At 44.9% G+C, this 72,089-nt stretch overlaps 1 long non-coding RNA gene across 1 annotated transcript in view; it reads left to right on the top strand.

The window, feature by feature from the left end:
* The window catches only part of LOC138752260 (uncharacterized), a 5,500-nt gene extending 4,140 nt beyond the window's left edge, over positions 1-1,360 (top strand). The window contains exon 3 of the long non-coding RNA XR_011350456.1: positions 1-1,360. This exon is cut by the window's left edge and continues 112 nt beyond it. This is a non-coding gene — a long non-coding RNA (uncharacterized lncRNA).
* Positions 1,361-72,089: the final 70,729 nt, after the last annotated feature.

Genomic DNA, 72,089 nt, shown 5'->3' with positions numbered 1-72,089 from the left:
CAGTGGGGTTGGTTTTACTGTACCCAGCCTCGTCCCACTCCTCGGACAAGTATCGGGCAAGTAAAATCCTGCGGCCGCGAGGTCTGTACCCAAGATGGCAGTGCCTACGTCATGAGAGATTGTAGTCTCCAGGGGAGCAGCAGGATGGCGCAGGGCACCAGAATTGGGGAGAACGCCCGCCGTTGAGAAGGAGAAGCAGAGAAGGCGGCCCTGCAGGATAGTCCCTGTGGCAGCAGACCAGCGAGGGGCTCAGCAGCTGCAGGACCCTCACTGGCTGTGGATAGTTGGCGATTTGCAGTTGAAGGACTCACACGGGTTGCAGCCTTCTGGGGACTGGCCCAGGGGGAACCAGGTTATCGGAGACAGGATGGCTTGGTAGTTAGCATAACATCTTTACAGCTCCAGCGATCGGGACCAGGGTTCGAATCCTGTAAGGTTGTCTGTAAGGAGTTGGTATGGTCTCCCTATATCAGCATGGATTTTCCCCGTGGGTTCCTGTTTCTTCCCACCATTCAAAACGTACCAGGGGTGTAGGTTAATTGAATGTAAATTGGGCAGCACGGATTCGTGGACAAAAATGGCCTTGCTGTATATCTAAATTTATAAAATTTATAAATATTAAATACTTCAAGTAATCCCTTGCTAACCACAGAGCACCTATAGCATAAAATGTAATATATGAGTGGGGGGAAAGGTTGAGAACCATTGCTTTAAGGTGATAGGAGAGAGATTCAAGAGGCCTCTGAAGGTAGGCTGTGACTCAAACAAGTTGCAGAAGATGTTGTAGAAGTGGTTAAGATCTCAGAGTTCAAAAGACAGGAATTTGAGACGGGCGGGTTTAGAAGGATATTGTCCAAATGCAGGTAAATAGGACTTGCCCAGGATACCAGTTTGGTTGGCATGGATGAGATGGGCCAAAGGGCCTGTTCTGTGCTGTATGACTCCACGACAAGGATCGTGCCCTGGATGCAGTGTGCAAAGACTTACAGAACCCTTTTAAGAAGATGTCTCTTTTCAGCAAACCTGGATCGAGATATAGAATATGGAGATGAAGTTGGCCAAGTGATGGATAACAGAGACTGGAGGAAGATGAATGGGATTATTCCCCAGGAGTGGCTGTAAGGGGGGATTACTCTCTTTTTACTGCATGTTAACGGTTTAGGCTTGAGGGTGCAAGCTGCAATTTATAAACCTACAGATGACAATGAGCTCGGCATTACTTGAGTCGCAAAGAAAGCCGTAAACTGCAACAGGACATAATCAGGATGCGAGACAATGTAATGACAAAAGGAGAAAAAGCAGAGAGCATTCCATTGTATATTGTTGATGATTCAGCAAGAATAAAGCTGGTTGTGACTGATGTGGGGAGGGGAGTTTAAAGGAAGCATGAGGGGGAATTTCTTCATTCAGAAGGTGGTGGGAGTGTGGAGTAAGCTTCCAGTCGAAGTGATAGATGTGGGTTCAATTTTAATATTTAATGAAAAATTGGATAGGTATATGAATGAGTGAGGTGTGGAGGGTTATGGAGCAGGTGTGGGTCAATGGCACCAGGTGGGAGAAGGTGTTCAGCATGTTTCTGTGCTGTAATTGTTATATGGTTATATGTTATATCGTGAAGAACAACAATTCCATATTTGGCAAAGACAGTAAAATTCTATTAACCATTGGGTAAGAGACAAGACTCAGTATAACAAATCTTAAGAAACATCCTACAAAATGTGTACTTACATGGAAAAATCTGTTCAAATGTTCTGTAAAGGTGGAAATTTATCTGTTTAGAGGCAATATGTCTGGAAGTGATACAGGAACATCAGAGCTAGAACCACCAGGCTGAGGAATAGGTTCTTCAGACAGACAATGAGAACGCTGAACAACCAAAGGAACTGTTTACACTAACCATCCGAGACTTTCATATTCTTGAAACAATGTTTATTTATTTATTTGTATTGATTAAATATTTGTCCTGCATACGTATTGTTTGTCTGTTCGTGTGTTATGTCTGGTTGTATGTCTGTTTATTTTTGCACCAAGGACCAGAGAATGCTTTTTCATCAGGTGGTACTTATACAATCAGATGACAATAACCGTGACATGAAATTATGCAACCTGTGTACTACACAACAGACTCCCTTGTAGTGAGATTAGCTGCAGGCAGCAGTGACTCTTGCTGTAACGGCATTCACATGGTTTGCAAAGCAACAATAAAACACTTGGTAGCTGTAATTGTGTTTGTTGGCCAAGTATTTGTAGGTCCATTTTAACAGATGGGCAGACACAGGACTGGTGAAGATTAACACAAAGGAATGAGAGATAATAGGAATGTGATTTTTTTTTAATATTTTATTTAAATTTTCCAAGACTCATATAGAACATTATTCCATACATAATATAAATAGTATTATAAAATTACAGCATCTCATATGATTGTCCAAATCTCACACATCCCCCCCCCCTCCCAAGCTGCTAACATAAAAAAAAACAATTGTCCAAAAAAAGACGGGGTGTTTGAGCTGCTTTCATTAATTAGTCCATATCTTGATCTTTAGGAATTCCTCACTATTAACCTAACTATAATTATTTAAACATTTTTGGGGAAGTTAATTATATCCTTAAGCCAGTATGATTCAAATAAAGTTGCCATATTTTAAACCAATACGTCATATTTCTGTCTGAGATTATAAGTTCTCTTTTCCTGGGGGTGGAGGGAGGGGGCACAGCTTTACATTTCCATATACCAGCGAGTAATAAGTTTGGGGGAGTTGGACTTCCATGTAACAGTGGTACATCTCCTGGCTACTGAACTAGATTGGATATTTGGATCGTTTTGTGCCAATAACATTAAGATTGTTCAATAAATACAGTTCTGGTTCCAATGGAAAATCCACTTCTATAATTTTGTCAAATTTTCTGCCACATCATTCCAAAAGAATCCAGGGTGAATGGATAAATGTTCCAACCTCTATACCATGCCTCAAACACGAGTCCGGAATTCCAGATTTTAAACTGTGTAATTTTTGCAGTGTAAGGTATAAATTGATGCATAAAATTGTCTTGTATCACTCCATATCTGACATTGATAAATGATGTCATATTATCAGACCACAATTTTGAACAATATTGTTCTTGAATCCTTTTCCCCAAGTCCATCTTTCCCTCGATTTGGATTGGAATGTGATTGGTGGGAAGACTGAGGGAGGTGACCCAGAGTAAAGGATGTCATTCTGGAAGGGGCACAGAGGCAGAGGGATCTGCCAGTATGAATAGCTGGTCAGTGAGTGGAGATGGTATTGCAGATGATGAACAGGCTCAAAGTCTATTCCTACTGCTTTTATCTTGTCTTCTTATGGCCTTATCATCATAAATACGAAATAAGGCATGAGAATTACATTAAGTAACTTACATCCTGTTTCATCTCAGTGGTTTTATTAGAAGTAGCAATGTGTAAAACCTTCTCAAGTGCAACTGTCAAAGTAAGTCTTCCCTGCTGAGCTTTATCCCTTAAAACTGATGTCTTTTTAATCCTTCTAAACATGGAAAATGATTGCACTGCTTCTCTTGGGCAGCAGCTCAACAAAAAGTCTTTCAAGGGTTATAACATGGAGAGGTTTTCTTTCCTTCATTATTCAGTAAGCACCTTCCAAAGCCGTTTTGTCTCTGGTATGTCCAGGGTATTAGGAGAATTGAGATGACGCAGCTACACTGGAGCTGATTGTAAAGTGATCGTCGTAACAAACTCAAGTTTGAAGGATCAATGAAGATCTGACACTCCATTAGGCCAGTCGATGATGAGCTCTGCACAATGACAGTATAGAGCCAGCTCTTCATTACTGTCTACCTAATCGCTGATGTGGTGGTATCAGAGACATGGTTTGTCATCAACCTGCTCTTGTCTCCTTCAGATCCTCTCTCTCCCGAAATCACCAGGGGTCTTTCTGTTAGTCCATTCTCTCAAGTTGAGGTGAAATAATGAGAGGCATCCTGGCTGGAGGCTACACCCCATGCATCACCACTGATTGATGTCGTATGGTTAATTGTGAGAGGGACCTGGTGTAAAGTGGTTCCCAACCTTGAGAAGGGTAGCAACAGAATTCGATTCAGAGGGGCAGCAGATTTCCCAAGCTTGGAAAAGGAGGTACAAAAATGCAAATCTGCTGAAGTTCTTACTGGCCTCAGCAGGTCAGTAGGAGAATATTACCCTCTTCAAAATCCACCAAGCGCATGTGGCTTCAATATAGAGGGATTTTCTTCTCTTTGTTTGAAATCCAAAAGGAATTTCTGCCCCCCAGGTACAATAATGCCCCTGATATCAGGAATTCAATCAACCAACAGCCTCAATCAAATGGCAAAAAAAGGTAAAAAAACCCAGAAGTTTAAAATTGGTGCACCTCGCCAAGAGTTCGCCAATCATGCAACACGCAATCTCAAGCAACCGGAAAATTCACTTATCCGGCATCTACCAGTCCCCACAGGTGCCAGACACCAGTGGTTTTATTGCATCCCCCACAATGCCAACTAAGCATGTGGGGATCCTTTAACAAGGAGTGTTACAGAGGAAAGTTAACCCTGATTGGCATGAGGCAGTTTGTGGGAAGGGGAGAGACACAGAGACAGAGATTTAGAGACTAAACTCGAGGTGAGAGGATCTGGCATTTCAAGGCATGATTACCACTATAAACCAATCAAAATCAGGTTGCATAACAGCAGATTGAAATTGCTAGAAAGCAAATTGGCTTCATCAGGATTCCTAGTCCATCCAAAGGCTTCGATTGTAATCAGTGTGGAATCTCATAAACAGAGAGACATTCACATTGAAAATAAGTCGGCAGGCAGACCTCACTCAGCTCAAAATATAACAAAGTCCCTCACTAGTAAATAACTCCTCTCAAGGCTTGTTTGGACCTTTCTGTGGAACTCAGGTCCCTTTAATTGGACAAACTTGGAAAGTTTGAGCTTCAGAGAAATCTTGGTGACAAAATGCCAATGCTGTTATTTCCTGGCTGCCAATCTTGGGAATAAGCAAAAGGACAGAGGCAGAATGCAAGCTGTTCTAACGTTATAAAGATGTTTATTTCCCAAGTGAAGCTTGTACTGGATCAGACTGGACTAGGCAAAGGAGAGGAGGAAGTCAATCGGTCCACTTCTGGTATTTAGTATAATGTCTCACAGTGAAATGGTCAGATTTTGCTTTGGATTTTCGGAACAATTGCATGATAAGGATTTATCTATTTATGCTCTGAGAATGTGCAGTGGATCAACTGTTCCTCCATTGCCAGCTGTGTCCTATCTGTGGCGCTCTGAGATAGTAGAGATGAGCATGAGGGGCTGCAGGGCCCTAAAGCAGTGGTTCTCAACCATTTCCTTTCCACTCACATACCACTTTAAGTATTCCCTATGCCATCGGTGATTAGTAAGGGATTGCTTAAGGTGGTTCGTGGGTGGAAAGAAAAAGTTTGAAAAATCACTGTTTTAATCGTCCTTAATTGACGTTATGTGCACGGTTTCAGAACTCCAAAGGAATTGGGCCAATTACCATTTTTCTCAAGCAAAATATTTCAATAACAATTAGTGATTCTCAACCTTCCCTTTCCTTTCAGGTCCATGGAGCACATTTACATAAATATAAGTTAGAATAGAAGCTAAACTCATTAAAATATTACGACATAGACAGTAAATGTCCACAGTACACTATCCACATCTGTTCTGGGAGTTCAGGAGTCTGATGGCTTGGGGGGAAACTGTTGCCCAATCTGGATGTAGGGCGCAAGTGCTGCCGTACCTCCTAGCAGATGGCAGAAGGGTAAGTGTTACATTCTAAATGTAGGATTACGTGACAATAATAGAACCTTTACATTTTGAATATATTAGCTGGACAATAATAGGAACCTTGAGTCCAGTGAACTGTGTCAAGAGAATGATGTGTTGATGGGATTAGATACAAAAAAGCTTAAACCTGTAGAGGACAAACACCATAGAATAATACAGCACAGAAACCGCCCTTCAGCCCTTCCAGTCTGTGCCAAACTACTTAGTCCCACTGGCCACATAGCCCTCCATACCCCTTCTGCCTGTTTCCCTGTCCAGATTCTCTTTAAAAATCAAAACTGAGCCCAACATTCACTACTTCAGCTGGACCATATAATCTGCAGGTTCTAGCGACGGTCCCGACAGACTGGAAGGCAGCAAGTGTAATACCACTATTCAAGAAAGAACAAAGAGAGAAAGCAGGGAATTGCAGAGCAATTGGCCTGACATCAGTTGCTATAATCCATCATTAGACACATGGTAACATGGCTCTTCAAAAACAAGAACATGATTAGAGTCAACATGGTTCCATGAAAGACAAATCGTATTTGACAAGAGTTTTTTGAGGATGTAACTGGCAGGGTATATAAATGAGAATCAGTGGGTTTAAGATACAACTGTGCTGCAGTTAATTAATTGGTTGGTTCAAATTCAGATTACCGTACTATTGCACAAGTCAAACCTTGTTTTAGATGCAGGAAATAATGGCTGGCATTTTATTATATTCAGAAATGAATTATTTGCCTGAAACGATTTGCAGCTCTTATCAGTTCCGAAGACTCAATCAAAGGCTTAACCCAAGGATTTGGCCATTAACTGCTGGCTGCTTTACCATTGTTAGTTACTGCTGCACTAATCCATGTCCTCCTGTGACAATCCAGGGATTTGGGCTCATCTGAGAAATGGGAAACCTCTCACCTGGCCACCAAGCTGCATCCAGTTGATGGACAGCAGGAGGCAGACATTGATTGGCTGCTCAGGCTTTTAATAGCACAGGATGTCATTGGTGCTGAGGGCTCCTTGAAATGAGTAGCAAAAGTGGGGGTGGGTCCAAATGCTCAAAATGGTTGCCCGGGGAGAGGGGGAATGGTGGGGGGGGTACTCTGTTTATATTAGGCCAAAGTAGATCTTTGTTTGAAGGACTCATCCCATTTGGAGCTTTGAACACAAATTCCTAGGCTGATATTCTTCACCCACCACTGGATCTTTGTTGCAATAGGGCCTCATATGCTCTGTCAGGTGAAACTAAAACTCCCATGGCATTATTTTCATGAGGAATGAGACAGCTATTGCCATTATTGATGCCAAAATGTATCCCCAAGGAGCTATTTATCTGGTCCTCTGTCTCTGTACACATTGGTTATGTCTGCCTGACATTGCAGCAGTTATTATACGTCAAAAGGTCTTTGGAGGCTCATTCATTGAGGATAGTTACGACAGAGATTGGTTTTCAGATATTAGGGGAACCAGGAGATATGGGATTGGTGTAGGAGAGTGGTACTGGGGTAGAAAATGAGGCGTGATCTGCCCGTTCTCCCCCTATCACTTCTCAGTTTCTTCCTCTTTTACTCTCCCACCAGTACAGTGATAGCTTGTACTCCTCCCCACCATCCCACCCCCAACCCCCCCCCAACCCCACCCCCCCCCACCATCAACCCAACCCCCAGATTTTTATTAGGAAGTCCGTCTAATTTTTGACACTGCCAAAGAAGGGTCAGGCCCGAAATGTCGTCTGCCTTTTCCTTTCCAGGGATGCTGTGTGACCCGCTGAGTTTCTCCAGCATTTTATGTGCTGCACTAGACCCCAACACCTTAGATTTCCTTGTTTACAGCCATAAACTTATTGAATGTTGGACAGCAAATGAAAAGAGCAAATTCAGCCCTGAACATAGAGATAGTATAGAACAGCACAGAAACAGGCCCTTCAGCCAATGCCTATAAAAGAGACATCGGTTATGAATTTTTACTTTTTCTATATACAGGACACCTGCTGTAGTGATACAACCACCAGACTGTCGGTAACTGCTTGCGCCTGCCTGCATTCCTACCTGCCTATTGCAGGGGGCAACCCACTGTACCTGCAGGGAGGTAACCTTGGAAACTGGCTCCACCTACCCCCTGCCAATCACCGGCCCCACATAAAGGCTCATGCCGGCTCTGGTGTAGGTAGTAGAGCACATGGAGCCAGAAGGGATACTGAACCTTGTGTGCAGGTTTTAAGCTGCAGTACAGCCTTCGTATTTTGAGTTTGTTGACTTGTACTGCAGCGCACCACGCCTGCTGAGTTTCTCCAGCATTGTGTGTTTTACTTCAACCACGGTGTCTGCAGATTTTTGTGTTTTACTTCGGTGCCCAACCAGATGTTCAAATTAAGCTAAATTCTGCTGCTTGCACACGATGCATATTCCTCCATTCCTTGCATGTTCATGTGTCTAACTAGAATCCTCTTAAATGTTACTATTATATCTTCTTCCACCACTACTCCTGCAAGCCCATTCCATCCACCCACCTTTCTCTGTGTAAAGCATTTTCTCCACACATCTCCTTATATTAATTATCTATCTTTTATATTTTTTAATCTCTTGCCATACTAGCATAATTCAGGGCATATTAATTTTGATTTTTAATTGTTTTCATTTAGACATTGTGGTGCATTGCAGAGCGAACAAAACAAGCACTACAGAAGCTGTACTATAAGCTTTAAGTAGCTTAAAACTTGCACACCACTTTCTGTATCCTTTCTGGCTCCATGTACTCTGCTCCTGCCTAGAGGACTGGCAGGAGGCTTTATACAGTGCCAATGAATGGCAGGGAGTAGGTGGAGCCAGTCTCCCCAGGTTACCTCCCTGCAGGTACAGTGGGTTGCCCCGTGCAGTAGGCAGTGCAGGAGTGCAGACAGGCGCAGGCAGTCGCAGACAGTCCAGCGGTTGTATCACCACAGACATGCAGCACAGTAAGGGGCCTTCCCAGCCCACGAGCCCGTGCCACCCAAATGCCCCAATTAACCTACCCATTAACCTGATACATTTTGCAGGGTGGGAGGAAACTGGAACACCCAGAGGAAACTTACGCAGACATGGGGGAAGATAGCAGCAGATAGCAGATAGCAGCAGATTCGCACTCCAGTCGCTGGGCGCTGTAATGGCATTGCGCTAACCGCTGTGTAGACTGTGCCACTGTCTTTTTTTAACAACAAGTATTCGTTTTGCTGCCACAAGTAAGAATTTCAGAATTTTCTAAGTTTATGGGGTCCTTTTATTAACTATTTTCATAATTTATAAGGTCACTTGGATCTTGCTTTGTGAGTTTGTGGTTCCTTTTAAGGTAGTGAAATTATATGTACTTACCAGATAACTTCAGAAGGGAAGGGGGTAGAATTTGTAGAGTAGAATAATAGTTACTTTGTTTTGCCACTATTTTTAAAATGTTATTTAATTGTTTGCATCATTACAGGGAAAAAAAAATGAATAAAACATTAATCAAATATCTTTATTTAAAATTTTATGACATGAATAAAATAAAAATTACATTTAAAGAAATAATAAAAAATAAGATAATAAAAATTAGAATACTACATCATTAAACTACACAAATTAACCCCCCCAATAATTATAACACATTAATCATCTAATTTAAAATTAGTCCAACCCTCCCCCCCCAAAATAAAGAGTGAAGAATGTTGTAAATAAAATAGAAAAAAATCCCACTTACAAAAAAAGGATAAAACTTAACAACAACAAAAAATTACTAACAACAAAAATAATATCAATACTAAAATAATACCCTTAAACATATATTTAAATCAAACATAATACATATATTTAACAAATGAAATCCACTTTAAAACTAAGTTCAAATATTAAAATCATATATCAACCACATATCTGTTATACAAAAAATCATAATTAATAATACATAAATACAGAATTTCCATTAATACCAAGTTTCCTTTATAATTCATCGAGAGAACAAAAACATCCCTTAGAAAAACAATCAGATAAACGTTTTATTCCCTTCCCCTCCCCTTATATAAAAAAAAGAAAAAAAAAGAAAAAAAAGTTCAAACTCTTATAAAATTCTCCATATTCTTCATTTATAACATCTTCAAAATTCTCTATCGAAATTAACTTATTTTTATTAAACTCTTCTCCCTCAATGTATTTCTACTTGATTTTCTTCTTTTTCTTCTTATCTCCTTTCCCCTCATCTTCCTCTTCATCTAATTCAACATCCTCAATTTTTGACTTATTATCTTCTGTGACATCACCCTCTTAAAAAAGAGAGAAAAAAGAGAAAAAAAAACCCCAAAAAAAGAGAAAAAAAAACCTCCTAATTCCCTCTCAATTACAATCAGAAAACAAAAAGAGTTTAAAAAAAATATTTATTTTAAAACAAATAATTTAAAAAATCCTTCACTTCTTAACCCAAAAATTAAAAAGAAAAAAAAACAGGTCGGAGGTCACAACTACCTCCTCCTGTTTAAACCGCCCAAAGCAGTAACTCCCCCAAAATATTGGGTGTGAGATAACTCACAGGTAGCTGATGACTTCTGGAAACTAGTGCCCACCCAGTTCCCTCTCCCAACTCCCATTTCATTAAACTATCATCATTATTTAAACTATTTAAACTCTTCTCAAAAAAAAAGATAAAGATTTATTTTTTTAAATCAACGTTACCACTTTGGTCACCATTGCTTCCATTTCTTTTAAAAATCTGGATCCCACCTTACATCTCTACTCTCTTTGGAGACCTTAAAGGACTACATCGTTCCTGAAACTGCATGATTGGTAGAGACTGAGCAAAGTCCATAACCTCTTTAGGATTGTCAAAGAACTTTGGCTGATTTCCATCCTGAAAAATCTTCAGTACCGCAGAATACCTGAATGTTCCCTTATGTCTTTTTTTCCACAACCGTTCTTTCACAGAATTAAATTTGCGTCGTTGAAACATAATTTCTTGACTCAAATCTTGATAGAAGAAAACAGGATTATTCTGAACCATCAAAGGAGATCTATTTTGCTGGGCATTTCTAATAGCCGTACGTAAAATTGTCTCTCTGTCACAATAGTTTAAACAACGGATCAGAACAGGTCTTGGATTCGGTCCTGAAAAAGATTTTCTTCTTAAAACTCTATGAGCACGTTCCAGTATTAAACCTTCAGGGAATTTATCCTGTCCTAACACTCGTGGAATCCATTCAGTAAAAAATTTTCTTGGATCTGGTCCTTCTATGCCTTCTGGCAAACCAACAATTTTCACGTTGTTCCGTCTAGATTGATTCTCCAAATAATCAACCTTTTTTGCTAAATTTTTATTTTGGATCTGCAATGTTTCAATTATTCTATTTTCATCTTGCAGTTGATCCTGTGCATCAACTAAACCTTGATCACACATTTCAAATCTTTCAATGGTTTCAAGCTTAAAAGCTCCATTAATGACTTCCGCCATCGCATTAATTGGTTTAAAGCGGAGTTTCAATGCCGAATTCTGTACGTCTTCTTCTGGATCCATTCTACGCTGAGTCCTGGCTTCTTGTAAACAAGTAGGCTCAGACAATTTTGGAAAATGTAGTTTTTTAACAGTCTGTTGATGTTTTCTTTCACTTTTTTTTGCATATAAACCATTAGGCACTAATCCAGCACCTCTTATTATTTATAAACTTTTAAAAGAACTTTAACGGGCACTTAAAGACAAAACAATAAATCAGAGTCAGGAGAGGACTGGAAGGCACGTCTGTTCCCTATGCCATCTTGCCACGCCCCCCCACATTAATCAAATATCAATCCAAAAATATACTTTTATATTTTTTGCCCCATCCCCACCACAAAAAAAAGAAACAAATACCTAGCATTTAATATAAAATAATATTAGCATATACAATTGTTATTAAAAATTACTAATTAAGAGGAGTGGATAAGATAGAAGAGGTGGATGGAAAATTATGCATAGATGGTTTCCAAATACTATCAAAATTTTCAATTCAATTCCTTAAACTATACATAATTTTTCCCAAAGGTATAAAATTTTGCATCTCATTATACCCTCTACTTAATAACACTTCTCTATCATCTTTCCATGTTATCTCTAAACATTTCTTTGCATTTGCTATTGCAAGAGTTTAAAAATTTTCATGGTATTTGTTCAATTTCAATTTCAAATCCTTTTCATAAATATCTTCAAGTAAAAATATTCTTGGATCCTTTGGAATTTTTATCTTCATAATTTGCCCTAATAATAAACTCAGTTCATTCCAAACCCTTTCCACTTTTTCACAAGACCACACTGAATGCAAAAAAAGTCCCTATTTCTTTTGCACATCCATCGGAAACACTTATTGGAATAATTAGGATTAAGTCCATTTAATTTATGTAGAGTATATATAATTGATGAAGAAAATTATATTGAACATTTACTGTATTCATTACACTTTCATAACATAATTTTGACCAAATCTCCTCCTGTATTTGTATATTTAAATCTTTCTCCTATTTGATTTTTGATTTATATAAATATTTTTTCTTTACAGTCTCTTGTAATTTTATATATATATTAGTAATAAATTTCTTAACAACAAATGCATCTGTTATTATATCTTCAAATTGACTTTGTTTAGGGAGTCGCAAATCTGCTCCCTGTCTCTTTTTCAAATACATCTTTAATTGATAATATGCAAAAATTGTATTATTATGTATATTGTTTTTATCTTTTAATTGATCAAAAGTAAAGAAAAAAGATCCTAAGAAACAATCTTTTATTCTCTGTCTACCTTTACTGAACCAATTATCAAATAATTCTATTGAAAGTAAAAGGAAAAAATTGATTTTGTTCTAACAACATTTTTGGTAATTGATCATTTTTAATTCCTCTCTCAATATGAATTCTATTCCATAAGTTTAAAATATCTTTTAACACAAAAAAATCTTTAGTTCCTTTAAACAACTCACTATTCCATTTATACAAAATTAACTCCAGAATAGTTTCACCCATTTTATTCATTTCTATTTGAATGCAAGCTGGTTTTTCATCCCATTGATAACAGGAGGACAAAAACCTCGATTGAGCTGCTTTGAAATAATTCTTAAAATTTGGTAGGCTTTGTCCACCCTGATCAAATTTCCACATTAATTTTTCTAAACCAATTCTTGACATCTTACCTTTCCAAAGAAATTCATGTATTATTTTATTCAAATTTTGAAAGAAAAATTCTGGTACTCGAATGGGCAATGATTGAAACAAATATTGTATTCTTGGAAAAATGGTCATTTTAATACAATTCACTCATCGTATTAACATTATTAGTAAATCTTTCCATCTTTTCAAATCCTCTTCCAATTTTTTAAAATGGCAAATAATTTAGTTTAAATAAATTACTTATATTTCTACAAATTTTAATTCCTAATATTTAATTGCTTCATTTTGCCAAAATAGGAAGATTCCTGAGGTAGCGGTAGCATTAGATGCAGAGAAAGCATTTGGTCAATTGGAATGGGATTTTTTATTTGAGACACTTAATGCTTTTAGGATTCCAAATACTTAAACTAGATAAAGGCATTGTATGATCAACCAAAAGCAAAAGTGATTACAAATAAAGAAATTTCACAACCCTTTTTGCTTGAAAGGTTGTCCATTATCACCCTTTTAGTTCCCATTAGCGATTGAACTATTAGCAGAAGTAATTAGAACTTATAATGAAATTAAGGGATTTGAAGTAGGTAATAAAGAGCATAAATTAGTTTATTTCCTGATGATATTATAGTATATTTAATGAGACCAGAAATATATTTAAATAAGTTGAATGAGAGATTAAAAGAGTATGAAACATAGAAACAGTATCAAGTTATAAGTGAATGTTGATAAAAGTAAAGTAATGCCTATGGTGGATATGGACGACTCTCAATGTAAAAGATTGACAACATTGAAATGTTTTACCACTTTTCTTTCTGTTTGACTGCTATATTATTGAATTTGTATATCATAGTTTTATTTTTCTTATACAAGTCTTTTTTCAGTATATTCCTTTTTATATATTACTTTTGATTAATGTCTTTACTTGTGTGCCATTGTTGTAAAATCCAATAAAAATATTGAAATAGAAAGAATTTTGGAGCAGACATACATTGTACTCATGTAAATGACAATAAAATCATTATCTTTGAACTTGGTACACATAAAAATATTCAATTCATTTCCTTTTGTCCGAAGAACTTCATTGGCACAAAACTGGTTTCGACCCAACTAAATGGAGGATGACCTTTTAGGCATATCTCAATTTCTCTAAAAATAAATTGTTACTTATTTTGAGAGCCATTGGTTCTCCTCTCTCTCTGAGACCAAACAAGGTTCCTGCAAAGATCTTGACAACAAATGCACCAAACAAAAGTTGGACTTGCTGTTCAGAAAGCTGTTTTAATTTTGCACAGTATCAATTTCTTTCATTGTCTACCACGTTTGGGCTTGGTTACCACTGCATACAGGATCAATAAAGCATTGGCACAATACACAATTCAGCGTGCACATAGCTTTTCCAGATGGAATGACTCTCCAGAACCAGCAGGGATGTGTGTTGTGGATTGGACTTTCATCTTCAGCTTATGCACTCTCTTAGATGACTTGTTTTGACCTGTGGGTTCTGAAGTGGCTGATTAGGTGAAGGTTGGAAATGGCCTCTTGGGTGATAGGTCGGGAAGCCAGTTTATGAGAGGTTCCCTCCTTCCATTATACTGGTTATACTGGTCCTCAATTTGATCCCAATACACAGTCTCAAAGTTCCCAACACCATCCCGAATGCTCCTTCTCCACTGTGTATGGTCATGGGCCAAGATTCCAGGAGTCATCGTATCAGGAAGCACCGACCAGGTCTTGAACACACCTGATATTTCGTCTGGGCACTCTCCTACCAGGTGGCATTGACATCGACATCTCCGGTTTCCATTAAGCTCTTCCCTTGCCTCTCTCTCTATTTTTAAAATTTAGACATTCAGCAACAGTAACAATCCATTTCAGCCCACGAGTCCATGCCGCCAAATTTACACCCAATTAATCTACACCCCCCCCCCTCACCCGTACATTTCGAACGTTGGGAGGAAACCAGAGCCCCCAGGGAAAACCCACGCAGACACGGAGAGAATGTGAACTCCTTACAGACAGCGTGGGATTCGAACCCAAGCCCCATTTGCTGGCGCTATAAAGGCGCTGCGCTAACCTCTAAGCCAACCATGCCACCTTCTCTCTTTCTCTCTCTTTCCCTATCCTCTGTCTCCTTTCTTCCAGCTCCCTATCCCCTTCAGAGAGTCATCCCCTTCCCCAGCTTTTTTCTTCCTGCCCTCACACCCATATCTGTGCTCCTACCCCTGGCCCTTCCTCAACCCTTTTATTCAAGGCTCCTGCCTGCTCTTTTTGCTCAAAGCCCTTGACAAAGGTCTCGGGCCCAAAACGTTGGTTATATACCTTAATCTTTGCCACATAAAGAACACTGTGTGACCTGTTGAGAATCTCAGTACTTTCATTTATTAAACTGCAATCACAGTGTCCGCAAACTTTCTTGTTCAACTCCTTTCAGCCAACGTGGCCCATAGCAACTAAGAGCCCTCTGGGCTGGTTCCATTTGCCAGCATTTGTTCCACAAGGGCCTTATGTCCAAAACCTTTTGGTACCTGCTTTGATAAGGTCCTTAGCGGTCACTTAACTCGTGACCTATCATAGAAGCTCAACATTGTCAGGAAGCCACAACAGCAACTGGACTTCCTGAGAAGGAGGAAACGGGCAAGGCTATTGACCACCAAGATGTCAACCTTCTACTGGAGCTCTGTTGAGAGCGTCCTGGCCAGCTGTACCACAGTGTGCTACGTCACTGCAGAGAAATGGATTGGAGGTCAATCCACAGGACCATAAGAGTGTAAGAGAATCACATGTTGATTCTTTTCTTCGATGGTCTAACTTTAATATCAACATGCGGATTAATATCTGTATTATTTTGTTAACATTGATATTTTACTTTTTAATTATTCTTTGTTTTGACAGATCCTGTATTGAGAGATCCAGGGTTCAGGATTCTCAAAGAATTTAATATAAAAAAGATTTTTACACAGTAAAACTTATTGGTGGTAGGTATGACTTCAATCCACTAAATAAACACATCTACGATTGCCAAACAACATTTGTAGCAATGTACACGTGGTAACTCAATAAAGTTGAAACCCTGAACAAGGTCCATTTGGGGGGGGGGTTTGCCCAGAGACGGTGGCTGAGTTCCGGGGACGGTGGGCTCCCCGGGGGATCACCTGTGCAGTTGATGATGAAAATTGTGTTTTAATTTGGTGTGAAATGCTCTTTCATAGAGAGGGGGCCGTGATCACTGCTTCTTGTGGTTTTTTGCCACGTATTAATGGTGCTTTTTAGTTGTAGTTCTATGTGTGCTTTGTGCCCCATAATCTTGTGGTTTTGAATAAAGTTTGTATGTTAGAGAACAAGAGGGAACGTTTCCCCAGTGACACATCACTCTCCTGGCATGCTCTGGCTCTCCTTTTGGCGGCCTGATGGAATTTTGGTCTGGAAAAGACCATTAACCATTCCCTTCCCTGCCAAGGTGGGTACAAGTATGTACGTAATCGATTGACAGTGGTAGGAATTGGATGGAATGTAAACCTGACTGGCAGGTGTTCCCCACACGGACGGACACAGGGTGCAACCCATTGTTGGTGCTCCCCGTCACAGGTGTCTCTCTAAAAAGTACGCACTGCTTTCACATCTGGCACACCCGTCTTGCTGGAGGGCCAGAGGAGAGCTTGTGAATCTCCCACAGGGACTGTAAGGTTAAGGTGGAACACTGCTTTCCTTGCTGTGCAGTTTGTTACACACTGATACAGGATCTGGTGAGGGCAGCCAGGCCAGGTATGGGGATATGTTTCCTCCATTGTATATAATTATGGTTGACTACTGTATATGTGGAGCTGGCCCGCCCACTGACGACTCATATCTTATGACTCCTCCCCCGTGGTTCTGGGCCATAAAGGTCGAGCCACCTCTCCCTTCCCACCGTTCCTAGACCTGGATCCAGGCCAGCAAGGTTCTTCTGTACATTAAAGCCTATCGTTCCCTCTGCCTGGTCTTTGTGGTAACTGGTAGTGCATTACAATTTAATGTACAGAAATTATCTCTCTGGTAATGGAGAAGCTGCTGCTCCCCTATTGGTTAGAAGTGGACCTCCAATCTCCAGGAAAGTCTGAACAGTATGAGCAGTGGATCAGCTGCTTCAGCAACTCCCTCGAGGCTGCTGAACTGGTCAACTCGGATGAAAAGGAGCTCAAAGTTCTGCAGAGTCGGCCAGAGAGCTTTCCAAACCATCAGGAACAGCGCGACTTACGCAGAGGCGATGGTTGAGCTTCGGGCCCTCTACAAGCCAACGGTCAATGATGTGTATTTGCGTTACCTCCTGTGTCCCAAAAACAACAACCTGGTGAGTCAGCTGAAGAGTTAATTTGTGCCCTGGTTATGCTGGGGAGAGACTGTAGGGGTAGTTCCACGGCTCCTGTACCAATGGCCCAGTGTGTCGAAGACCTGGTCCTGGATGCCTGTGTGTTGGGGTTGAGGTCTGACTACATAAGACAGCGCCTGCTCGAGGAAGAACAGTTGCCATTGAAGCGAGCCATACTGCTGGTAAGGACTCTAGACTCGGCCCAGCACCATGCGGAATCGATCGCGGGCAAAAGCGGGCCCTCTGTGTATGCGCCAAAAATGCCACCATTTTGGGAGATGGCCTCGAGAACAGCCGACCCGACCACAGCAGCAATGGTGATCGAGCATCAGAAGTGTTACTTCTGTGGACAGACAAAACACCCGTGCCAACTCTGCCCCGCGAGGGGTGTTAGCTGCTCCGGCTGCAGAAAGGGAGGACAATATCTGCAGGTATGTGAGGCTAGAACTTCCCCACGAAGCAGCGTGACATGTACAACCGACGAGCGAGCCCTGCCTACACTTCCGGTGCCGATTGCGTGCGTGGTGAGAGGAGCGCCATCTTACCTGCTGCCGCCCTTGTCCTCTGCATGGACTGCGCAGTCACAGCCCACTTCGCTGATGTCACTTCCACCTTCATCCTCGACCTCAGCAGCCATGACCGCATGGTCCCTGGAGAACCCAGGTCATGGTGGTCAGGGGTGGAGCAAGCCCCGGATGGTAATCGACTATAGTCAGTCAATTAACCGCTTCATCTAGCTGGATGCATACCCCCTTCCCCAGATAGCTGACATGGTCAATAGGGTCGCTCAATATCAGGTATTCTCGACTATTGACCTCAAGTCAGCCTATCACCAGCTTCCCCTCCACCCGAGTGACCGTATCTACACAGGCTTCGAGGCAGATGGTAAACTTTTTCATTTCCTTCAGGCCCCCCTTGGCGTCACCAACGGTGTCTCTGCATTCCAGAGGGTGTTGGACCAGATGGTGGAGGAGCATAGCCTGGCAGCGACGTTTCCCTATTTAGATAATGTTACCATCTGCTGCCATGATCAGCTGGACCACAACGCTAACCTTGCTAAATTTATGCGGACTGCAAAGTCCCATAATCTCACATACAATAAAGACAAGTGTGTCTTTAATACCATTCGCCTGGCACTCCTGGAATGTGTCGTGGCACATGTTGTCATTTCCCCAGACCCCGACTGCATGAGGCCCCTTATAGAGCTCCCAGTCCCGAACACCTTGAAAGCACTGAAGAAGTGCCTGGCGCTGTTCTCCTACTATGCACAAGGTTCCCATTATCGGCGGAAGCCCAGGCTGCATTCCATCTCATCCGAGGAGAAATCGCGAAGGCCACGATTCATGCCGTGGGCGAATCCATCCCCTTCCAGGTGGAGAGCGATACCTCTGACTTCGTGCTGGCCACCACACTCAACCAGGTAGGCAGGCCTGTAGCAGTTTTTCATGTACCCTTCACGGTCCTGAGACACGGCACTCCTCGGTTGAGAAGGATGCGCAGGTGATTGTTGAAGCCATTTGCACTACTACCTGGCCAGGAAAAGATTTAACCTGCTGACAGACCAGCATGCTGTCGCCTTTGTGTTCAATAAGAAACAGCGGGGTAAAATTAAAAATTACAAGATCCTGAGGTGGAGAATCGAGCTCTCCACCTACAAATATGATATCTTGTACCGGCCAGGTAAACTCAATAATCTGCCTGATTCTCCATCCTGGAGAACGTGCACCAGCATGTACCTCAACCATCTCCAAGCCCTACGCAATGCCCTTTGCCATCCCAGAGTTATGACACTGTTCCACTTCCAGATCTCAGCATTCTATGCCAGTGGTTAAGTCATTCAGGGCAGGGATGTGCAGTTCCAGGAGTGTCGCTCGCAGGCTAGGGGTTGCAGGGATTCTCGGCAACAAAGTGAAGGGAGGAAAATTTAGGGGGGATGTCAGGGTGTACTTTTTTTTAACACAGAGAGTTTTGGGTGCCTGGAGTGCTTTGCCAGTGGTGGTGTTGGAGACTGAAACAATAGGGGGAATTTAAGAGATTCTTAGATTCAGATTCACTTTCAGGTTTATTGTCGGAGTACATACATGACATCACATACAACCCTGTGATTCTTTTTATTGCAGGTGAGGCAGAATTGCCACTAATTGGGAGTCCAAAAAAACTGTATACATTGTATACATGTCGACAAATAAAGAACTGTAAACAGATAACAGAAGTAAACAAACTGACTGTGCAATACATAGAGAATTTTTTTTTAATCGAAGTGCGCAAGTAAGAGTCCTTAAATGAGTCCCTGATTGAGTTTGTCATTGAGGAGTCTGATGGTGGAGGGGTAGCAGTTCTTCCTGAACCTGGTGGTGCGAGTCTTGTGGCACCGATACCTCTTTCCTGATGGTGGCAGCGAGAACAGAGCGTGTACTGGGCGCTGTGGATCCTTGATGATAGGTGCTGCTCTCCGACGGCAGCATTCCTGTAGATGTTCTTGATGGTGGGGAGGGTTTTGCCTATGATGTCCTGGGCTGTGTCCACTACCTTTCAGAGGCCTTTCGCTCAGGGGTATTGATGATTCCGTACCAGACCGTGATGCAGCCAGTCAGCACACCTTCCACCACACCTCTGTAGAAAATTACCAAGTTCTCTGATGTCATACCAAACCTCCACAAACTCCTGAGGAAGTAAAGGCACTGACCTGCTTTCTTCATGATGCCATTGGTGTGTTGGGTCCAGGAAAGATCATCTGAGATGGTGACTCCCAAAAACTTAAATTTGCTCACCCTCTCCTCTTCTGATCCCCCAATGATCACTGGATTGTACACCTCTGGCTTTTCTTTCCTGAAGTCAACTATCAGCTCCTTAGTTTTGGTGACATTGACTACAAGGTTGGTTAGTGGTGCACCATTTGGCCAAATTTTCAATCTCCATCCTGTACGGTGACTTGTCATCTTAGGCACTTGGAGAAAGTAAAATAGAGGTTATAAGGTATGGAGGGTTTCGGTTTTTTTTTGGTAGATATATATGGGTTGGCACAACATCATGGTCAAAGGTCCTGGACCATGCTGCAATGTTCTAAGTAACTATGGAGGGGCCTGGATGAATGGTGGGAAGATTGAAGCTCCACCATCATGGGTGACAGGTAAATGAGACTCTGGGTTTGGGATGACCTGGCCTGCCAGCTACATTCCACTGCCAATTGACTGATCATACCTCCCGCATTCACCCCAAAGTTGCTCGTGTTATCACAAAGTGCGAGAGGTTCCAGCATCAATCCCTGTGGTACTCCACCGGTCCCAGAGAAACCATCACACTCTGTCGCCTCTCGTCAAGACAATTTTGGATCTGACTTGCTTTTTATTCCTGGATCTCTTGGACCAAAGGGTCTGTTCAGTGCTGTATGACACTGTGACTCAGTCTGTCCTGACCTGCTCCTGTGCCTCAGTCCTGGAGTACAAGCTTAGGACCCTGAATTTACAGGAACATGAGCTGGCATAGTTCATACCTGGACTTGGATCTCCCCACATCTCTGCACACCTTCTCCTCCAAGGAGACCACCCTTCCAGGCTGCTTCAAGGAAAGCAATTGGCAGTGACAAGAGAAGAAAAGAACATAATGGTTTAGTTTCAAGAAAAGATGCTGACATAAAGGCTTCATTCATCCCTCAGTCCATACGCCTACAGTGCAACTGATTGATAGTGTTTTATTTTGTATCTCATTGCATGAAATTAGTTTAAAGAATTAATTCATCTTGATAATGTCATGTGTACGAAGTGAAACACGAAAGTCTGCAGACTTTTCTAGCTCTCAACCCTCCCTCTGGTTTCCCCAGTCCCCCACTTTCTCCCCTCCCACACTGTCCCCCCAACACCCTCCCTCATGCCCACCCTCCCATTACCACTTCTGATCTGTGTAAGTTCAGAAAAGTTCTTTGGTTCACAGTCCAATCTCTCTTCTCATTCCTCCAAGTTCACTGTTTGCAGGCAATTTTTATACTGTGCACAGAATTTAACATTTTTAGAGTTCACCAGGCTTTGGTGCTTGAAAAGTAAATGGTTACCACTCAGGAAGGTTCTTGTCAGTTTTCAGAGAGAGATTTGTTGTTCCAGGACCTCCACAACTGATGTACTTCCATCAGCCACTTTAGAGTCTTTCTGATGAAACTTGCCCCCTTCAGGGTTCTCCAGTTGATAACCTCTTTCTTTCAGGTCACCACAGAGTTCCTTTTTGTTTCTATTATTCCAAGTGAAACATTAGATAGTCAGTCCTATCCTCTTGCATGAACCACAAGGGGTTTGAACAGACCATCTTCAAAATGGGACTTTCCACAATCTTGCCAGCTTGTCCTGTTCCAGTCCCAGCTGGTTCTGCTGCCTGTAACACTGTAGAAGAAGTCTCTCACTCTTAGAGAGAAAGCCTGTTTGACTCGCTCTGCTGGCAAAACCACATGACCCTCTTACACACATTACATACACAAGCGCTTAGAATTAGAAGGGGGTTATGTTAGGTTACTTAAGTCAATAGTGATAAGTTAAAGTGTGATTCTATTTTCATGTTTAAAGATAAATAAAAGCAATTTTGGTTTAAGTAACCATTTGTCTTGGTGAATGTATATTGCTGCTGGGTTTTGGGGTCCTCTGGGCTCGTAATATTTCTCACTGCTAACTTTGGGCAGAAGGTACAGAAGCCTAAACACCAGCACCTCTAAGTTCAAGAACAGTTTCATTGCGACAAGATTAGATTTCAGATTTATTGTCAGAGTACATACAGTACATGGCATCACATACAAACTGAGGTTCTTCTTCCTGCAGGTGAGGCAGAATTAACACTTATTGGTAATGCAAAAATAACTACACGGCATTCACACATAAGCAAATAAAGAACTGTAAACAGATAATGAAATGTAAATAAACTGACTGTGAAATAAAGAGAGAATTTTTTAAAATCAATAAAATGCAAAGGTTAGAGTCCTTAAATGAGTCCCTGATTGAGTTGGTCATTGAGGAGTCTGATGGGGGTAGTCTGAACCTGCTGGTGGGAGTCTTGAGGCACCGATACCTCTTTCGAGAACAGAGCGTGTGCTGGACGCGGTGGATCCTTGATGATCACTGCTGCCCTCCGACGGCAGCATTCCCCGTAGAGGGTCTCGATGGTGGGGAAGGTTTTGCCTGTGATGTCCCAGGCTGATGACAACAGCTAACAGAATCCTGAACCTCCCCTTATTCACTAATCAGGATACTCATCATTAATCAAGTCATGTTGGCACCAGGATCGCTGTGAATATTTACAGTATATCTAGCATGTGTTTATTGTCTCTTTTAATTTAATTCTTTATAGGTGCCTGTTCTGCTGGCTACAATTAATAATTTGGCTGCAAATGTATGATAATAGACATTATCATTATCCCCCTGTTGGATCGTTCTGAGCAAGTTCTATATGGGTCACCCTATCAAAGACCCCCAACCCTGTCTAGGCTCAATTACTTTCAGGGAGAATGGTTTCCAAAAGGATGTGCACATCTCCCACAGTTCTTTTCAAATAAAGACCATAAGATATCGGAGCAGAAGGAGGCCATTTGGCCCATCAAGTCTGCTCTACCATTCCATCGTGAGCTGATCCATTCTCCCACCCAGCCCCACTTCCCTGCCTTCTCCCCAGAGCTTTTGATACCAATCTCTGCCTTAAGTACTACTCAACAACTTGGCCTCTGCAGCCACCCGCAGTAGCAAAATCCAGAGAGGTTCACCACTCTCCGGCGAAGGAAATTCCAACGCATCTCGACGAAATGGGCACTCTTCATTCCTGAAGCTGTGACCCTTCGTCTTAGACTCCCGGACCATGCGAAAATAACTTTGCCACATCTACTCTGTCCGGGCCTTGCAATATTCGAGATGCTTTTATGAGGTCCCCCCTCATTCTTCTGAAGTCCAAGAACCGTCAAATGTTCCTCATGTGCTAATCCTGTAATTCCAGGAATCATTTCATTACTGTGAATCTTCTCTGAATTCGCTCCAACGACAGCACATCCTTTCCCAAATACGGAGCCCAAAACCTCACCCCGTACTCCAAGTGAGATCTCGCCAGCACGAATGGAGGACAGAATTAAAAGCAAAATACTGCAGGTGCTAAAAATAGAACATCGAACAACACAGGAACAGGGATTATGATTCACAATCCCTGCACCGAAAATAATGCTTTGTCTTTTCTGCCAATACATACTCCAGATCCCTGCATTTCCCGCATTATCTAAATTCTTTTTACATGCTCCTATCACGTCTGGTTCTCTTGTTATCCTTGGCAACCCTTTTCCAAGCACTTACCACACTCATTTTTTTTTTAAATGACCCAACACATCTCCTTTAAACTTTCCCCCTCCCACCTTAAACACATTCCCTCCAGTATTTGAGGTTTTTATCCGGGGGGAGGGGTAAAGGTTTTGATGGTCTGCCCTATGCCTCTCATAGTTTTACAAACCTCTACCATCTCTCCCCTAAGCCTTCAGAGAAAACAATCCAAACTTGTCCACCCTCACACAGAAAGTGGTGGGAGTGTGGAACGAGCTACCAGTGGAACTGGTGATTTTTAAATGTTTATGAAAAATTTGGACAAGTACATGCATTGGAGCAGTACAGAGGGGGAATGTACTGGATGGGATAAGGCAGAAAGATAGTTCGGCACAGACTAGAAAGCCCGAAGGGTCTGCTTTCTGTGCTGAAATGATCTGCTGTTTTATGGTTCTCTCCTTGAAGCTCATACCCCTGGTGAATCTCTTCTGCACCCTTTCCAAATTTGACATCAAGGCAGAAAATGCAGGAAGAGATCAGCAGATCCGGGAACATCTGTGGAGGGGGAGGTCAACAGGTATTGCTTCACGGTCTGGCCTGCTGACCATCTCGAGCATTCAGTCTCACTGGGCTGCTGGCCTGGAAGAGATTACGGAGAAGGAGAGCTCCAAAGAATGGGAACATGAAAATCAGGACACTGGTGTCCTGGTGAGCCATAATGAGCAGAGAGAAATGCTGGTTCCCACGTTAGCCTCATCAGTCACCTCAGAGCCCACGTAGAATAGAATTAAGTCATCCTCACTCCCCAGGGACTGCCAAAGAGGAATTATTCTCTGTGTCTACATTGACAACACATTTTGTATCTGTCAGTAATGCAACACAAATCAATGCTTTGCAGTTCAATTTCACACTGCCAAATGTCTTCTAAGCACATTTTAAACGGACAAATTAACTAATAAAAATACATAAATCATTAAAATTAACAGGATGTGCCATTGCCTGCTGCAGTCGCAGAGGGCCTGCTGAGAGGTTGAAGATTACTAGAGCAGTCCCAATTCAGTGCAGCAGATGCAAGGTTTATCTTTCCACTTCTTCCTTCCTTGCCATCCAGGGGCCCAAATGGTCCACATAACATCAGAGCAGAAATAGGCCATTCAGCCCATTGAGCCTGCCCCGCAATTTAATCATGAGCTGATCCATTTTCCCACTCAGCCCCATTGCCCCAGCCTTCACTCCCTGACCTTAGTGATGTCCTGGCGGATCAAGAATCTGAAGCAACGACTTCCTCCCAGTGCAGTGAAAGGCATGCAGCACTCACTCGTGCAGTCTCCTCGTCACTGGGGGAGCCGGGCGCTGGTTGGGGGGGGGGGCCAGCTTCACACCCAGTGCCCCTGCATTCAGTCCGTGGCACCTGCCACTTTAATTCTCCGCCCCACTCCGCCCCCCCCCCCCAACCTCCTCCACACCTCGGACACATCAGTCTGTGTATCCCGTACTGTCGCAACAAGGACCCGGTGCAAATTCAAGGAATTGGAATGGTGTAAGAGTCCAAAGACAGTAAGTCGGAGAAATAAACTGAGGATCAGCCTTGCGTCTTTTGTAAATTGGGCACCTGATCTGCAAGATTATATTTTTTGCTCCTTTAAAGTTCAATGCGAAATATTTCAGGCAGCCTCAAACCACATCCAAATGGCTTGTACTTAGATTCAAATTGGCACTAAGCTGTGTGTCTCATATCGAGGGGGTCATGAGTCTCAGAGAATGCAGTTAACATTATTGGATGAAACTAGCCTTGTGCCAGTAGACATTGGCAGGGAAGAGCTTACTTGTGCAAAACGATTAACATAATTAAGCTTTGATCACAGGGGCAATTAGCAAAGCTCTGAGCAGTGACTTGAGCAGAATCGGTTTCCCCTGCATTTGGAGATGGGCAGCAAGATGTTGGAGATCTAAGTGTGACAGAAGGTTAATCTTGGTAAGGCGGCGATCCGAGACCAAACATCGTGAAGAAGAGCACCTCCATGCCTCTCCTTCCTCAGGAGTTTGTGGAGTTCGGTATGACATTCGAAACCTTGGCAGTGGATAGTGTGCAGGCCGGCTGCATCACGGCCAAGTACGGAGGCACCAGTACCACTGAGTTGAAAGCCCTGCAAAAGGGTTGCGGGCACAGCCCAGTATATCACAGCAGGCAAAAGTCTCCCCTCCATCAAGAAAATCAGCATGGAATGCTGACGTCAGAGAGCAGCAGCAGTCATCAAAGATCCACACCATCCAGGACACGCTCTGTTCTCGCTGCTGCCATCAGGAAAGAAGTGTAAGTACCACAAGACTCACACCACCAGGTTTAGGAACAGTTGCTCCCCCTCCACCATCAGACACCTCATCAAGCACCTCAATCAGAGACTCATTTAAGGACTCTTACTTTGCACTTTATTAATTATTGAATGTTGATTTTCACTTTTGCACAGTCAGTTTGTTTACATTTCTTTCTTTGTTTACATTTCTCTCTTTCGTATTCATGTCTTTTCTTGAGAGCAGTTTTTTTTTGCACCATCGATAATTGGAACTTCTACCTGGCCCACAGGAAAAAGAATCTCAGGGTTGTATGTGATGTCATGTATTTACCCTGGCAATGAATCTGAACTTTGATGACATGCACAGAGATCACCAAGTTGCATTGGAAGGTGGGGAGAGTTGAGGAGTCGGACACCACAGAAGCAGGCGGGGAGAGTCATGGAGTCATATGCACCACAGAAACATGCCTTTTAGCCCATCATGTCCACGCTGGAAACCATGCACCCAATGTTGCCCTTAGCCTACCCTGCCTTGGTAATTCAAATACTTGTCTAGACAGGCCTTTTAATGCCACTACTCTACATTGACTAGTACATTGGTGCTGCTTATGCATCCATGATGAGCTCATTGACTTTATCCACTTTGCTGCAAACTTCCGCCTCAAATTCACTTGGTCCATCTCCAGCAACACTCTCCCCTTTCTCATTCTCCTTAACTCCATCTTGGGAGACAAACCCCTTTCAGACATCTTCTACAAACCCACCAACTTCCACGGCTACCTCAAATACACCCTGTTTCCTGTAGGAATTCCATTTCTCTCTCTCAGTACCTCCGTCTCCATCGCATATGTTCCCAGGTCGAGTGGGAAGGGAAGGTTGAGAACCACCGCTCTGGACCCAATTGTTTCTGAAATATTTTGCTTGAGAAAAATTGTCTTTGGCCCATTTCCTTTGGAGTTCTGAAACCGTACACATAACGAGTCAATGAGGTACGATTAAAACAGTTGTTTTCAAACTTTTTCTTCCCACCCACTTACTACCTTAAGCAATCCTTTACTAATCACAGAGTGCCTATGGCATAGGGATTACTTAAGGTGGAATGTGAGATTAGGGGGACAGTTTGAAAACCACTGGTTTAAAGTAAAAACACACAAAGCTGGAGAAACTCAGCAGGTCAAACAGTGTCCTTTATGTAGCAAAGGTAAAGATACTTAACCAAAGCGTCAAGCTTGAGCCCTTCATCAACATACCTTGATGCAGGGCTCAAACCCAGAACATGGGTTCTGTATCCTTATCCTTGCTACATAAAGGACACTGTTTGACCTGCTGAGTTTCTCCAGCCTTGTGTGTTTTTACTTCAATCACCGTGTCTGCAGACCTTCACTTCTCTCTTTATCCCTGTCACCTTTCCTCCAGCTCTTCCTCTCTCTCTCTCTCCCTCTCTCTTTCTCTCTCTCACTCACACTCTCTCTCTCCCTTTCACTCTGATTCTTTTCCTCCAGCTCTTCATTGACAGAGCGCCACCCCTTCCCCTGATCAATTCTCACCTTTCTAGTCAAATCAAGTCACCTTTATCTATCGCTCATACCACGCTCGCTCGGTAAAGACAAGATAGTGTTTCTCCAGAACTATGGAGCATATTTACATAAATATAAGTTAGAATAGAATTTAAACATTAAAATATTAAGATGTATACAGTAAAGGTCCACGGTATGCTATCCATATGTGTTCTGGGAGTTCAGGAGTCTGACAGCTTGGGGAGGAAAAACTGTTGCCTAATCTGGACATAGGGTCCCGAGTGCTACAGTACCTCCTACCAGATGGCAGAAGGGAGAACAGTTTACATGAGGGGTGTGTGGAGTCCTTCACAATGTTTATTGCCATTGTTGAGTGTTGTAGATGCCCTTCACAGTAGGAAGAGAGCCCCAATGATCTTTTCCACTGACTTCACTATCCTCTTCAGGGTAGTGAAGACCGAGGTGGTGCAGCATCCAAACCAGGTGGTGATGCAGTTGCACAGTTTGCTCTCAATTCTGTAGAATGCAGTGAGGGTAGAGGGAGGGAGATGGACTTTCCTCAGCCTTCGCAGGAAGTAAAGGTGCTGCTAGGCTTTCTTGGTCAGGGGGTTGATGTTTTGGGACCAGGTGAGATTCTTCACCAAGTGCACACCAAGTGAACTTGAACCTCTTGATGACATCAATGGTGGAGCTGGCCAGCAGAGCGTGGTCCCCCCGGCCCCTCCTAAAGTTGACAACCATCTCTTTTGTTTTATTAACGATCAGATACAGATGGTTGTCTCTGCACCAGTGCGTTAGCAACTGCACTTCCGCTGACTCCTCATTCTGACTAACAAGCCCCACCACGGTAATGTCATCCTTGAACTTGATGCTGTGCTTCAAGCTGCGTTTAGCTGCACAGTCGTAGTCAGCAGAGTGACTAAGCACGCAGCCCTGGGGCCCCCTGTGCTCAGTGTGGGTCTTGGAAGTGCTGTTACCGATCCGGACTGCTTGAGGTCTCCCCGCCAGGAAGTAAAGAATCCATTTGCAGAGGGAGGTGTTTAGACCCAACAGGTCCAACTTCCTTATCTGGTACTGAGGTATGACTGTATTGAACACCGAACTGAAGTTGATAAGCAGCATTCAAACATGCGAGTCCTTATTTTCCAGGTGGATGAGGACTAGATGGGAGGCAACGGCGATGACATCATCCATAGAGCAGTTGGGTCTGCCTGCGAACAGCAGGACGTCCAGAGATGGGAGCAGCAGGAGCTTCATGATACCCAATGCGAACCTCTCAAAGCATTTCATGATGATGGACATGAGTGCGACAGGGCAGTAGTCACTGAGGAAGCCACACAGACGACTTCTTCGGCACAGGGACAATGGTGGTGGCTTTGAAGCACGTTTGGATCAGGGAGATGTTAAAGATGTCAGCCAGCTGAGCCGCACATCCCCTGAGCACTCTGCCGGGGATGTTATCCGGTCCAGCAGCTCTCCGTGGGTTGACCTTGCCTATCCCCTCCTCTCCTGTCCTCCTATCCATGTCCAATTAGCACCTTTTGCCCTGTTGGTCTGTACTCCTCCCCCTGCCCTTTCTTTCCTTCTCACCCAGCCTTTTTATCCAGGTGCCTGTTTGAAAGTCATGCAGGCTCATACCTTGAAGAAAGGCTCAGGTCTGGAACATTGGAAATATATCTTTATCTCCTCTGGACACTGCGTGACCTACTGTGCTCCTTTTACTACAATCACAGACTTCCACGTTTCATGAACGACTGCCAATACATTTCCAAGTGGTGCACCATTTAGAGAAGAACCAACTGGCGGTGCCTTGGCTCCTTTGTGCCTGCTGCCCTTGACGTAGAGGCTGAAGGTTGGAGAGACTAGAGGGGGGAACAGCAGTGCCTATGGCCATCATGGTGCCCCAGTGGAGGCCCATCTGCTGGGGACCAGCGATTCAAGTGGCCAATCAAGGTGTGCTGCAATGCTACTCATCTCCCTGAGGGGTTATTGGAAGCTGAGCTCATTCAGGCAAATGGAGAGTATCCCATTGTGCTTCTGGCTTTGTGGAGCAACAAAGTAAACAAAACTGTGTAAAAATCCGAGCATTACAACACGCAATGGAGAAGGGGTCCATTGGTTCTTCACATCTCAACTCAAGTCAATAAACATGAGCTCAAGGCAGTTCTTCTGAACAGAGGTTTTTAAATTGAGATCTACAGCATGGTAACAGGCCCTTCTGTCCCACAGGCCCATGCCCCACCTTTGCGTTGGGAAGAGTATCAGGTTGGTGGATTCACAGACAGACGAGTCTGGACACTAGTGTTACAATCACAGGACACTTTAATGAACACACAGGAGACAAACAGGGGAGAACGTCAAACAATGCTCAATTATTATACAGGTAGTTCCCGACTTGAGTTCTATGTGACTTACGACCGTCTTATATAAAATATGTATAATTTACACGGTTTATGTTGTATTTGACAAACTATAACAGGGATTCATGCGCGAGAGTTAAGGATGCGCTTTCAATATTGTCGTGGCGCTTAACTCTCGCGCATGCACCAACTGAACTCCAATACGCGAACCCACCAAAGGCCCGTGCATACACCAACTGAAGACTCACACATGTGCACAGGAATCAAGATGACCACACCCAGCCTCGGGACCCTGGAACACTGACTAACAAGGAAAGCATGGACCAGAATGTGGAAAGATTCAACAAATTCAGGAAGCTTTAAGTTGTTAACATCAAATGTACGAAGAAAAGATTTGATTAAAAAATTTGGTTTAAGACTTCAGTACAATTCCGACTTTCATCCATTCCGAGATAAGGCTGATTCTTCAGTCCCCATTATGGTCGTAATGAGGACTACCTGTATTACTAAGTCGCCTCTCAGTAATGGAATACACTATTGTTTTCAATGCATCAATTCTGCAGTATAGACATTCACATCAGATCTAGGTTGGACTCTGATACCAGTGGCTACCTGTACTCTACACACTCACACACATGTGCAACAGGGACTTTCACACACACTCCCAGTTCCATGTACCAACAGGGGTGCGGATCTCTGAAAGCACTGATCTGTCGCAGTAATACGGCTCATCTTAAGTGTAGTGCACAGCCAGCGATGTCCACAGCAATGTAGGGCAATGTCTGGGGCTTGGACCATGAGGCAGAGAGAAAGAAATGTGTGATGCCTCAATATTTTGTGCAGTTCTGATCTGGGTGCCTGGCCAATAGTGACCCAAGGTAATTTAAACGAGCCAACGGCAAGGTGTGCACTAATGGGTGGCTGGACTTCAACCTTGATTGGCAGGTGGCGTGACTTCCGAATAGGTTTCAGAAAGGCAGGACACGTGACCACCCCCAAGCCACAATATTCCAGACAGGCCCAGGGGCCACGTGTTTCTCCACAATCCACATATAACACCCCCAAATGCTCCAATTAACCTACAAGCCTTTTTGAAGGGTGGGAGAGCTGCTCATACAAACTCACCATGGCTTTACTATTTATTTAACAAACAATAGTTATTTATTTTAGTATTTGTATATACATACTTTGCACATCTATTCTTTGTCTAGATATGTGTTTGCTGTGTTTTGCACTGAGGACCGGAGAATGCTGTTTCATCATTTGGATGATAATTAAATTTGAGCTTGAACTTGAAACCTGAGCACCTGGAGAAAACCCACGCAGGTCACAGGGAGAACATCCAAACCCATTGCAGACAGCTCCAGGTTCAAACCCAGATTGTTAGCGCTGAAAAATCATTGCAGTAACCGCTACACTAGCCGTGCTGCTCTTAAACTCCAAATATGAAGAGAAGAACTATAGAGATAGGCTTTCTTGGTTCATGAGAACAACCCACGAAATGAAAGTGTTAGTAAATGAATAGCATTTGGTTACTCTGGGTCTGAATTTACTGGAGTTTCGAAGAATGGGGGAGGGTGATCTCATTAGCCCCTTTTGTCACTGCCAACCCTCCTGGGGAACGATAAGATTTGCAAGGTGTCCTGACCCCGGGAGCATTTCACACAGCACCATTATTTGCAGGTAATTCTGGGAACATCGCGCGTGATACAGTACGTACTCACCAGAAGGCACACAGACGTCTAATTGCACAGTTAGCAATGGAGAACAGATTTGATTTTGAATGCTGGGCCTGCAAAACTGTGGTTGTATTATAAACCAGACAAGTCTCGTCAGCAAAGTTATCAATCCTGTGTTAGAAACACTGGCTGAAGAAGCCCACTGTTTCACAGAGCACATGAAGTGAATGAGGGAGGAGGAGGAGACAGATAGGCAGGCTGAGTTGTGTAGTCAGAGACGTGAACGGAGGCTTATTCTGACATTTTTTGAGTGCACACATTGGCTAATTTCCCACCACTGAGACACACCACGCAGGCACTGGCATCACCCGGTTGGACTGGTTGTCGAAGTGCCAAGCTCGAACCACTTCCAAGGAGTAGGAGCACAGAAGGGCTGGAGGAACTCACCTGGTCTCAGGAGCTCGTACCTTGAGGAAGGCCTCAGGCCCGAAACATCGGTTATATCTCTCTAGTCCCTGGGGACACCGCGAGACCGACTGAGTTCCTCCAGCATTTCTGTGCCTCTACTGCGACCACAGTGCCTGCAGACCTTTGCGCTTCGCCCCACTTCTGAGGAGCGAGCCACGAACACGTCAGGTAGATCCACCAGTAGACGGCCTGGTGGAGAGGTAGAAGCGGCTCGACACTTGAGCCATCTGGCCTGCCCTGATGGGGGTAGCATCAATGAGCAGAGGCAGAGGGTCCTGCCTTCCTACAGAGGCTGAGGGATCAATCAAATGACCGGTGGAGAAGAGGTGGACTTTTTAATTTATTGTCCCTTCCTGATACCATTAAGTTTCTCTTTTGGATGAGGACCAGGCTTCTTATGTTTAATGAACACTGATCCAAGGCTTTCCAGTTGTCTTTAGTTAAGTACAAGGGGTTTTACTAGAAGGTGAATTTCTTCTTTGTTTTTTTTCTCTTTGGGGAGATGAAGATACTATTAACATGTCCTGATTGTTGAATATTGTAATCTTTTTAATTATGTATCCTTATTCTCTCAGCCCTTTAAAAGAATAGACATGAAGCAAAACAGGACTTTGAAGGCTTCCTAAATTCACGGAGTAATATATTGGCCCCAGAGGGAGCTCTGTGATAACAAAGTTGGCACCAGAACCCTAATGGATTTCAGAAACTGTGAAATGTGAAGGGTGAATGCAACGCAGAAATGGAATGCTTAACCATATGTTTTGTGACTTTTTAGACTAATTAACCATACAATAACAAGATAAGAATTGTGATTACCCAAGCCAATATTTGCAGGGTACATTTGTCCTCCCTCACTTCTTCATTTGCAGCCGCATTTTTGCTGCTAATGTACAAACACTCCTCCCGAAATAAACGTCCCCAGGGGAATGAAATGTCGGACTCGGGTCCAGATTGATTAATGGCTGCTCACTCAGAGACTCAGTGAGAAGGAACGTGTGGTTTTAAGAGCTCAAGTAGCGCAGGGAAAGGATTCATTACCAGCCCAGCCCCCGTCATCAGATCAATTAGATAAATAGGAAATTGCGTGGAAAGCAGAATTTCTAAAAGGGTTCAGTTCACGAGTCCTGAAAAATGGATTGCAAGAAAAATTGGCTTTTTTTTTTAAAACCTACCGTATTGGCAGCCTGCACAAGCACCTGGTACTGATTTCGAATGCATTTTCGTTTAATTCTGAGTCACAGCGAAGTTTGGCTCTGAGAACGGAGTTGCCTTTCCCTGTGCTCTGGCCGCCTCCTCTGCAGGGCGGGACTCAGGAGAGGAGATGCCAGGAGGCGATTTCAGGTTCTGCTCATCTCCTCCCAACCCACAACTCCTTGCAGACAGAAAAAGAAACTCTGGGGGTTGTGGTGCCTGTTAGGCAGAATCAGACACACACAAGGTAAAGACTGAACAACAGGCTTTAATCCACAAAAACCTCCACAGAGCCAGGATGGCTGTGGCTGGAGCAACTCAGTGCAAGGCCTCGGGAGGCCGGCGCAGGCTCATATCCCGGAGGGTGATTGACACCCGACCGGATGGGGCTTAATCCATTCAGGCCGACTGATTGGAAACCGGCCAGGTGTCCTGTCCCATTACACTCCTGCAGGTACAGAGGTTGCCCCCTGCAGGACATTCACCCCCTTCTTTAAAATTGTCCCGGGGGGGACGGCAGTAACAAGGAATCACACCCACTATGTACATATGATATTTACAGGTTGAGACGATTCGGCAGCCGTTGGGGTCTCTTTGACCGTCATAGGACTGGCTCCTGGTCACTGATCAGAGTGGAAGTGGGGGGGCTGGCGGCAGGGGTGTGTGTGGCTGGTGTGGTGTCACACGGAGGGGTGGCCGGGATCAACGTATGCGGGTGGTATTGGATGGATGGGGCGTGGGTTCATCTCCTAAGGCTGAAGTGGTCCCCTGGTGGTCAAGGAGGCCCTGCCTGCCCCCTAGCTGCCTGGGGACAGGGATGTATGCCCAGTCAGCGTCATCTTGGGTTGGAGGGTGGCGTGGTGTGGTGGGTGCTCCTGCTAGTGCCAGGTCCCTGGTTGAGACAGTGTCCTCCCTGCCACGGCCGACCCTAATGTAAGCGTAGTTATGGTTTGCATGAAGGAGGAAAATCTCCTCCATCAGGCCTTCGGCCTTGTGTGTCCGTACATGCTTACGCAGAAGCACCGGTCCCGGGGACGTGAACCATGCTGGGAGTGACATTCCAGTTGACAATCTCCTGGGGAATCAGAACAGATGTTCGTGAGGGGTCTCATTGATAGCAGTGACCAAATGGCATGGAGCACCTCGGGCAGGGCGTCCTGCCAGAATTCAACAGCCCACCCTTTTGACTTGAGAGCCAGGAGGACTGCCTTCCAGACTACCCCATTCTTGCATTCCACTTGCCTGTTGCCTCTCAAGTTATAGCTTGTCGTGCGACTGATTGTGATACCCCTCGCCATCAGGTACTGGCGCAGCTCGTCGCTCATGAAACTAGACCCCCGGTCGCTGTGGATGAAGGCGGGGTAGCAAAACATGGAGAAGATCTGCCCCAGGGCCCTGATGACGGTGGCAATGGAGATGTCCGGACAAGGGCTGGTGAAAGGGAAGCGTGAGTACTCGTCCACTACCGTGAGGAAGTAGACGTTTCAGTTCATGGAAGGCAGGTGCCCTTTGAAGTCTATGCCGAGATGCTCGAAAGGCTGAGTAGCCTTTACAATGTGGGCCTGGTTGGGGGGGGGGTGTGAAGAAGCGGGGTTTACACTCCGCACAGACCCGACAGGCCTCTGCCATGTCCCTGACATCCCTGATGGTGTACGGCAGATTTCGAGACTTAACGGAATGGTACAAACGGGTGTCGCCCGGATGGCTGATGGACTCATGCAATGCCTGCAACCTGTTGTCATGCATAGATACGCAGGTGCGAGAGAGGGCATCGGGGGAGTCATTAAACCACGGGGCGGTACTGGATGTCATAGCTGTAGGTTGCTACTCTCCTACTCTGAAGGAGCTTGACTCTCCAGCGCAGAATCTTGTCATTCTTTATCTTGCTCTTGTGGGAAGAGTTAAACATGAACGCCACAGTCCGCTGGTCTGTGAGGAGCATGAATCTCCTGCATCCTTTCCAGATCTGGGCTGACGACTCCATGGGCTACGATGTACCCCAGGATGGTGAGGAGGGTGGTGCTGAACACACACTTCTCCTTGTCGTAAGTGAGGTTCAGCTCCGCGGCCGTCTGGAGGAATTTTTACAGGTTAGCATCATGGTCCTGCTGGTCACGGCCACAGATAGTGACATTATCCAGATATGGGATCATCGCCTTCAGCTTATGCCGGTCTACCATGCGATCCATCTCCCGCTGGAAGACCCTGTTCGTGACCCCAAAAGGAACCTGGCGAAACTGGTACAGGCGCCCATCTGCCTCAAAGGCTGTGTGGGGCTTATCCTTCGGGTGGATAGGGATTTGGTGATACGATGACTTCAGGTCAATCGTGGAGAAAACCCAGTAGCGGGCTATCTCATTGACCATGTCGGAGATCCCCAGCAGGGGGTAGGCATACAGCTGGGTGTACTGATTAATGGTCTGGCTGTAATCCACGACCATCCTTGGCTTACGTCCCCCTTTGACCACCAGACTTGGGATCTCCAAGGGATGTTACTGGGCTCTATAACACCTTCCGCCAGGAGTCGCCGCAGCTCCACCTTGATGAAGTCCCTGTCTGCAGTGCAATAGCACCTACATCTGGTGGCAATCGGCTTGCAGCCTAGCGCAAGATGTGGGAAGAGTGCCGGTGGGGTGATGCGCAGTGTGGAGAGGCCGCAGGTTGGCCGGAGCTGGTAGGTTGGCATGCTGTGCAATGTGAGTGGAGGTTGGTGCCCCCCGAAGGCAAGGGTGACACTCTGCAGGTGGCACTGGAAATCCAGGCCCAGGAGGAGTGATGCGCAGAGTTTGGGCATGACCAGGATCCTGAATCCTGTGTAAGTCTCCCCTCCCACTGTTATATCAACTGAGCAGTGCTCAAAGGTACCAACAGTCTTGTCCTTGGTGGCGAGAGCGATCGAGCAGGTGGGGGGGTGCACCTTTAACCTTAGGGAGTGGGCCACTCTTGGGTGAACGAAGCTCTCGGTGCTGCCACTGTCCAACAGGCACTTTGTTACCTGTCCGTTGACTCACACGTCAATCATCGAGCGCCCGAGATCTTGAGGAATGTTCCTGGTCAGTGTGGTGGCAGCCAGGACCATCTTGGAGTCAGAGTTTTCGCTCTCCGGTGGGATGGGGAGCATTGATAGGGTGGCCTGGTCATTGCCTGTGTTGACCACGTCAACATCGGTCATGAGGTGCAGCATGCGGTAGCCGATGGCCTCCGGAGGTGTGGGGAGCGTCGGTATGGAGGCCTAATCATCATCCATGTTGACCACGTCATTCTCAACATCGTTGAGGGCCCTCCGTGTCGGGCGCTGCCTGGCCCAAGATGACGGCGGAACATGGGGAGCCACTGCATGGCTGGCCTTCTTCCCCAGCCATGTCCGCTGCGCCGGGGGAAGCGATGTCATCATGGCCGGTGGCAGTGACGTCATTACGTCAGCCAGAAGTGACGTCCCGCCGTGAGCCGGAAGTGATGTCGCTGTAGTTCTCAGCAAGTGGTGAGGGCGAGGGCTGGTGCAGATGCTCGTGGCACATGCTGCGACGGTTGCTGGTGGGGCTGGATGTTATGCGGTCGAAGTCAGGGAAGACGGAAGTCATCGCGGGGACAATGGCACCGTCTGGCCCGCGCACATGGGGATGTCCATGGGGGAGGTAGGGAGGTCATAGAGAGCCGCTGAGCTGCCAACAGGTTTAGAGAGGCACACTTTTGCAAAGTGGCCTTTCTTGCCGCATCGGGAACAATAGAGGTTCCTAGCTGGGCAGTTTTTGCATGATCGTCGATTTGTCCTGCACCAGGACCCACAGTCCTTACAGGGGCACCGGGTGCCTGCCACAGCCATGATCTCCTCCCCAGCTCAGCCTGCGGCTGCAGCTGCAATGTGAGAGGGCCATGAGGGAGCCTGGGGAATACCAGAATTGAAGGCTTCAACATGTGGGGCTGGTGCTTCCAGGGTTTGGACCACTTCCACAGTCCTGGTTAGGGCATAGATGTTGTCCTCCAGCAGCTTCTGCCAGATGGCCCTCGAGCATAGCCCTCGGACGAAGGCATCCCGGATCAGCCTCTCTACCTCCTCTATACCTACCCTGGGTTCAGGCAGACACGGTCGGGCCAACTCTTGCAAGTGTCCCAGGTAAGACTCAGCTGACTCCTTGGGTTGCTGGGCTCAGATGTTGAGGAGGTACCTTGCACAGACCACATTCATGAGGGCTTGTACAAGTTCTCAAGAGTTTCCATTGTGGTCTGGTACGTGGTGGAGCCTTTAGTTACCTGGAAGGCTCGGGGACCCAGCTTTGACAGGAGTAGGACCAACCTCTTCCGATCGGAGTCCAGGATGTCGCCCTCGTGTGCCTCAATGATTGCCTCGACTGCGTGCTGCCAGATCTCGAAGCATGTCTGGACTTCCAGGTGGTGTGGGTCGACCTCGAGGTTCCCTGCGCACAGGAGTTTTTCCATGGCAATTACAATTACTAAGAAATTTTGTGGATTAAATTGTGGTGCGCTGTCAGACAGAATCAGACACACACAAGGAAAAGACTGAACAGCAGACTTTAATCCACAAAAACCTCCACAGAGCCAGGCTGGCTGTGGCTGGAGCAACTCAGTGTGAGGCCTCGGGAGGCCGGCACAGGCTTATATCCCGGAGGGTGATTGACACCCTACCGGGTGGGGCTTGATCCATTCAGGCTGACTGACTGGCAGCCGGCCAGGTGTTGTCCTTTCCCCTTACACTCCTGCAGGTACAGAGGTTGTCCCCTGCAGTAGGATGGTGCTGTACCACCACAGGGGGAAAGCGAGTTCTGAACTAATTGCAAGAAGTGGGAATAAATCTTAAGCTGTGAACAAACTAGCTTGCGCCCACGAAGCAAACAGTTCCTTTAGGAGTGTCCAGGTCAGTGTGTAAACCTTCTATGTTCCAGCCTGTGACCATTCTCTCTGATAAATCCTGAAGAGAGGTGGAACCCAATCTCCATTTACAGTATAATCGTGACTGAATATTCAGGGAAGGTTAAAACTCACTGGCATATTATTTTTAGAGAATGGTTAGAAACACAAAAAAACTAAGAGCAGGAGAAGGCTATTCAGCTCTTCGAGCGTACACCATCACCATTCAATATGGTCATGGCTGATCATACCAGTACTCTACTCCGGCTTTCTCTCCATACCTTTGGATCCCTTGAGCCATGATGGCTACCTCCAACTCCCTCTGGAATATACATATTGGTCAGGCTTCAACTACTTTCTGCGGCAGGGACTTCCATGGGTTCACAGCTCTCTGAATGAAATGGTTTCTCCTCATCTCTGTCCTAAATGGCCTCCTCTTTCACTTTCAAGGGAATTTTCTTCCTGCATCTAATCTGTCTGGAACTACAAAGCGAGGGTGAGCATCTTGATGGCTGAGATGCTTCATTAACCGATGAGCTGAACACCTTCTAAGCCCACTTTAAGAAGAACCAAGCAGTGCCTTCTGGAATCCCTGAAAAAGCTGAGGACCTAGTGATATCAGAACATCATTCAAGGGGGTGAACCCTTGCAAGGTGTAAGGCCCCGACATAAGCAGAATACCTGGCAGGGTACTAAAAATCTGCGCCAACCAACTAGCTGGAGTGTTCACAGACATTTTCAACCTCAGAGGTTCCCACCTGCTTCAAAAGGGCATCAATCATTTCGGTACCCAAGAAGAGTAGTGTGACCTGCCTCAATGACTACCACCCAGTATCACTAACTTCTACTGTGATGAAATGCTTTGAGAGGCTGGTCATGGCCAGGATTAACACATACGTAAGTAAAAATCTGGACCCACAGCAATTTGCCTTCATCACAATCTCTCCACAGCAGATACAATATCGTCGGCTCTCCACTCAGCTCTGGATCACCTCGAAAACAGCAATCCATACATACGACTGTTCTTTACCGACTGCAGCTCGGCCTTCAATACCATTATTCCCTCAGTGCTGGTCAAGAAGCTACAAACTCTAGGCCTTTGAACCCCACTCTGCAACTGGATCCTTGACTTTCTCATCAGAAGACCACAGTCAGTATGAATTGAAAACAACATCTCCTCCTCATTGATCATCAACACAGGCGCACCCTAAGGATGTGTGCTTACCCCACTGCTCTACTCATTAAACACCCATGACTGTGTGGCCAGGCACAATTCAAATGCTATCTACAAGTTGGCCGATGACACCACATTTGTTGGCAGAATCACAAACGGCAATGAGGAAGCTTACCGGAGGGAGATAAATCAGCTCGTTGAATGGTGTAACAACAGCCCTGCGCTCAGCATCAGCAAAACCAAGGGGATGATTGTGGACTTCAAGAGGAGGTCAGGGGAACATGACCCAGGATCAGTAGTGGAGAGGGTCAAGAACTTCAAATTCCTGAGTGTCAATATCTCCGAGGATCTGTCCTGGAGCCTCCACGTGGATGCAATCACAAAGAAGGCCCGCCAGTGGCTATACTTTGTGAGGTGTCTGAGGAGATCATTATGTCACCACAACCACTACAGGTGCACCATGGAGAGCGTTCTGGCTGGTTGCATCACTGCCTGGTATGGAGACACCAACTCTTACAACAAGAATTAACTCCAGAGGGTTGTTAACTCGGCTTATGACATCACAGGCACCAGACTTCACTCCATCGAGGACATCTACATGCGGTGTCTCAAAAAAGCAGCCTCTATCCTCAAAGACCCCCACCACCCAAGCCATGCCCTCTTCACTCTGCTAGCATCGGGGAAAAGGTACAGGAGCCTAAAGACGAGCACTCAATAGACAATAGACAATAGGAGCTGGAGTAGGCCATTTGGCCTGTCGGGCCAGCACCGCCATTTTAGATCATGGCTGATCATTACCATCAGTACCCCTTTCCAGCCTTATCCCCATAACCCTTAACTCCGTTACCCACAAGAGTCTTATCTAACTCTCTTTTGAACATAGTCAGCGAATCTGCCTCTACCACCCTCTGTGGCAGAGCATTCCACAGATTCACACTTCTCTGGTAAAAAAATGCTTTCTCATCTCCGTCCTAAAGGGCCTACCGTGTATTCTTAAACTATGCCCTCTAGTCCTCGTCTCCCCCATCATTGGGAACAAGTAATCAGACTTCACCTTGTCTATCCCCCTGATGATTTTGTATACCTCAATCATGTCCCCCCTCATCCTTCTAAACTCCAATGGATACAAGTCCAGTTTTTCTAACCTTTCAGCATATGTCAACCCCGCCATCCCTGGAACTAACCTTGTAAATCTGCGCTGCACACCCTCTATAGCTAGTATGTCCTTCCTCAAGTTTGGAGACCAGAACTGGACGCAATACTCCAGGTGGGGTCTCACCAAGGCCCTGTATAACTGCAGAAGGGCGTCTCTGTTCCTATACTCCAATCCCCTCTTTATGAAAGCCAACATTCCATTTGCCTTCTTCACAGCTTTCTGAACCTGCTTTCTGAACAAGTACACCCAGATCCATTTGCACTTCCCCACTCCCTAGCTTGTCTCCATTTAAATAATACTCAGCTCTCCTATTACTTCCCCCAAAATGAATAACCTCACATTTGTTCACATTGAAATTCATCTTCCATTTAGCCGCCCACTCCTCCAGCCTGTCCAAGTCCCTCTGCATTTTCCTTACATCCTCCTCACACCCCACACCGCCACCCAGTTTAGTGTCATCTGCAAATTTGCTCATGTTATTTATAATCCCCTCATCCAAATCATTAACATAAATTACAAACAACTGAGGACCCAACACCGATTCCTGAGGCACTCCACTCGTCACATCCTGCCATTTTAAAAAAGACCCATTTACTCCAACCCTTTGTTTCCTATCTCTTAACCAATTTCCTATCCATGTCAGCACCTTACCTCCAATACCATGCTCCCTGATCTTGCCCACTAGACTCCCGTGCGGTACCTTATCAAAGGCCTTCTGGAAGTCCAAATACACCACATCCACAGGCTCTCCCAAGTCCACCCTCTTTGTCACATCCTCAAAAAATTCCAGAAGGTTAGTCAAGCATGACTTACCCTTAAGGAATCCATGCTGACTAGCCCTTATACTATTATTACTGACTAAGTGTTCTGCTATTTCTCCTTTTATGATGGACTCCAATATCTTCCCCACCACTGATGTCAGGCTAACCGGTCTATAATTTCCCGTTTTCTCCCTCCCTCCTTTCTTAAAAAGTGGCACCACATCAGCCACTCTCCAATCCTCAGGGACCTCCCCGGAATCTATGGAACTTTGTAAAATGTCGACCAGTGCTCCACAATTTCCATAGCCACCTCTTTAAGCACCACAGCCCATCAGGCCCTGGGGATTTATCAGCCCTCAGTCCCAACAATTTACTCATAACCTCCTGCTTCTGGATCCGGATATCCATTAGATCCCCTACCTCCCCAGTAAAGTTCCCCAAGTCTCTTGGTACCGCATGACCACTACCCACTAACTGACTATAACCTATATCCTCCTTGGTGAAAACAGTTGCAAAGTATTTGTTAAATTCCTCTGCCATTTCCTTGTTTCCGTTAATAATTTCACCCTTGCCCATTTTCAAAGGGCCAATTTTAGACCGAACCAATTTCTTCCTCTTCACATACTTAAAAAAGCTTTTGCTATCCTCCGCAATATTATCTGCTAATTTCCTCTCGTACTTCATTTTCCCGTCTCTTATGACTTTCTTAGTTACCCTCTGATGTTCTTTGAAGGTTTCCCAATCCTCTAATTTCCCACTCCGCTTTGCTATCTTATAATTACTCCCTTTGGACTTGATAATGCACTTGATTTCCTTAGTTAGCCAGGGCTGCCATTTGCTTCTCCTAGAGCCTTTCCTCCACTTTGGAATAAATTTGTCCTGAATCCTGTGAAAAATGTCCATAAAAACCTGCCATTTTTCCCCAGTTGTCCTCCCAGCTCGTGTATCTTCCCATTTTATTTTGGATAGCTCCTCCCTCATAGCTGCAAAATTCCCTTTATTTAACTGAAGTACAGATGCTTCCGACTTCCTTTCCATTTCCCTTTCTAATTGCAGCTTAAAAGTAACCATACCATGGTCACTATTCCCTAATTGCTCCCCTACATCAAGGTCACATATTAAGTCTGCGTCGCTGCACAGCACCCAGTCCAGAATCAACTTCCCCCTGGTAGGTTCCTCCACTAGCTGTTCCAAGAAAGTATCTCGTAGACATTCTATAAACTCGCTCTCTTGTGTTCCTGCCCCCGTCTGATTATCCCAGTCCACCTTCATGTTGAAGTCCCCCATAACTACCGTATTGGTACCACTTTGACATGCCACTCTTAATTCCTGATTTATACTACTACCGATATCTGAGCTACTTTTCGGAGGCCTGTAAATGACCCTCATTATATTCCTCTTGCCCTTGCAATTTCTTAATTCAATCCAAACAGACTCTACCTCATCTGTTTCAATGTCCTTCCTTTCAAACGCCTGAATCTCATTTCTTACCAACAGAGCTACCCCACCTCCTCTTCTTAACTTTCTGTCCTTTCTAAAGGACGTGTACCCTGGAACATTTATTTCCCAATCCTGCCCTTCCCGCAGCCATGTCTCCGTTATTCCGACAATGTCATAACCTCCCATTGCCATTTGCGCCTCAAGCTCATCCATTTTATTCCTTACACTCCTTGCATTCATACACAATACCTTGATTCCATACCTCCTTTCTCCCTCCACCTTGGTTCTTGGTGCATTCGTTCTTATTCTCCTATCACTTTTAGCTCCCTTATTCCTTATTGTTTCACCGTCTATCGGAACCACCCCTATATTCTCTCTCCTATCTACTTCCCTATCAGTCCTGTTCCCTTCCCCCTGCCAAATTAGTTTAAATCAGCTCCAACAGCTTTATTAAACCTAACTGCCAGTATATTGGCCCCCTTCGCATTCAGGTGTAAACCATCCCTCCTGTATAGGTCCCGTCTTCCCCAGAAGAGATCCCAATGGTCAATGAACCTGAATCCCTGCACTCTGCACCATTCCCTCAGCCACACGTTTAACCTCTTGATTTTATTATTCTTGCCCCCACTCTCGCACAGTACAGGAAGCAGCCCCGAGATTACAATCCTGGAGGTCCTGCTTCTCAACCTCCTTCCGAGCTCACGGTAGTCTCTCTTCAGGATCTCCTCCTTCAATCTATCTACGTCATTTGTGCCCACGTGTATCAGGACCTCTGGCCAGTCTCCTTCCCCCCCCAGATACTCTGAACCCTATCCGAGACATCACGTACCCTGGCTCCTGGGAGGCAACACGCAAAGGAACAAGGACAGCTTCTTCCCTTTGTCTCAATGCAATCCCCTCTCGTTCTTCACAGTTTTGTTGGGTATAACCCTGGTCTATCCATTCTTCCTTTATATGTCAGTCCAGCAATCCCAGGAGTTAGTCTGGTGAAGCTTTGCTACACCCCTCCAATATGTTTGTTAATACCTTTGTGGCAGATTTCTGCCTTTCATTTCAGCAGGGGTTATTATGTTTTGAAATTCATGGCAGGGAATGGTCTGCATCTTAATAGGGAGAGCAGCAGACCCAGATTCTTCCAGGGTTGTCATGTAGAAAGTTATCTGGACTGCTTATTAGTGGTTACAAGACTAAATGTGAATGAACTCAAAGCACAGAAATGCTGGAGGAACTCGACGGGTCTTGCAGGGTCCGTAGGAGGTCAAGATATATTACAGTTACACATTCCTTTATCTGGACATCTAAAATCCAAAAAGCTTCAAAATCCGGCAAGTGGTCGGAGGAGATGACCAGCGGTTAGGGCAAATGGCCAGCAGTTGGGGGAGAAGACCGGCGGTTGGGGGAGGCAGCTGGGCGACCAAAGGACCGGCAGTTGGGGGTGGCGGTCAGGGGAGGCAATCAGGGGAGGCGGCCAGGGGACCGGTGGTCGGGGGAGGTGGCCGGGGGAGGTGGTCGAGCGGCCAGGGACAGCGGTCAGGGGAGGTATCCGGGTGGCCCTGGGACCGGCGGTCAGGGGAGGTGTCCGGGCGGCTGAGGGACCGGTGGTCAGGGGGGATGGCCAGGCAACTGGAAGAGGGTGAGGGTGGATACGGCAGCACAATTCGGGTGGTCTTTCCGAAATCCGGAAAAATCCGAAATTCAGAACACACTGTCCCCCAAGGTTTCCGGATGAAGAATCATGTACCTGTACTGATGTTTCAGGGCTGAGGCCTTCCTGAAGGGCTGAGGGAAAAGAGTCAAGGGTTTGAATTAAAGGCTGGGGAAAGAAATGGAGGGAGGAGTACAGACCAACAGACAAAAGGTGATGGTTGGATCTGATAGGAGTGAAGGTGAGAACTGATTTTAGCTCTCTGAAAGAAGACAGCAGGAAAAGGGACGAGAGAGGGAGAGACAGAGCTAGAAGGAAGTAGACCGGGAGAACAAAGTGGGGAAGGGATGCTTTCTAAAGATTCAATGCTAATACCATCTGGTTGGAAGGTTCCCAAATGGAAGATGAGTTGTTCTTCCTCCAATTTTCCCCGTTGACTCCGTCTGCCATTGACAGACATGTCAGCAAGGGAATGGGGCAGGGAATTGAAATGGGTTGCCACTGGGAGATCCCCGCTATTATGATGGGCAGAGCCGAGGAAGCAATGTCAGCGAGACTGGTTGGCAGACTTTCGTGTTTCACTACACATGAATGTATGAGCACATGATCAGGAGTCCTTTGAGTGGCAGACCACAGTGGATTCCACTGCTATCTCAGCTCAGTATTGCTTCTTACCCCTTGGTAAACCTGCCCCCTGTGTAGTCAAATGCATCTGCTATCTCCTCTCCTTTCAAAATATGCTGCTCTGGTTGTTAGATGAAGGAGATGCTCTTGGAATTAGATATTCAAATGTTAACTAGCAGTTGAATAGCAGAGAAGTTGCAAAACTGAGGCTTAAGGCAGCCTCATCCATATCAGGGCATCTATAAAAAAGTCCAAAGTCCTTGACTTATTTCAGTAACAATCCAGGCATCTGCTGAGAAACTGGAGCGAGTGCAAGAGATTGGTTCCTTGAGGTGGTTCTTCTAATCACCGCTGCACTTAAATCAAGTCAACAGTGATTGGGTAATGCAGTCAGACATTAGCCGGGGAGATAGGAAGGCAAATAAAATGCAGAAGTGGGAGAAAATGCATCAGGAATAAATGCACAGATTACATCACATAATAGGAGCCATTTCCAGAAAATGAGAGTCATTTCACTTTGGCTAATTTTGCAGAGATTCATCAAGCTGCAGGCTTTCCCCAAAGTAAAATCAGCGGGAAGGGTCATCTGAAAAAATGTCAAACTATCACCTCTCCAATCCTCTCCCTGCTCCTTTTACACAAACATAAGGGCACAAATGCTGAGGCATTAATGTCACAGGCAGCTTATTTCCATTCCCTTTTGATTTGCACTCATTCATTCAGTGCAACGTGCATTACAAGAGCCCTGGATAAATTGACTGACAGCATTGTCAGGCAGCAACATGCAGCCGGCAAATCCATCAAACTCCCAACGAATCAAAGTTCACCCTGCGTCATCACTTGTGATTAAAGTTGTCTTCAGAGGTGGTGATAATTGCCAGCCCCAGGGGAATGAGATGATGTTTCTGGTACAGAAGGGGAGCACAACGTTCGACTCATGAGTGGGCAGAGTGCATTTGACGACTGGCGCTCGCAAACCCATCTCCTAACAATCAGAATATTGTCAGCCTGGTTCTCAGGCAGGGAGAAAAAAGATTAAAGTTCATTAAATGCAGGCATTTGGTACCTGAAATTTAGTTCAGTCGGGATGGTTGCCCATCGATCCAGGGACCAGGGTTCAATCCAGAGAACAAGTTGAGGCTCCTCCATCTTAGATATACAGCAGTTGATGAAATCTAAGGCCTGTGAGTCTTTCTATTCACCTCTTCAAGTTCAATTTGCAACAGCTCTTTGACTAATCAGAAAGACTATGTTCTACGCGTGATGAAAAGTCACTGGGCAGAGGGTGGCCAAACTCCTTCTGCAGGGAGCTAAAAATCAAAGAAATACACCATGCAATGTGCTGGGGGAATCATTTGCTCTTAACCTTATCCATCAATCTGTTTTCCTGGAGGGTGCTGGAAGAATAAAGCTGGCTACGGAGGGCAGTGTTGGTTCACACCTTGGTGTTCTTGAAGGTCTCCCTATCTTTCCATGTGGAGTGACTTTGGCCAGGATCCAACTCAACAAAAATCGGGAAACGAATCTGTGGTGATATGTTTTCTCCATTGAATATAGTTATTGTTGATGACTGTATATATGGAGCTGGTCCGCCCACTGATGATTCCTACCCTATGACCCCTCCCCCGTGGTCCTGGCCCATAAAGATTGAGCCACCTCTCCCTTCATTCCAAGACCTGGATCTGGGCCAGCAAGTTTCTTCTGTATATTAAAGCTTATTGATCCCTCAGCCTGGTCTCTGTGGTTACTGGTCGTGCCCTATCGGTTATGGCTGATAACAATCTACTGGAGGATCTCAGCAGGTCAAACAGCATCAGTGGGAGAACAAGAATATTTTTTAACCAAAAATACTTTATTCACGATAAATTATGTACAAAAAGGAAAACCATTGTTCCCACTCTTAGTTTCTGTAACTGAACGATGTTGCATTCTTTGTCACCATTGTGACATCTTGTCCTTACTCCCCTCTCCGTTCTTTGAGAGCTTCTCCTTGGTCTCTGCCCCTCGCTGCCTGTTAATGGGAGGATTCTAGACCGTGGTCCTTCCCCCACGGTGCCCTCGTGTGGGCTGTGCTGAGCCTCAGTACATCCCTCAGCACGTACTATTGCAGCCTGGAACGTGCCAGACGGCAGCAGTCCCGCACCGACATCTCCGTGTGCTGAAAGAGCAACAGGTTTCGGGCAGAGCAAAGAACCCGTCGTCAAGGGAGGGGAGGATGAAGGAGAGAGGGAAGGGAGGGGGGAAAAGGGGAAAAAATGACACTGTGTATATTCAAGAGGGAAATGTTTGTGTGTATTTTGGTTAGTATGGTTCATAGTGTTTTTTATATCGGAGTGGCCTTCTCCTATGCAGGTTTCTTACCCGGGTTGGAGGAGCCTGCCTCCCCTCCTAGGTCGGACCATACCTGTGGACATGGCCTAGGTAATTTTAATTGGGTTCTCTAACTACCTCTGAGGTAGGTCAGAGACCTGGTTGGATTCTGACGGGATTGACCGAGTCACACCCTTTCTTACTGCTGTGTAAGTGGGGTGTAAAATGTAAAAAGCGAGGGGGAGGCGGCACCCCGGCCTCGGTATTACCAACAAGGTCGGGTCAGATACAGCAATGAGCTCTCTGAACCCTTCTCCATTGACGACGGCGTGAAGCAAGGCTGCGTTCTCGCACCAACCCTCTTTTCAATCTTCTTCAGCATGATGCTGAAACAAGCCATGAAAGACCTCAACAACGAAAACGCTGTTAACATCCGGTACCGCACGGATGGTAGTCTCTTCAATCTGAGGCGCCTGCAAGCTCACACCAAGACACAAGAGAAACTTGTCCATGAACTACTCTTTGCAGACGATGCCGCTTTAGTTGCCCATTCAGAGCCAGATCTTCAGCGCTTGACGTCCTGTTTTGTGGAAACTGCCAAAATGTTTGGCCTGGAAGTCAGCCTGAAGAAAACTGAGGTCCTCCATCAGCCAGCTCCCCACCATGACTATCAGCCCCCCCACATCTCCATCAGGCACACAAAACTCAAAACGGTCAACCAGTTTACCTATCTCGGCTGCACCATTTCATCGGATGCAAGGATCGACAATGAGGTAGGCAACAGACTCGCCAAGGCAAATAGCGCCTTTGGAAGACTACATAAAAGAGTCTGGAAAAACAACCAACTGAAAAACCTCACAAAGATTAGCATATACAGAGCCGTTGTCATACCCACACTCCTGTTCGGCTCTAAATCATGCGTCCTTTACTGGCATCACCTACGGCTCCTAGAACACTTCCACCAGCGTTGACTCCGCTCCATCCTCAACATTCATTCAAGCGACTTCATCTCCCACATCGAAGTACTCGAGATGGCAGAGGCCGACAGCATTGAATCCATGCTGCTGAAGATCCAACTGCGCTGGGTAGGTCACGTCTCCAGAATGGAGGACCATCGCCTTCCCAAGATCGTGTTATATGGCGAGCTCTCCATTGGCCACCGAGACAATACAGAGGTGCATCAAAAAAGAGGTACAAGGACTGCCTAAAGAAAGCTCTTGGTGCCTGCCACATTGACCATCGCCAGTGGGCTGATATCGCCTCAAACCGTGCATCTTGGCACCTCACAGTTCGGCGGGCAGCAACCTCCTTTGAAGAAGACCGCAGAGCCCACCGCACTGTCAAAAGACAAAGGAAGAAAAACCCAACACCCAACCCCAACCAACCAATTTTCCCTTGCAACCGCTGCAACCGTGTCTGCCTGTCAAGCATCGGACTTGTCAGCCACAAACGAGCCTGCAGCTGACGTGGATATTACCCCTCCATAAATCTTCGTCCGCGAAGCCAAGCCAAAGAGAAGAAGAGAAAGAAAGAGGTTCATAGTGTGAAAAATTTTTAAAAATTTTTTTAAAAGACTGAACTTGCTGAGGCGGATAGCCAGTCCAATGGGGACAGGGTGCGAACGGTTGAACCAGGGACAGCAAGGGTTGGGTGAAGGAGGTCGGACAGATGGGGAGGTGGAGGCAGTTGATTGGCAGGTGCCAAACAAAGGGGGGAGGGGGCAAGACGAGTGAAAGAAAGGCGGTCACTTGGAGGAAAATGAATCATATAGGAAATAGTTGGGGATAGGAGGTTGGTAAGTGAAGACAAAGGCTGATAAATAGAGCAGATAACAGTGGTGATATAATGGAAACTGTAAGGGGCAAGGTGACAGATAAATGAGACAGGATGGAACTAAAGAGTGGGGGATTCTTTTGGGGAGATGTGGGTGGAAGAAGATGGAACTAGAGGGGAAGAGGATGAGAATGTTTTGAACTTAAATTTTAAATTTAGACATCCAGCACAGTAAACAGCCATTTGAACCCTTGCCCTCCAATTACACCCAATTGACTGACCTATAATCCTGCTACGTTTTGAATGGTGGAAAGAAACCAGAGACCCCGGGGAGACACGGGGAGAACCTACAAAGTCCTTACTGACTGCGCGAGATATGAACCCTGTTCCTGTTCGCTGGCACTGTAACAGCTACAATAACTGAGTGGGCCAGAATGAGTGGAGACCAAGTGGGGGCGTGTGGGAAAGGGAACCAGAATAAGAGGGAAGAATGGGAGTAGATGAGATGAAAGAGGGGACTCGTTACCCAAGATTGCAGCACTCACTCTTCATACCAATGAGCTGTAGAGGGCCTCGGCAAAACGTGAGGTGTTGCCTTGCGTTGACTTACATTCCAGACAGCTATCAAAGGTACTAAAGATGAAAACACTTTGTGTGAGAGTGCAGGATTTTCCTGGATTAATACTGAGCCACGCATACAGTCAGTCACACTTAGAACAGAACACAGGGGTGCTCCGGGTCTGGATAAAGAAATCTACAGAAATTAAACAGTTGCATGTAAATTATGGATGATGCTTCGTGATCTGAGTGTTAGATAATAACTGCCTCATTATGTGGATCTTGTATCAGTGTCTTCTGAATTTAATGCAAAATGACTACTGGGGTCAACTCAGATAAGGCAAAGGTTCTGCTGCAAGGCTTCCCACAACAAGACTTCATGGCACTGACTGAATAAAGACATCCCTTGCTTCCATAAGAGATAGGTATTGTATGAGGAAGAAATTATGCCTGTCTAGAATGTATGTATTGCAGGTGGTCACGTGTCTTCCCATCTGGAATCTATTTGGAAGTCACATTATCTGTCAATCAAGGTTGGATTCCGGCCACCCATTAGAGTACATCTCGCCATTGGCTACTGATACGGTCTATCAAAAACTCCAAAGTCAGTGAGTGAGAAACGACAGGCTTTAATACACCTTAGATTGTAGCTGGCCCAATTCCATGTGCTCGAATGGAGGACAGGGGGAAGGAGGTCGACCTTTATGGCTAGGTCACAAGGGGAAGAGTTACTAGGGAGTGAGTCATCAGTGGGTGGGCCAGCTACCCCTACATATCACCACAGATACTTTAAATCATCTAGGGTAATCCTTGGCTAGAAGCACAGATTAGCACTACATAGAATACCAGCACACAGCACATTCTCTCTCTCTGCCTCGTGGTCCAAGCCCCAGACTTCGCTCCATGCCAGGTCGCTACTGTGGACTTCACAGGAAGTGTCGAGGGAAGCTGAGCCATAGTATTACAATAGGTCACTACTCACAGTAGAACTACTCTCCCATTAATCAGGGAACTGGGAGCGTGTGTAAGAATCCCTGTTTATGGTATGTGAGCAGGGTCAAATATAGATTTACCATTGTCAGAGTCCAACTGATGTCCAAGGTGAATGTATTGTTGCTTACGTGAATTAGTAATTGTGCACCATTTAATGCTCTCACTTGTTAGTTTCCCTTGTGCTAATAAAAGTTATGCGTGATTGCAACCCTGGTGTCCAGACTCGTCTCTCTGTGAAACCAACAAACCTGATACTCCTCCTAACACAATAGCCTGGATGATTAAAATAATTCAACAAAATCAATTAGCTGTGTAAAATATTGGTCTGACTGGCAATTCTAAAGGAATGCACAGAATGCAGCTACTTCTTTGGAGCCTGCACAGGTGAACACAGAGTCTTTTGCCCAGAGTATGGGATTTGGTAACCAGAGAAGGTCGGTTTAAGGTGGGAAGGGGTTAACTTAATAGATATTCACAGAGGTAACATTTTTGACACAGAGGGCAATGGGTGTATGGAACGGGCAGACAGAGGAGGTGGTAGAGGAGTGAAAATACAGAAGTCTGCAGACTTTTGATTGAAGTGATTGAAATATCCTATTTCTCAGGAGGAAATACTGTCAGCTATTTCCTCCTTGCAATCTTGTAAATCTCCAGAACCAGCTGGTTATCCAACTGAATTTTATAAATCTTTCTCCAAATCGCTTGTACCTTAGGTTCGGTGTTTGTTGAACCTTTTAAAGATGGGAAGCTCCCATTATCTTTTAATGAAGCTTGCATATCTCTTATTTTGAAAAAAAAGGGAAAGATCCTGTTGAATGTGTTTAATACAGACCAATTTCATTACTTAATGTAGACATGAAGATATTATTTAAAATTTTGACCCATAGATTAAGAACATTTTACCATTAATTATTGATCTGGATCAAATATACATTGATTATTGAACATTTTATATTTGCCCTCTACTTCAGCTCTTGAACATGTTCCTTCATTAGATGCTGAGAAGGCTTTTCTTTCTTCCTTTTTCTATCTTTTTGTTAACCATATTATAAGTAAACAATACATGAGGGGAATGGAATCGAACTGTAAAAGAGAAAACTTTTGATTGGGTGGAATGGGACTATCTTTTTTCGATTTTAGAGAAGTTTAATTTTAGCCCAAATTTTATTAAATGGGTTAAATTAATATATTTATGTCCCATGGCCACAATTTGTACTGTTATGAGCCCAGAGGACCCCAAAACCTAGCATCAATAGATATTCACCAAGACAAATGGTTACTTAAACAAAAATTGCTTTTATTTATCTTTAAACATGAAAACAGAATCACACTTTAACTTATCACTATTGACTTAAGTAACCTAACATAACCCCCTTCTAATTCTAAGCGCATGTGTATGTAATGTGTGTGTAAGTTCAGAAAAGTTCTTTGGTTCACAGTCCAATCTTGCTTCTCATTCCTCCAAGTTCACTGGTTACAGGCAATTCTTGTACTGTGCACAGGATTTAACATTTATAAAGTTCACCAGGCTTTGGTGCTTGAAAGGTAAATGGTAAAAGGTAAAAGGTAACTCAGGAAGATTCTTGTCGGTTTTCAGAGAGAGAATCGTTGTACGCTGACACCCACAGCTGATTCCTTTTCCATCGGCCACTTTAGTGTCTTGCCAAAGAAACTTGCCCCCTCAGGGTACTCCAGATGATAATCTCTTTCTCTCAGGCCACCACAAAATGCCTTTTTGTTTCTCTTATTCCAAGTGAAACATTAGACAGCCAGTCTTCTCCTCTTGCATGAACCACAAGGGCTTTAACCAGGCTGAAATAAGCACTCACAACCCATCTTCCAAATGGGGTTTTCCACAAGCTTGCCAGCTTGTCCTGTTCCAGTTTCAGTTCCAGTTGCTGCTGCTGACTGTAACACTGTAGAACTGTAGAACTGATCTGTCTGTGTGTGTGTCTCTCTCTCTTTCACACAAACACACAGAGAGAGAGAGAGAGAGAGAGAGAGAGAGAGAGAGAGAGAGAGAGAGAAGAGATAGAAAGGCTGTTTGACTCTTTCTACTTGCAAAACCACATAACCCTCTTAGAACTGCAAGATCCCTTCCAGGCAGCTCTGACAAGTTATTTCATCTGTTGCCTTTTGTAAACAACAATCCATTAGTGAAGTCTCTTGGGCACTCTCCAAAGCTTTTGCAAAGGCTCTTGGGCCCCAACATGTCCAGCATGAGCAGAGCTCCAGTATTTTAAATAAGATCTGTTTTAAAGTGTTTGTATGTAACCTACACTAACAAACCTTTCCCAATTTATCTCCCAAAAACATATGTATATTCTGTCACAGTACAAACTCACAACAATCAAATTTTTTTGGCTCCATCGGGGAACTCAGCAAGGTTGCCCTTTAAACCTGTTGCTTTTTTATTTGTTATTAGAACCTCTTGCTATAACTTTACAGGAGTGTAGAAATTTTTCAGGGTTAATTAGGACATATAGTTTCTTTATATGCAGATGATCTTTTGCTTTTCATTTCAAACCCAGAGGTTTCTATTCTAAACTTATTAACAGTATTTTCCCATATGGGCCAATTCTCAGGTTATAAAGTAAATCTCCATAAGAGTGAATTATTACCCCTTAAGGGGGTTGTCTTTAAGATATTCTAATTTCCCTTTTAAGTTAGTGATCAGTTTAGATGCCTTGGAATTACAATTTCTAAGAATTTTTAAGAATTTGTTAAAGAAGAATTTTTTGCAACATTTAATTAAGGTTCTATTATCAGAATGGTCACCCTTGTCTATCACTGTGATTGGACGCATTAATTTGATTAGAATGAATATATTTGAATATATTACCATACCAATTTATATCCCTAAATCTTTTTTTGACTCACTGGACTCATTTATTTCCTCATATATATGGCAAGGAAAGCAACCTCGTTTAAGCTCATCTTAAAAAACTAAAAGGAACTGTCACTTCCAAATTTCAGATTCTACTATTGGGCAGTCAATATACGCAGTTTGCTTCTTTTGTTACAATTTGCTAAATTAGTTGATGGCCCTTCTTGGGAGGAAATGGAAAAACATCTATCTTGGCAGTCCTAGGGTCCTTTTTCTTAATTAACAAGAAATCCAGTAATGAGACATAGGTTGAGAATGTGGGCACAATTTTAAAAGTTTTTTGGAATCAATAGATTTCCTCTAGCCAGTCCTATTATAATTAAACATCTTTTTTAACCTTCCTTATCAGATGCAGGTTTTAGGGAGTGCTGTAGACTGGAGGTTAATAATTTTAAAGATCTTTTTATTCGAGATAATTTTGCTTCTTTTGAACAATTGAGGGCAAAATTTAAATTACCCATCATTTTTTCCAGATCTCAATACGTCAGACATTTTGTTTAGTCCGAGCTCTCTGATGTTCCATGAATTTCTGAAACAAACATTCTTCATTCACTTTTTGAGTTTCATTTTTCTCACAGAGGCTCAATATCAATTATTTATCGTGATTTGATTGATATAAGAAGAGTTTCCCGAGTTAAGTTCAAGAGTGATTGGGAGCATGGCTTGGATTTGTCACTTCCACGTGAGGACTGGGATAGTGTTCTAAATCTGATTAATGAATCCTCATTTTGTGTGCGACATTGTTTGCTGCAATTTAAGGTTGTACACAGAGCACATATTTCAAAAGTTAAACTATCTCGCTTCTGTTCTGATTTTGATCCGTTACGTGATAAATGTAACATTTTTGAGGCTTCATTGATACATATGATCTGGACTTGTCCTAGTTTAGAAAATGTTTGGAGAAATTACTTTCAAGCGTTATCAACCATTTTAAGGTCAAATTAGAACCATGCCCCTTAATTCCTCTATTTGGTTTTTCTCAAGGAGACTCCATCTGTGAGGTGAATTTTAGCTTTTACCTCGTTAATAGCTTGATGGGAAATTCTGATGAAATGGAAAGACAGCACTCCACCTAAACACATACTCAATGGTTACAGGCGGTCATCTCCTTCCTAAATTTAAAAGAAAAATCAGATATAATGTTAAAGATGTAAAGGTGATTTTTTTATAAGACTTGTGGCCCACTCATGGAGCATTACCATAATTTAATGAATTAGGGTGTTTGGATGCCCATGAACCGCGTGGCCTAGTTTCCAAATGTCATCCTTTGCTTCCTATGTATATTAGATATGCAAGTTTGCCTTGTTTAGAAAGAGGGGTTTGATTATTAGGGGAAGGGGGAGGTTTTATTTTCTCTTTCTTTTTTTTTTTGGTTTTTTTTTCTTTGTTAATATTTTTGATATAGTGGGTTTAATCTGAAAGGGTGCCCACAATTTATATTAAAATGTTCAAATTTTTGTCTTATACTCCAGCAAATGTATTAGACCTATATATGTTTATGTCCGTATTTTTTTATTAAATTCAGTAAAAATATTTTAAAAAGAGAATTAAGTGATTGAAGTAAAAGCACAACACTGGAGAAACTCAGCAGGTCAAACCGCATACTTTATATAGCAAGATAAAGATACAGAACCAACGTTTCAGGAATTCCTGCTGAAGTTCTCCAGGATTGTTTTTACTGCCAGAGGAGACAGTTGAGGCAGGTACTGTAGCAATGTTTAAGAAAAGTAATAGCTCGAAGAAGGACTCAGGCCCAAAAGGACAGTTATATATCTTTATCTCCTATGGATGCTGCGAGACCAATTGAGTTCCTCCAGCAATTCTGTGTTTTTACTACAATCGCAGACTTCGTGTTTCGCTCCTTAAGGAAACAAATTGGACAGAGGCAAGGATAGGATGTGTTTAGAGGGCTGTGGTCCTAACACAAGTGGCTGGGATTAGTGTGGGGGGGGGATGCATTTTGTGGATCTGTGACAGTCTAGCAGCAGAAGCCAGACTTAACCAGGAGTCCACAGGATCATGAGGCAGGGGATCCATGGAACCTGGCTGTGTGGGTTCAGAATTGGCTTGCCTGTAGAAAGCAGAGGGAGGTAGTAAATGGAATATATTCTGCTTGGAGGTTAGCGTTTAGTGGAGTTCCACAAGGATCTGTTCTTGGACCCTTAGACTGTGAATTTTATAAATGACCTGGAAGAAGAAGTGGAAGGATGGGTCAGTAAGTTTTCAGTTGACACAAAAGTGTTGTTCATAGTGCAGAAGGTTGTTGTAGTTTACAACAGGATATAGACAGGTTGAAGAGTCAGGCAGGAAAGTGGCAGATGGTTTAATCTGCGTACAAGTGAAGTGATGCATTTTGGGAGTTCAAACTGAAGGAAGAATTCATAGTTAATGGCAGGTTTCTTAACAGTATGGAAGAACAGAGAGACCTTGAGGTCCAAATCCATAAATCTCTCAAGGTTGCCACGCATGCTGGCCTTCAGTAGTTGGGGGATCGAGTTCAAGAGCCAAGAGATAATGTTTCAGCTCTATAAAATTCTGGTTAGACCACACTTGGAATATTATCTTCATTTCTGTTCACCTCATTCCAGGAAGGATGTGGAAGCTATGGAGAGAATGCAGAGGAGACTTATCAAGATATTGCCTGGATTGGAGTATATGTCTTATGAGGCAAGGTTGACAGAGTGAGGGCTTTTCTTTTTGGACCAAAGAAGGTAGAGAGGCTGGACAGGCAACCCGCACTTTTTTCCTAGGTTGGGAGTAGCAAACACCAGAAGATACCTGTACAAAGTGAAGGGAGGAAAGTTTGGGAAAGTTTTTACACAGAGTGCAGTGGGTGCCTGGAATGCCTTGCCAGTGGTGGCGGTGGAGGATGGTACAATAGGGACATTTAAACGAATGCAGGAAAAAAAAGAAGGTTATGGGTTTGAGGTAGGGAAGGTTTAGATTGATGAATAGGTTTATGTGGGTTGGCATAACATCATGGATCATGGGGACCATCTGATGGCAAATGTGAAGTAGGCATAATGGCAAGAACAGCACATAGAAATGGAAAAACATCCAAATGAACAAGAAAATAGCAACTGACACCTACCTTCCAACTCTCAGCTGCTACATTCTTCCTATATTGAGATCTGGCTGTGAGTTTTGGACCATCACAAATGCAATGGAAAAAAGAATCAATGCAGCAGAAATGTGGTTCCTCAGAAGAACACCATGCATATCATATACGGACAAGATAACTAGCGAAGAAGATCCACAAAAAACAAAAACGAAATGTACATGACATAGAAGAATCAGTAAACAGCAATCACAATTCTTTGGGCATATCATACGAAGAGATACGTTAGAACATTTAGTTACAACTGGAAAGCTGGAAGGAAAAATAAGCCGAGGCAGGCAGAGAATGAAAATTATAGATGGGTTGACATCGCGGTTAGAAACAGAGGAGGGTCAGAGACCATGATGGATGGAGAGTCATGATTGCCCACAGCGAACGGCAAGGCACCTGAACGAACAACATCATGGGCCAAAGGGCCTGTTCTGTGTTCTCTGTTCCATCAGCCTGGACTCTGCATTTTTACAAGATCAAATCATTTGAAAGCAGCTCGTAGCCTGCAGAATATATGTTAAGTGCCTATTTTATTAGAACTTTGGTTTAATTTGCAGTATTTAATAAACTGATTTTTTTTTATATTTGCTTTATTTTACTGAACATCTTACATTTACTACAAATATTTTTATGGTTTTCACCAATTTCAATTAATTTAAAATTGTTAAATGGCTTTGTTGGGAGGCAAAGCTGATCGTGGCGTTCTAGAGGGAAGACCCTTACTTATCTGCCCAAGGAAACAGCAGAAGCTGCCTCGTTAAATGTATTTAAGACACAGATAATTGATTTTTGTATAGTGGGGGGGGGGGGGGGTAGAGCTGACGGTGAAGTGGAGCTGAGTCCAAGGCAGAATCAGCTTTCTGAATGGCGGAGCAGGCTCGACAGGCCGACTCCTGCTCCTTTTTCCTTTTAATTATTTAGACATACAGCATGGTAGCAGCCCACAACCCCGAGCCGCCAAAATACTCTAATTAACCTACTACCCCGATACGTTTTTGTTTGAAGGTTGGGTGGAAACCAGAGCACCCAGAGGAAACCCACACAGACATGGGATGGACCTCCAAGCTCCTTGCAACGGCAGAGTTGAACCCAGTTTGCTGGCACTGTGACAGCATTGCACTAACCGCTACACTAACCATGGCCTCGGTTTATGGGCTTGGTTGGTGGGCTGGCCTTTTTTACAGGCCATATCTCTCTACAGAGGTTGATAAAAGGGGCAGAGATGAGGTAAATAGTCATGGTACTCCCCCACCACCACCCCCCCCCCAGGGTAGTGGAAGCTTAAGCTCCAGGTTTACAGATGTATCAAGGACCCGAGGGGCAGGGGGTAGTGGGTGTGTGGACCAAGCTCCCAGGGGAAGTCTGCAATTATGGTGCTTAAAAGACATTTAGAAGGGTATGTGGGTAGGAAAGGTTTAGAAAAGGCTGAATGATAGTCGTCTGTAAATTAGCCCCATGTGATAGTACAGATCTATCACCAATGTATATAGTGTATATAGTTATTGTATCTAGACTGTGCTTACAGCGATTGGCTGAGAGCTAAGCCACACCTATTGTCTGGGCCTTAAAGGGTTGTGTCCCTAGCCAGGTCGGATCATTCCGGACTGGTCGGCCACCTGTGAAGAGCTCCTGTCTTTTGCTAATAAAAGCCTTGGTTTGGATCAACAAGTCTTTGATTCTTTCAACGAGCTCTACAATTTTATTAGCAAAAGACAGGAGTTTCGCGTGATGACATCACGCAACGGGATGATGTCACACAACGGGATGATGTCACACAACGGGATGACATAGTCAACGCTGGAGGAGCAGGTTGGAGGTACTCCCAGAAGTGCTGTTGTGGCTGCGTCGGCGGATGAAAGGTAAGTAGTGGGGCTTGTAGTTGCTCGTGGTTGGCGGTGGGTAGGTCATCGGTCGCGGCGGTCGGGCCCCGGCGGTCGTCGGCGATGGACGCTAGGGTGAGTACCTGGTTGGCCGCGGGGGTGTCTGTGGCGGCGGCAGAAGCAGCGGTAGCGTCGGCACCGGGTGTGTCTGTGGCGGCGGCAGAAGCAGCGGCTGCCACAGTCGGGACTGAGGCCGGATCGAGTGTTCCGCACGGGGGCGAGGGGCGGGCCAACACCATGGTTGCGAGGGTGGGCTGCCCCTTCCGGGTTCAGCGTCTCCGTGACGTCAGGCGTTGCCGTGCAGGGGACCCCTCGCTCTCATTGGACAAGAGCTCTGGGGAAGAAGAGTTTGAATGGGATAGTGGCGATTGGGCTTCACACGAGGCCCTGTGTTTGCCGGTGGCCATTTTAGACCTACAGTCTGCAGCAAAGTGGCCCTTTTTAAGGCACATCTTGTCCTTCCTGACTAAGGTGCAATTCTGGGCTAGTCCGATTTGCCTTCATTTGATCTATATCTTTCTAAGCCTCCGCATCTCACCTTCAACCCTGAAGGTGTGCCCTCTTCTCCTTGACTCCCCTACCACGGGAGAGAACTTTGCTGCATCTACTCCGTCCAGGCCTTTCAACGTCCGAAATGCTTCAATGTGGTCCCCGTAGTGATAGAGCGCGACCTCTAGGAGGAGTCAGAGATGAGTTTGTGGCATCTTGGGTAAATTCAAGATGGATGCCTCAGCAAGGTCGTGACTGAGTGAGCTCTGCTTTCGTTAATAAATATAGTTGTTTAAAAAGAACCCGGGGTTATTTATTGTAAATAAAAGAAACGTCACATGGTAGCAGGAGTGGGATAAAAAGCACATGGGACCAGGAGTGGGTAGACATCACATGATACCAGGTGTGAGTATCTCCATCCCTCCTCCCATTTTCTGCAAGACCTTTCTTCCACTTGGATAATGTCAGCTTTGCACAATCTTTTGCGAACAGGAGATAGAAAAGCCCATACAACTTTAGCAAACTGACTGAATGTTGAAGGCATATAACAAAGTAAAGTGGCACTGACAGGGCTCTCTTTAAAATGTGATCTTTGCTCAAAACATGTGGAAGTTCTTGACTGATTATTTAATCATGTTCATACATTTTGTTAAGTGCAAGAGGGATCTGCAGTTTCTCAGTTGTACTGATGTTTCACTCCGATAATACTGCTCTTAGTAATGAGTGGTTTGCCAGCAATCCACTTAGACAACCACCTGAAACTTATTTCAAACCACCCAAGTCTTTCTCATGAACGTACTTTAATTCTAGGAAGGTCACATATTATAAATAGAGAGCTTGCTAAAAATAAAGGTTTAAAGGTTGAAAGGTTCCTTTAATTGTAACGTAATAATGCATAGAAAATGTTGCATACATGATAGAGTTTAACTTTTGTCTGCCACATAGCCCGGCGCCCCTAACAATAGGAGAAAGGGAAGCAAAAGAGAGTCCCTTCAGAGACACTGAGTGTCCGTGGATTCGCCTCCAGCGCTCGCTCCCACAGCCTTTGCCACCGCACAGATCCCACTTCAAGCCATCGGCGACCTGAACTCCACATCCAAACCTCTGACACAACCAGGTAGTCTTCAGTGCCCGAGGCCCTTCGGGAGCCCTTCTTGCAGCACAGTCGGCATAGCGGGTTGCGTGCCACCATTGCAGCACCAGGGATTGGGACTGGGGTTTGAATCCCGTGTTGTTTGCAAGAAGTTTGTACGTTCTCCCTGTGTCTGCATGGGTTTTCCCTGGAGGCTCTGGTCTCCTCCTACTGTTCCAAAATGTACCAGGATTGCAGGTCAATTGAGTGTAATTGGGCAGCACGGGCTTGTGGGCCGATAGGGTCTGTTATCATGCTGTATATCTACATTTTTTTTAAATTAAAATTGAATAAATTGCCCTCAGCTCCCTCTCGAATCCCAACAATATATTGTTGCCAGATGTATTCTTTGCTTTAGTCAATCTAATCCGTACTTTTTAATTTCATTTAATTTGCTGTGATTGTTACTCCCTATAAATTATTCTGTACCTTTGTTTCTGGCAGATAAATCCTCACGTTCTCAGTCTTTTTCAATTTTAATCTCCTGCACTAGCTGGAGATGGCAATTAGAATTTATTGAAGGGCTGTATCCAGGAAATAACTGCGTGGTTGGTAACCGTAGGCAACAGGCTCAGCTCTTAACCCCCATGGCTTGCAGCGTGAGAAGCACATAAAGCAATGCTTCAGAATGGCCTTTTTATCAGCACTGCTTCTACTCTGAAGCCAGGCCCTTGTTCTTGGTGAACATTATTGATCTTCGGAGGTTTAATATTAGTCTGTGCTGATCTCAGGATTAGCGCAGATAGAAGATGCATGCGTGGCAGACCTCGCAGATAACACAGGGATGGCCACTTGCTCCATCTCCATTATCCTGTCTCAACTCTCGTCCTCAAAGCATCAGCTCTTATGGCGGCCACTATCCATAAAAAAAACACTCAGAACCTGAGTGGGCTCTTTACTGCGATGAGTTCGAGGTATTCATGACAAAGTCCAGATGAGTTTTAAAGGGTTAATTTATAACATGTAACGTCTCTAAACTTGTTGACAATAACGTCCTTGCTAACGGTCTTCAGTAATGTAACGACTGACGACCAATGTGTAATGGTCAACAGAAACTATAAGAGCTTCACTCACCCACTGTCAATTCGGCCATTACAGTCAATGTGGGCTAACTAATTGTTCCAACCCCCAGTCCATAGGGCTTGTGCACTAAAAGATACCAAACGCACGCGGCCTCCAGACCCTTGGACAATGCCAACACCCACAGCTGTATCAACAACGATAAACAACAGCTCTTGTTTGGCAATTACACTCTACTAGCATCAAGAAAGTCAACACAAGTTAGTAATAGCTTGAGGTGTGTTTGACTTCATGCCCCAACCAAAGGGACGGGTATTATGTCTCGGTGTTACTTGGGAAGATTCTTAAATAACTTAGAGATGCAAGATTCAAATAACAGAAGAGACTTTACTTACTGATATATTCTACCATCTCAGGAAACCGTTCACACACACTTGTATACATATACATGCGCCCCACAGTGGTGCACTACCGTTACTACAGTGAGAAGGGTGCAATCTTACACGGTAACAAAATAGTTCACGTTATCCTGACTATATAACATCCCTCCTTCTCAAGATAAAGAAAAATTTAGTGTTCTTTCCAGTGCAATTTAAGTAACTGAACTTGTACACTGGTTTATTTACACAACTATTTTTAAATACTCCTTATCGATATCGCACTGGTGGCAATACGTTCCTTCACCATCTTGTGGATTTAGCTGCGATTGTTGGGCCCTGTGTTGCTGGTCCACGTGTAGGTGATGTCGCTTGTTGTGCTTCACCTGACAACCGCTGTGTTGATGTTTCGGTATTAGTGGTTGTGGTCTCTTCACTTGATACCTCACTCGATATTGGTGTTGGAAGCTTTGCTGATATTAAAGTTTTCTGCTTCGTTACATCTTGTGTCGGCCGGATGTGAATTCTGTTCCTCCTCAGCTGATCGCCAGAGTTTGTCTCGACAATGAATGATCTTGGCGTCTCGGCTTCTCTGACGACCTTTGCTGGGCTCCATGTTTTCAACATCGGCCTCTTGCTGCCTTCTGAAGAGTCTGGCAATGTTTGTGCACGTTTGCTATAATGCTGGTGTCCTTCTCCTTGTGTGTCAGCCAGTTGACCTCTGATTTCTTCCTGGTCTTCTGGAGGGTGTATTTTGCTTAGCAGAGTTGCTTTGTATCTCTTGCCATTTAGAAGTTCTGCTGGGGACTTCATGTCAGCCCTTATTTTGCTCGTAATAATAGAAGATCTAGGGATGGGCCTTCTTCTGTTTTGCCACACTTAACCAGCGTGGGCTTCATAGTTTGCGCTTGTCTTTCAATGAACCCATGACCTTTGGGGTAATATGGGAATGATGTGTGATAACAAACCTACACTCTGGAGCCAGCTTTCTGCATTCTTGTGTTCCATTGTCACATATTACTTGCTCAGGTATTCCTTGTTCAGCAAGGAGCGCTCTCATTTCTGAGGTGATAGTTGACACTCTCAGGTCTTTCATCCTTTTGACGAATGGAAACTTTTAGAGTAATAATGGGCTACGATTAAATACCACTTAATTCTCAGTGAACAAGTCTGCTCCCATTCAGCCAATGGGACGGTCATTCATTGGTTGCCTCCACACTCTTTGTATTCCATCACCCATGGCTTGGGAATGGCTGCAACAGATGACCAAAATGCTTGTGTGCCAAGACAGGGTGTTCAGCAGGGTATGCGCCAGAACAGGGTAATCCACTTTTGTTTTCTCTTGAGGCAATCGCACTCTGCTCTTTGGCTGTAAGGGGTGCTGGACAATTCTAATGGCAAATCTTTATCTGCCTCATGGGAGACTAAAGGCAATGCTACATTTCTGTTTTATTACTTGCCCATCATTAGCGTCTGATCTGATCCGACATTTTTCCTGGAACACATTGACTTTTAATTTAAATTTTCAGATTTAGACATACAGCGTGGTAACAGGCCATTTCAGCCCACTAGCCCAAGGTGCCAAATTAACCTTCAACCCCGGTACGTTTTGAGCGGTGAGAGAAAACCAGAGCCCCCAGGGAAAACCCACGCAGACACGGGGAGGATGTAAAAAACTCCTTACAGTCAGCGCAGGATTCGAACCCCGGTCCCGATTGCATTGTACGATCCGCTAGGCCAACCATGCCGCCAAAATTCACAACATTAGTGACCCTACGGAGTGATGCATCTCAAGATAAGGAGCAATGCCAGAGCTGCCACACCAGTGTGGCTCTTGGCGTCTTTCGGCACGCAGAGATGTGCTTTAATGAGAATCCGATTGAAAATTCCCGGCGAAATCACAAAGACCGCAGAGCCCACCTCACTGACAAAAGGCAAAGGAGGAAAACCCAACCCCCAACCCCAACCCACCCATTTTCCCCTGCAACCGTGTCTGCCTGTCCCGCATCGGACTTGTCAGCCACCAACGAGCCTGCACCTGACGTGGACATTTACCCCTCCCTAAATCTTCGGCCAAGCCAAAGTGCACAAAAATGCTGGTGGAGCTCAGCAGATCAGGCAGCATCTGCGGAAAGCAATTAAGCAGTTGGTGGATGGGGCCTGAGCCTTTTATCAGGGATGCCGAAGATCAGGCAGATGCCCCAGTAAGAAGATGGGAAGGGAGCACAGGCTTAAAGATGATAAGTGAACGCCGGAGGAATGAAATGAAAGGAGCCGAGAGGTGGAAGGGTCGGGGGGTAGGGACAGCTGAGAGAGACACTCTGTGATAGGAGGGAGGTGGGGAACTGGAAGAGGGAAGGGAAAAGAGGAAGAGGTGGACAATGTCTTTGCCGGCGTGGATTTTCCAAGGGTCATCATTGGTAGATGCGACCTTCCAGAGGATGGATCCCAACCTCATCCTTGAGGTCAGTGAAGGTCGCAGAGCCCGGGGTCTGACACAAAGGACAAGAAGAGGAAAGAGGCGCAGGAGGGTGAGGAAGGCTCCCAGGGAACTGTTCCTGTTCAACCTACAACCCCATCCTCCAGCTGAGAGCGAGACGCTGCCCAGACGGGCAGGAGGGGCAATCTCCTCTGCGGAAATGTTTCTGCTGAACTGCTGGCACCACAATCCTTGAGTCATCCTGATAACCTTCTCCAAACTCCACCAGTTACCACCATGTTAGGGCAGCCAACAGATTATGTCCACTCTGAAAATTCATCCAGCAATCCTTTCTTAATCCAAATGATGTAGAAAGATGGGAGAGCCTAGGGCATGAGGGCACAACTTCACGATCGAAGGGCAGAGATGCGGAGGAATTTCACTAGCCAAAGAGCAGAGAATCTGTGGAATTTATTGCTGCATGCGGTTGTGGAGGCCAAGTCATTTAGGGCAGAGGTTGATAGGTTCTTGATTAGCCAGGGCATCAAAGGTTATGGGGAGAAGGCCAGACAGTGGGGCTGAGTGGGAAAATGGATCAGCTCATGATTAAATGACGGGGCAGACTCAATGGGCTGAATAGCCTATTTCTGCTCCTATGTCTAATGGCCAATCAGCAGCTGAGAGAGCCCACATAGCATGGAATACACCCTCAGCTGGTGCTCTCAGGTCTATTTACAACACATCAATGAATGGATCCCTCTTCTAGTTGGTGCAGTTATTTCCTGATACCTCACGAAGCAATCTGAACTCTGCTCAATATGTACTTTTCCTGTACGATCTTGAGACGGATGCACTTGAACTGGAGGAGATTTTTGTCTTGAGCTCCTGTGCCACACATCGATCATGGTACATCAAAAGGGGAGCCAGACTGCATCACAATGTTATCCATTGGAGAGAGGAGCAGGATGCATTGATGGAGCAAATTTTCAATCACACCTTATTCGGTGAAGTGATGTCCCTGGTGAAATGACAAAGTGTGGTTTAATTTAAGCCTGGCAGGGGGAGTGGGGGGGGTGGGGGGGAGAATGCCTCAGTGATGTAAGCATCACCTTTCACTCTGTCCACAAGAATCAGTCGTCTTGCTGTTTCGTCCCATTATCCTGGGTGACTAATCACTTCTGACTGGCACTTTCTCATCTCCACCTGTCACTTCTGATCCCAGCCACAACGGAGGGCTCCTGCAGGACAGGCAACACTGAGCCAATGTTTCATCTCATCAGGTGACCTGGCTCACATTCCGCTGCTTCCCGTGGGATAACCTTTCCTTGGAGTGTGAGTCAACGGCATTCCAGGAGGGGGGTCCCAAAAGAGGAATCTACTCCATAACCGGAATCGTTCGGAAATGAAGCACTAAACAAATTATTTCGAGCTGTTCACTACACTGTAATAGGGTCATCATTTTTATTTTCTCTTATGGCAAACACACTCTTCTCTTTCCCTGTCTATAAGGGGTGTCAGACAATGCTAATGGCAAATATTTGTCTGACGAAAGGAGATACTACATTTCTGTTTTACTACTTGGTGATAATTAGTTCTGATCTGATCCGATATTTTGCCTTGAACACATTGACTTCAAATGGATAGGTTACTCTACGAAGTGATGCATCTCAAGGTAAGGAGCAATGCCAGAGCTGCCACACCAGTGTGGTTCGTGGGAACTTTCGGCATGCAGAGATGTGCTTTAATCGGAATCCAATTGAAAATTCCCAGCAAAATCAAGTGATATATGAATGGGTCAGTGCACAAAAGTGCTGGTGGAACCTCAGCAGATCAGGCAGCATCTGCGGAAAGCAATAGGCAGTTGGCAGATGGGGCCTGAGCTCTTCTTCAGGGATGCCAAAAATCAGGCAGAAATCCCAGTAAGAAGGTGGGAGGGAGGGAGGGAGGGAGCACAGGCTTATATGTGATAGGTGAACGCCAGAGGAAGGGGGGGTAAAGGAGCTAAGAGGTGATAGGTGGAGAGAACAGGGTGGGGGGGCTGAGAAAGACAGAAAGGTGCTCTGTAATAGGATGAAGGAAGGGAGGGGTGTGGGCACCTGGAGGAAGGAAGGTGTGGAGGGTGGGCAAGGGAAAGTGAAGGAAAGGAGTCGGAGGGAGAAGGGAAAATGAGGGGGGGAATATATAAATGGGACGATAACAGCTGTCAGTACCATTTCCTTTGACCATCTCCTCAGTAGGCTTCGATAACCTGGTTCTCCTTTTGGCTCCACCTTCTGTGGCCTTGGCAAGGCCTTGCTGCCTGTTGCTGTGTGAGAAGGGAAAAGTTCAGTGGGTTCAAAGAGCAATGAGTCTGGACACAGGCTGAACACATGATGGGTCTTTATTAGCACACACACAAGGGGGTCGCAGCAGGGATAACGCACACAAAACACTGTATAATTAGTCACCCCGGACTTAACACTACCGATACTGGCAACTGCATACAAAGTTATAACAGTCAAAGATTACCATGCACTAACCCATCGTTCCTTGTCTAATGCAGGCACAGTTCCAATGCTATCGAACAGCCCCGATCCTTGTGTAGTGACCAACGACTCTTCCAGCCTTGTCCACAGTTTGCAACCAGGAGTGGAGCAGGGTTCATCTCAGGACCGAAGAGCAAGAGAGGAAGAATTACTGCACGTGGTGGACTTTATAGAGAATCAGTCCAGTATCCTCCCTGCCGTCGGACTCTTTAATACTTGCGGGCTGTGGGGGGCAGACATGATTGGCATCTCATTCACCACACGGGCTCTGCTGAGGTCCACTGCTACCGCAGTCTGCAGTCATGACAATAGGAGCCGCGTTGATGCCCTGCACAGGTGCATGGCTTGAATGGAGTCCCACTCCCCTGACACCTATTTGTGTTCTCTCTGCAGTGGCAGCGTCTGATGTTTGCTTTGAGGAGCTTTACAAGGTGCTGAAGAGCTCCTTTCTTCGATATTAAAATCCCTTCCCTTTGTACATGGCAAAACCTGTGTAATCTATTGTAAAATAAAGCTCAAGCAAGCCTCACAAGCACAGAATGGAAAGGCAATGTGAAACCATTAGTGTTCATTCTTGGCAGGCACTATTTGTAGTTTATATAGAAAAGAAACATGACATTACAACACAAGTCCTTCAGTCCAACCTAGAAGTATGTACCCACAAGAAAAAACTAAACCCTCCCTGCCTCATAACCCACAATTTTATCCATGGAGAACTACATGACTGCACTGAAAGTGGAATGCCTTGACCTTAAAAATATAAAATTCCATTGAACTTCACTTTCCTTCCTGTCACTATTAAGGACGTGACAGAGAAAAAGAATATCATGCAATGTGTCACTCATAATCACTCAAGCGATGCTTTGAACAGATGCACAAGGTATGGGTTGGATTCAATTTTCTCCTGTTATAGACTGCGCGCAATCCTGAGACGCCGTATTTATTAAAACATTCATCTCTCCAGCTCCTTTTTGTTTGCATCAAAAAATCACGAAGAAGGCTTGCCAGCCGCTATACTTCATGAGGTGTTTGAGGAGATTTGACACGTCAGCAAAGCCTCTTGCAAATTTCTACACGTGTACCCTGGAGAACCTTCTGACTGGTTGCATCGCTGTCTGATACGGAGGTCCCAATGCAATGGACAGGAAAAAAAAATGACAGAGAGTTGTGAACTCGCCCAGTGCCAACGTGGGCATCAAACTTCACTCCATCGAGGACAAGTACAAGAGGCGGTGTCTTAAGAAAGCAGCCTCTCACCCCCCAGGCAGTGCCCCCTTCACTCTACTACCATTGGGAAAAAGGTACAAGACCTTAAGGACAAGTTACCCAGCAGCACAGGGACAATTTCTTCCCCGCTGCCATCAAATTTCTGAATGGACAATGAGCCACTGGCGTTACCTCGCTTTCTCTTCTGTGCTCATTTATTTACAGTATTTTTGAAATGTAATTTATAGCAATATTTTCACCTGTGACGCTGCCGCAAAACAACAAATGAGTTTATTGTCATACACAAGAATTCAATGTACATTTGCTCTTATTTCTTGGAGCCGAACATGTAATTCACAGAAAAGAAGCAATAACAATATACATTAAATGACCGAGCAGTAAAAGATAATAAATAAAAAAGACATATCATATATTTCTCCAGTATAGTTAGTGTTAAAGAAAAATACTGTTTCAATAGTTCAACTGTGTCATTAGTTGCAGGCAAGGGGTTCCCTGTCATTTTTAAGGGAACATGGTCCAGTGGGTGAGATGCAAAACCATTGGGATCTCTGAAATGGAGAATAGATTGTTGGGGTTTTACTAAAGGTAATCTTGGCAGCAGGTGGCGAATCCAGTTTTCTGCCATAACCACTCAAGTCTCAACCTTCACTCACTGATTGGAAATGAGATGTAGAGGGGAGCACCCTGGACAGGCAGAGGAGAGGAGAGGCCGTGGGAGGATGAAGGATATCGGAACACGTTTACATGCCATTGGAAAGGCAAGGGGTTGTGGTAATGGGAAGGGCGTGAGGTTGCTTTGCTAGGACAGGCAGGAGTGCAGAGATTAAAGGGGTGAGGGGTGTGGAAATGAGAAGTGAGGGGGAAAGGAGATGGGAGTGTAGTGATGGGAGGGCATAGTAGGTGGAGATTGGTGGAATGGTGATGGAGGTGTGGAGATAGGGAAGGAGTGGGGTGATGGGAGAGGGGAGCTGGGAGGGGGTGGAGATTGTAAAGGGGTTGGACATAGGGAGTGTGGAAATGGGAGGGGAGCAGAGATGGGACGGGGTGGACGGTTGTGGAGGTGGGAGGGCAGGATGGAGGGTAGGGTGGGGGAGATGGATGGGGCAGGAATTGTAGAGAAGGAAAGAGATGGGTGGGATGGGGAGAGGTGGAAGATGGAATGGAAATAGGAGTTCGGAGGGAGAGGGATGGAGTTGGGAAGGGAGGAGTGAGGGGGGATGGAGATGGGTGGGTTGGGGTGTGTAGAGAAGGCAGATCAAACAGTGTCCTTTATATAGCAAAAGTAAAAATAAATAACTGATGTTTCGGGCTTGACCCCTTCATCACGGTACGGAAAAATGGTGGCAGGCACCTGAACAAAAGAGGAGGGGAGGAGGGGTGGTCGCAAAGGCAGGAGGTGGGGAAGGGAGGGATGGGACAGCAGCGATCAAGTGGAGAAGGGATGACTAGGTGAAGGGTGGGGGAAGGGAGGGAGGAGAACTGGGAAGGGGCACTGCTTGACTTGCTGAGTTCCTCCAGCATAAATCTTATTAAAGAGTGAATAGTCAGGGCTAATTTTCCTGAGCCAATTAAAAATTAAAGATCACAGAACCACTGAATCTTCACAGTCCAGAGGGCAGCTTCTCACCACATCAAGGCTGTCCCAGTTCTTTGCCAGGACGTTCCATTTACTCCGCTTCCCAACACTGTTCCCACCACCTCCCTCACGCACCTCACAATCTCTCAGTTCTACAGTTCAGCAGCAGCTGCTGGGACTGGAACATGACAAACTGGCAAGCTTGTGGAAAAGCCCATTTTGAAGATGGGTTGTGAGTTCTTAGTTCAGCCTAGTCAAAGCCCTTGTGGTCCATACAAAAGGAGGTGACTGGCTGTATAATGTTTCACTTGAAATAAGGGAAACAAAAGAGGAACTCGGTGGCGACCTGAAAGAAAAAGGTTATCATCTTGAAAACCCTGATGGGGCAAGTTTCTTCAGCAAGACATTGCAGTGGCTGATCGGAATGGATCAGTTGTGGGTGTCCAATGAGCAACAAATCTCTGTCTGAAAACTGACCAGAACCTTCCTGAACGGTAACCATTTACCTTTCAAGCACCAAAGCCTGGTGAACTTCATAAATGTTAAATTCCATGCACAGTATAAGAATCGCCTGCAACCAGTGAATTTGGAGGAATGAGAAGTAAGATTGGACTGTGAATCAAAGAACTTTTCTGAACCTACTCACACATTACATACATGTGCGCTTAGAAGGGGGTTAAATTAGGTTAAGTTAATAGTAAAGAGTTAAAGTTTGACACTGTTTTCATGTTTAAAGATAATGTTTAAAGCAACCTTTGTTTAGGTAACCATTTGTCTTGGTGAATTTCTATTGCTGCTGGGTTTTGGGATCCTCTGGGCCCATAACACTATTACTGCATGGATTTTCTTCAGGTGCTCTGGCTTCCTCCCACCTTCCTAATGGATTAGTTGGTAGATAAGTTGGGTATAATTCTACTGTGCTGTATTAAATAAAAACATGCCGGCTAACCTACAATGAACAAGACCAGTTCCTCCAGTCTACCCACGTACATAAAGCCCTCATCCTCAGGACCGCTCATCCAGATCATAGCTGCATCCTCTCTGGGCCGTCCATGTTGTGATGAAGCCTGGATGTGTTGCAATACTCCAGTGGATGTCGAACCAGTGTTTTTGTGTAGAATCAACAAAAACTTGAGGAAAACACAAAAGTCTGCAGACGCTGTGATTGAATAAATTTAGCAGAAACCAGCAAAGCCGATGTTAATGGCATCCGGTTGGAAAGTGCCCAGACAGAATGTTAGGTGTTGTCCCTCCAATTTACAGGTGGCCTTAGTTTGGCAATGCATGAGGCCATGAACAGTCATATTGACATGGGGGTGGGGTGCAGAATTAAAATGGTTGGCTGCTGAGGGATCCCTGCCACCGATGCAGGCAGAGCGAAGGTGCTCATCGAAGCGATCTCCCAGTTGGCGCCTGGTGGCTCCAAGGTAGAGAAGGCCACAACGGGAGCACCAGATGCGATAGACGACTCCTGGAGATCCACAAGTGATATGTTGCTTCACTTTGAAGCACAGCTTGAGGCCCCAAATGGTGGTGAGAGAGGGAGGAAGTGTGGGCACATCCTGCAGTCATAGGGGAAGGTGTCAAGGGAGTGCCAACGAAAACTTGCTTCTTTATCAAGGCCGGAGTCTCACAAGCAGTTCCGACCTGAAACATTGACTAGCCTTTTTTCTCCATGGAGGCAGCCTGACTCACTGTCCCTACAGTTTTTCTTTTCTCAGAATCAGACATTTTGCCGCCTGCAGTTTGATACTGAGCATTTTGGCTCAGCTCTCCGCCCCACTTACCGTCCGCTGGCTGACTCCGTCCCACCACACTGCTTGAACCCCTAGCATTGCAGAAACTCTCTCTCCCCAGGAAAACGATCCACTGGCAAACAAGGGCTTTTTGTAATCGTATATTTAAATGATTACAAACAGTCAGGGAACAGTCAAAAACAAGGGATTTTGATCAGTCTGCATCTGTGGGGAGAGGAGAACGATATTTCGGGATTTATTATTATACAAATAATCAATTATTACGGAGTTTCCATATGCATTAATGAGGGAAACTATATAACATTTGCATGTTGTCTGGGCCTCCCAGCAACAACCCAAACTTTGTTACAAATCTGTAAGTTAAACAAGCAAGCAATAAAAATAACAGTGTAAAAAAAACTTTGCTTATCGCCAGGAAGATGCCAAACAGTATCGGCGACAGAGGCTCCATTCTCAACACCGGGTGCGGTGCCGTCCGCTTGATGAAGTCGCCTCGGGCTCCCGGGCAGGAGTGGGGACGTTGGGCTCCTGGCAGGAGCGGGACCTCAGGCTTCCAGCTGGTGTGGGGACCTCGGGCTCTACAATTCTTTCAACTTCAAAAGTTCAATCACCCCTCCCATGTTTATTGACCCCCCCTTAGACCCTTGGCATTTTTGGACCCCTTGAATAGTCCCATCAACCACCAGGGGTCAATATCGACCACTTTGGAGATCCATAGTGTATTGGATCAATGGGTGGCATTTTAATAATTTAATTAATAATTTTTAATGACAACTGGATTGTTTTTAATGAGTGTTTTTAATTTTTTAATAATTTTAAATTCAGTTCATTATATATTCCATTATATGTAATTAAACTTATATATATATATATATCGTGTTATATCGTCAGGATAATGTGAACTACTTTGTAACCGCACAAGAATACATTCTTCTCACTCTAGTAACTGTACTGCACCACTGTGTGACGTATGTATATGTATATGAGTGTGTGTGAACAGTTTCCTGAGATGGTGGAAGGCATCAGTAAGTAAAGTCACTTTTGTCATTTGAACCTTTCATCTCCATGCACATACCAAGTCAATTAGAGACGATTAAAACAGTGGTTTTCTTTCCACTCACATACCATCTTAAGCAATCCCTTACTAATCACAGAGAGCCTAAATCAGAGGGATTACTTAAGGTGATATGTGAGTAGAAAGAAAAAGGTTCAAAACCATTGAACTAGAGTTTTATAAAGCTGCAACATTACCTCACGGATCTTTCATTCAATCCCCCAAATAATGAAGGCCAAAGCATCATAGGCCTTCTTAATGGTCCTTTCAACTTGCGTGAC

The sequence above is a fragment of the Narcine bancroftii genome, chromosome 2, assembly GCF_036971445.1.
Source record: "Narcine bancroftii isolate sNarBan1 chromosome 2, sNarBan1.hap1, whole genome shotgun sequence".
NCBI classification, from domain to species: Eukaryota; Metazoa; Chordata; class Chondrichthyes; order Torpediniformes; family Narcinidae; genus Narcine; species Narcine bancroftii.
Note: the sequence above shows the minus strand (reverse complement) of the source record. Positions and strands in the feature narration are given on the sequence as shown.